This window comes from Pistacia vera, unplaced genomic scaffold, assembly GCF_008641045.1.
Source record: "Pistacia vera cultivar Batoury unplaced genomic scaffold, PisVer_v2 Contig586, whole genome shotgun sequence".
Lineage (NCBI taxonomy): Eukaryota > Viridiplantae > Streptophyta > Magnoliopsida > Sapindales > Anacardiaceae > Pistacia > Pistacia vera.
The window spans coordinates 102626-172472 of NW_022196430.1; the positions used below are offsets into that span (position 1 = coordinate 102626).

At 35.3% G+C, this 69847-nt stretch overlaps 6 protein-coding genes across 8 annotated transcripts; 2 read left to right on the forward strand and 4 right to left on the reverse strand.

Annotated features, from left to right (window-relative positions):
• Positions 1-24957: 24957 nt before the first annotated feature.
• LOC116109648 lies at positions 24958-28813 on the forward strand. Of its 2 annotated transcripts, XM_031395875.1 has the most exons (7): positions 24958-25096; positions 25333-25518; positions 25623-25819; positions 25970-26077; positions 26190-27550; positions 27797-27869; positions 28360-28813. In XM_031395875.1, exons 2-7 carry the CDS (start codon positions 25413-25415, stop codon positions 28513-28515), a joined length of 2001 nt encoding a protein of 666 aa, XP_031251735.1. In that variant the 5' UTR covers positions 24958-25096; positions 25333-25412; the 3' UTR covers positions 28516-28813. The 2 variants fall into 2 exon arrangements, with proteins under 2 accessions (XP_031251735.1, XP_031251736.1); XM_031395876.1 differs by lacking the exon at positions 24958-25096 and having other exon boundaries at positions 25136-25518.
• A 2600-nt stretch (positions 28814-31413) lies between these two features.
• LOC116109634 (dehydration-responsive element-binding protein 2F) lies at positions 31414-32651 on the forward strand. Its single transcript, XM_031395858.1, has one exon. The coding sequence runs from the start codon at positions 31503-31505 to the stop codon at positions 32355-32357; it is 855 nt and encodes a 284-aa protein (XP_031251718.1). The 5' UTR covers positions 31414-31502; the 3' UTR covers positions 32358-32651.
• Positions 32652-32763: 112 nt separating this feature from the next.
• On the reverse strand, positions 32764-40890 carry LOC116109635 (DNA-binding protein SMUBP-2). The gene is made up of 16 exons (XM_031395859.1): positions 40741-40890; positions 40530-40634; positions 40376-40444; positions 39956-40045; positions 39787-39870; positions 39333-39497; positions 38981-39168; positions 38105-38177; positions 37374-37427; positions 35626-35883; positions 35093-35299; positions 34867-34970; positions 34139-34283; positions 33841-33975; positions 33476-33716; positions 32764-33248 (listed from the first exon to the last, which is right to left on the reverse strand). The coding sequence occupies exons 1-15, from the start codon at positions 40828-40830 to the stop codon at positions 33540-33542; spliced, it is 1944 nt and encodes a 647-aa protein (XP_031251719.1). The 5' UTR covers positions 40831-40890; the 3' UTR covers positions 32764-33248; positions 33476-33539.
• Positions 40891-43566: 2676 nt separating this feature from the next.
• On the reverse strand, positions 43567-46748 carry LOC116109639 (adenylosuccinate synthetase 2, chloroplastic). The gene is made up of 4 exons (XM_031395862.1): positions 46404-46748; positions 45152-45844; positions 44356-44667; positions 43567-43935 (listed from the first exon to the last, which is right to left on the reverse strand). Exons 1-4 carry the CDS (start codon positions 46692-46694, stop codon positions 43765-43767), a joined length of 1467 nt encoding a protein of 488 aa, XP_031251722.1. The 5' UTR covers positions 46695-46748; the 3' UTR covers positions 43567-43764.
• A 4030-nt stretch (positions 46749-50778) lies between these two features.
• On the reverse strand, positions 50779-58325 carry LOC116109636. Of its 2 annotated transcripts, XM_031395861.1 has the most exons (15): positions 58135-58323; positions 57638-58003; positions 57246-57339; positions 56311-56497; positions 55961-56219; positions 55369-55584; positions 55179-55265; positions 54966-55100; positions 54254-54367; positions 53873-54120; positions 53677-53757; positions 53117-53348; positions 52190-52288; positions 51906-52091; positions 50781-51138 (listed from the first exon to the last, which is right to left on the reverse strand). In XM_031395861.1, the coding sequence occupies exons 2-15, from the start codon at positions 57974-57976 to the stop codon at positions 51037-51039; spliced, it is 2379 nt and encodes a 792-aa protein (XP_031251721.1). In that variant the 5' UTR covers positions 57977-58003; positions 58135-58323; the 3' UTR covers positions 50781-51036. The 2 variants fall into 2 exon arrangements, with proteins under 2 accessions (XP_031251720.1, XP_031251721.1); XM_031395860.1 differs by lacking the exon at positions 53677-53757 and having other exon boundaries at positions 50779-51138; positions 58135-58325.
• A 441-nt stretch (positions 58326-58766) lies between these two features.
• On the reverse strand, positions 58767-60441 carry LOC116109650. Its single transcript, XM_031395878.1, has 4 exons — positions 60089-60441; positions 59913-59968; positions 59683-59738; positions 58767-59559 (listed from the first exon to the last, which is right to left on the reverse strand). Exons 1-4 carry the CDS (start codon positions 60231-60233, stop codon positions 59118-59120), a joined length of 699 nt encoding a protein of 232 aa, XP_031251738.1. The 5' UTR covers positions 60234-60441; the 3' UTR covers positions 58767-59117.
• Between the last annotated feature and the right edge of the window lie 9406 nt (positions 60442-69847).

A 69847-nucleotide genomic window follows, 5' to 3' on the forward strand; every position in this document is an offset into this window, starting at 1 on the left:
TTTTTAAATACTTATTGTATAGGCAAAAAATCTTCTTGGGCTTGAAGAGGCTCAATAATGAAATAAACATGTCACAGCCCAAGATCTTCGCCTAATTCTGGTTGAGTTTACGCTTAAATTCAGCTTGACAATTGCCCACTCTATGAGTTGGATTATTTACAAGTTAAGTTAAACTGGGTTTCGGCCCATTAGCCCACAATAGTCTATGAATACGTAATTAGAATCCCACTCTATTTCCTCTTCTACCAAGATCCTGAATTTTACTCAACCTAGTAAACCTAATCTGATAAAAGGAAGAGATTGTCTTTCTTTCTTGATTGGGATTATCTCCCAAAGTAGGACTCAATGTCCTACTAGGATTTCAATCCCTTGGGTTCATTATATAAGCAGAGGTCTAACCTCTCATAAAAGGGTCATTATTCACCACCACTAGCTCTTGAAAGTTCTTGCTCCTAAGGACATTCACCTTCACCGTAGTTCTAGTCTTTGACAAAACTTCCGGTAATCCCTCTTTCTTTTAACCCTTACTAAAATATCCTCTTTCAGTCTTGCTGACTTGAGCGTTGAAGTGCCTATGACAAACACCACCCTGGTGTTTCTTGTGAGCTTCATGCTTGTTACTTTGTGTGTGCAGGTCCAGCAAATTGTCAATGGCCTCAACCTCACAAGAGCAGTACGTTCCATCACCGTAGATTTTTAACGTCTACAGTTTGGTGCCCACTGTGGGGCTCTGACAATCATCTGTCCACAAACAATTTGCAACATAAGAAGAGGCATGAAGCCCCATTTGATTGAAAGTGCAAAACTATTGGTTAATGAAGTTATCAGTGAGGTATGATATGTGGTTGTGTTAATTTGCAGATTAAGGCTCTTTTGCTCTCTTGCATGCATGGTTTCTGCACCTGGTTATTGAGGTCAAGATTCTGCTATGCTTCTTTTTCCGTAAAATATTTTTTTTATTGTATTAATTATTTCGTTGTTGTCCAATTGTTACTTCTGTCAATGTTAGCCTTGTCTTTTCCATAATAATTTACTATTATATTTGTTCAGCATGAAACATGACATTTTGAAGCATTTAGACGCATCTCCCATGTTTATTATTTGTTCATGCACCGCTTTAAACCTTTGAGCACCAGATACATATCTCTTCTCCCTCGTTAAATTTATTAGACTGTGTCTAACGTTAGAGAAGCTGTTGGAAGCTGAGATCAAACTAGTGACGCCTGCTCGGCAGAGTCTCCACTAGTAGACACCATGTCATTGGAGTATTTTATTGCTTGCCTCTGTGTGTGTGGCAATTGCGCTACCAAGTTCTAGTTGCCCAGGCCACTTTAACGCAATACCTAAAGCTGGGAAGGAGAATATGAATTTGTTCCTCGTTTTCACCAATATTCTCTATCACTCTGTTATTCTCTTTACTGAGCAGTACTCTACTGAGTATAACTTCAAAACTGATGCCACATTAATTGATTCTCTTTGAAGAATTGGAGAGATGAGAAGCGCTTCCAATATTGATTTTCACTTCTTAATTACTTTGGTTTATTTACGATTACTATTCTCAGTTTGCTCTACTTACAGTGATTTTGGTGTCCTGTTGAAACTCAAATCCCATATGATTGGACCAAGTGGTTCAGGGCTCAAAGATTGGGAGTCATCATCTTCTCACCTAGCATCCCTACAAACGGTGTCATACTCCTTTTCAGCTCTATTATTCCTACACACCCTGCACAAACGCCAAAGCTATTCAGAACTCCTTCGCCTTCTCCAAAAAATACACAAAACACACGTACTCTTTCCCACTCGGCGTCAGAAATATAGACATAACTCTGCATTTGCTCAATCAATTCGAACAAAGCCTAATATAACCAATCTCCACTCGGCTCTACCTCCTAAATTGGAAGCACTATCCCCTCTCGGTTTAGCCTTAACCACCTATTACCTGCCCAGCTTCACACTCCAAACTGGGGGGCTCACCATTAATCCTCATTTGACTTGGCACCAGTTTTAGACGAAAACACCATTGTGATAAACCTCAGCTTAATCGACTCGGCACTATAAACACCAGAAAACATGAAACCCACTCTCCTTCATAACCCATTCGATTCGACTGTCATGACAGAGTTAAGTCGAGTGCTAGTACCGAATAAACCGTCCATCTCCTTGAAAACACGAAACCCACTCTCTTTCTCTCAAAATTCCCCTTCGAAAGTCATAAAAAGTCATAAGAAGCTTTGACCTTTTTTTTTCTAAAAACCCATGAAACACATTCAACCTCTTTAAAAAAACAAGGCCACCAAGCATTTATAAAACTACTCCACATTAGAACTTTGTCTTTTTTCTAGAAGTTCACCCAATTCTCCGAACTCCACAAGGCTCCCTTTGGCCATCCGAGTGGCTGCATGCACGCGAGGAACGCATCAACAATCATCCATAATCGCATCTCAACCCAATTGTTCCCAAGCGGATCCTTAATACCTCTTCATTTGGCCGTGAGTTCATTTGGCTCATTCACGCTCAATGGTTTTTCTTTTTATTTCTTTCTCTATTTGATTTATTATTCATTTGTTATATTACACATGCATGACATGCTTCCACGTATATTATTTCTCCCTATGACTTATTCTCCATTTGACTTACTTGGTTTATTGTTGATAAATGCACTCCATGCATGTCATTTCTCCATTTAAGTTTTATTTTTCATTTGGTTTTGCACATGCACACCATGAATCATTTCTCTATTTGGCTTAGTCATCTTCAAATGACCATCGACAACCTCATGTGCACAACCTTCAGCTTCAAAGACCAACTCTATACAAGCTCATTTGGTCATGCACCATCATTCAACTCCATACAAGCTCCTCTCGGCATACACCATCTACTCATCAACATGAGTCGAGCTGAGCCAAGTGGGAGATACATACCGTCTCATATTTATCACCAACCAATTCCTCGCTCGGCTAGCACCATCTACTTATCAGCATGAGCCAAGCCGAGTGGGAGGTACACATCACCATCTTGAAGTGGCTCCATAAAACTTCACCCAAATCCATGAACCAAGTCGAACCGATGCGATAGAGAGCGATGATTCACACATTCTTACATCTACGGAAGGAACAACACACACTCCAAGATACTCATACTCCCAACTTAGGTTGGTCAAGTAAACTCTTCCCAACTCAGGTTAGTCAAGTGAACTTCTTTTCATCTCCCAACTCCGGTTGGTCGAGCAAACTCTTTCCAACTCAGGTTGGTCGAGCGAACTATCACACTCCTCCCAACTCAGATTGGTCAAGTGAACCTTCATATTTCTCCCAACTTCGATTAGTTGAGCATTCAACTCCCAACTCAAGTTGGTCGAGCAAAGTCCTCCCAACTCAAGTTGGTTGAGTGAACTTTCACATTCCAAACAACGGTCCATTCGACCTGACAAGCTGCTAGCATTGATCCGCTCATTCCTCACTCATTCAATTAAATATACTCTCTAAGCTAAATGCCCTTTAACTTAGAGAGTTGGGGGCTAACTGTATAGGCAAAAAATCGTCTTAGGCCTAACGAGACCCAATAACAAAATAAACATGTTGCGGTCCAAGGCCTTAACCCAATTCTGGTTGGGCCTACGCTTAAATTCACCTTAAGAACTGTCCATTCTATGAGATCGACTGTCCTACAAGTTAAGCTAAATTGGGTTTCGACCCATTAGCCCACAGTAGTTCATAAATAAGAAATCATAATCCTATTCTATTTCCTCTTTTGCTAAGATCATGAATCTTACTCAAACCAGTAAACCTAATCTGATAAAAGGAAGAGATCATCTTTTTTTCTTGATTGGAATTATCTCCCAATGTAGCACTCAATGTCCCACTAGGATTCCAACCCCTTGTGTTCACTATATAAGCAAAGGCTTGACCTCTCATAAAGGGGTCATCATTCACCACCATTAGCTCTTGAAAGTTCTTGCTCCTAAGGACATACACCTTCGCCTTAGTTTTAGTTTTAGTCTCCGACAAAACTCCCAGTAATCCTTCTTTCCTTTAACCCTCACTAAATAGCCTCTTTTAGCCCTGCTGACTTGAGTGTCGAAGTGCCTATGACAAACACCACCCCAGTGTTTCCCATGAGCTTCACGCTTGTTACTTTGTGTGTGCAGGTCCAACAGATTGTTAGTGGCTTCAACCATATAAGAGCAGTCTGTTCCGTGACCGTAGATTTTTAGTGTCTACACTTATCATATTAATGAACGTAATTAATTATTACGAATATTAGTTTTAAATATTAATTACAAAATTTTGAAAATCTAACTTAAGTTGGATTATAAAAAATAGGGGTCTCATATATTAATATTATGAGGAAATTTATATTAGGCATTGATGTTAAGATAATAGTACAGTTGCAAAATTAATCCTATACTTATATAAAATAAATTATAATAATTTAATATTGAAAACTAGATTTATAAAAATATAATTTATATAAATGATAGTACATAATAATATGAAAATTTTAAATAAAATTACAAATGTATAGTTTTAACATGGTAAAAATTTTAAAATATTCCATATTAAAAAATTTGGAATTTACTTTATGATAAGAACATAGAAACTCTAATAAATTGAATTGTGACTAAGGGATTTGTTGATTTACTATAGTAACCTTATAAAAGAGAAATATTTATTATGAAATAAGAGTATATTAGATAATTTAATTTATGCTTTAAGGCACATGGTTGTCCCTGGAATATAATTCAGCATAAGAATTGATAGGTTAAAAATATAGCATGAACAGTGGCTTATGTGTGAGATGTCTTTCTTCCAACTGTATTAAAAAACCGACATAAAGAATGCGTGAGATGTTAGGTGGAATTTATCAACATAAATAATCTTATGATTTTTTTTTTTTTTTTTCATTTTCATGGTGGACCTGTACCCCTACTGTATTTATGTGATTACATTTATGGGTAATTGAACATTATCATCTATATAAGATGCAACAGGCTTTTCAAATTTTTAATTTGGTTAGAATGATGAAAGAAAAAAAAAAATCTAATTTTTCAAAAATGAAACGACAATATCTTTAATATCTTAAGAATTGTTAAAATAGGAGAATTATGTATCCAATCCATAACATTATGATATATTGCTACTATTTTTTTTTTCACAGTAGAAAGACAAACAAATAGTATGAACAACATAAATGTTATTTATCTACTTCAATTTATATATAATTAAAAATTTATCACATTTTATGATTATCACCAATGTTAATTTTAAATATTACTTATAAAATTTTGAAACTTCATTTTAAATATGTTTTAGTAAATTTAAACGTAGACTTATAAAAAATTTAGTAAACCTCCATGCGTTTCACCTATAGACGTAACCACTCCTAGTTTTGTAAATAAGATCTATAGCCCCCGCTCTGTCAATCTCTATTGATGAAAAATTCAATAGCAAAATGACATTTTTGCCCTTGGTTAACCTAACCGCAAAGATTTCAAACAGCCTTTTGTCGTTGACATTGATGTCTCCAACAACATTTGCTAAAGGCCTTGGTGGCCTCGTGGTAGCCGTGAAAAGGCTTGGAAGTCTCACGTAGATTGGCAGTGATAAGCCAGAGGAAGGTGAGGATGACGTCAAGTCATCATGCCCCTTATGCCCTGAGCGACACACGTGTTACAATGGCCAGGACAAAGGGTCGCGATCCCGCAAAGGGTAACTAACTCCAAAAACTCGTTCTCAGTTTAGATACCAATCAAAAAGATAAAAAAGATATGATGTTGGATCATGTAATATTATGATGTCATTGAGGGCAAAATAAGGCCTTTTGACAAATGCCCAAGGTTGGATGTGGCCCTTTGCGGCAACATAAAGGTTGGATGTGGCCCTTTGCGGCAACGTAAAGGTTGGATTTGGCCTTGACTAGTGTCGAGAAATGAGATCCAACCTCGCGATCTAGGTGAGGCTAAATTCGGCCTTTCAATGTCAACCCTCATGCTACCATTACCAATAGAAGTTAGATATGATCTCTACGCAACTGTTAGAGGCCTAATCTATCCTCAAGGGTGCCTCTTGAGGTGTTTATCGATTATAAGAAAGGAGGACGAAAAGGGGGGAGAAAGTAAAAAGAAAGAAGGAAGAGAAAGAAAAGGAAGTGAAAGTAGAAAGAGAATGAGAGAAGAAGGGGGAAAAGGGGAAAAAAGAAACTCTAGGGTGGAAACTTGGAAATGGCCTTCCTTAAAAATAATAATAACAACTTTACTTGCTTTTCAAGTTTCACAAGAAATCTATTGAAATGATATTCACTACTAATACGCGAAACACATGGTGGTTGCTCAAATTTCCCTTACATAGCGTTTGATTTAGAGAATTTTTTTATTACTGAAAAGATAAGATTACCACTGAGATATATTACCTTGAAGATTAACAGGGGAATGTTATATTAATATGTTTGGTTAGATTGGTAAGTATAAATAATTAATATGTTTGGTTGGGAGGAATAAAATATCATCGGAGGGATTTTTGCTGAATTGCCCTTCCTTTTTAATATTATTATTATTTAGAGCATTCTTTTAACCCCCTACATTTGAGAATTTACTAAAACACCCCAACAACAAAAGTTTAAAATTTAACAAAATACACCCAACCACCCAAGAAGATTGTCGGCCGCCAACAATCACTAGAATGGCGCACGACCGACCGGATCTGGTCGGTCGTGCGTCGATCTAGCTGGAAACGGTCAGATCCATTCTGGCCACTAACGGCCAAATTTGTGGCCATGGATTTGACCAAATTTATTTTGGCCGTTAACAGCCAGATTTGTTGCCATTTACAGCCATGGATTTAATTGTAACACCCACAGTGAGGTATGAAATTTTATTCATGTCTTAAAGTCTTTATGCCTTTATTTCAAGCTAAATGCATGAAAATTTGTTGAAGAAAAATTTTGCAGACTTTGCCACGGCATTGTACATTCTACCCAAACTCGTGGCAGAAACAGGCAGCTTCGCTGGGGCGAAGAACTCCCTGGAAATTTTAGTTATTTTGGGGAAAATCTTGCTTAAGGGCAAAATTGTCGTTCCATCCATAATTAGTTGAAAGTGTGGGGAGTGAAAAGAGATAGAATGTCATGGAGAATGCAATGGAATGAGGACTTTTTGGTAATTGACTAAGGGGCATAGATGGAATTTCATGAAAAGTGTAAGGGTAAAATGGGAAGTTATGAGTAATTTTTTGTTATATTAAGAGATTAAGATGAAACCCTAGCCATTCTTCTTTGCCTTTCACGCCACTCTCTACCCAAATTCTCTCAAGTTCCTTCAATCAATTTTCAAAGGAAATTCATACATTTTGATCTAAGTTGGGTAGATTTTCAATCCTAAGCCTCACGGTAAGACTCTTGCACCCATATATGAGTTTTAATTTTTGTTAAGTGGTGAATTCTTATAGTTGTTGTTAATAGGGTGTAAGAGAAAGAAAGTTGTGTCAAGAGAAGACTAGAGTGTTGAGTTGCTCACTTTCAAGGTAAGTAAATCCAACCCAAGTTATGATTTGAACTCAATTGAGTAGAAAATTTTTTCATGTATGTATGTGCTTATGATTTTGAGAATTGTTGATGAGATTGATGTTTATTGATGAATAGACTTCAGCCATGAGAAGAGGAATTTGTTGTATGGTGATTGATGGAAGTTTGGTTGAATTTAGAAAGAGTTTGAGTAGAATTTATGGAGAGTATTTTCCTTGCCAGGTTTAGTATTGTTTAAGGGAGTTTTACTCTAAATATTGGTGGCTTGAGAAAGAAGTAGAAGTGTAGCCAAATTAGAGTGTGAGTGTGCATGCAATATGTTTGATGAAATGTCGAAGAGAAGTGTATGCATGAGTTTATTCACTTGTGATCTTGATATGAGCTTGTAGATGGTAGAGAATGACTTATTTTTATGCTACATGGCATTCTTGCATTTAAACATTTGCATATAGAAAGAATAACAAGCATGAGCCATCTACAAGCATATATATACATATGTATGAGAACTTAAAGAATAAAGAGAAAGAAAGAAAAGCCATTAAAGAATGCTTTAAAAGAAGAAAATAACAGGTTGTTGCGATGAGGAACTCGTGAGTGACAACAGAGAATAGCCCCACATGCACGCCGCCTTCAGTGGGTGGCCTCAGAATCAGAAAGAAAAAGGTGTATAGTTCGTTAGAAATGCATGTGGATGAGAACTATACCAACAGAATATACCTACATACACGCTGCTTCCAGCAAGCGGCTACAGAATAGAAAGAAGAATTTTACAGTCCGTTAGAAGTGCATGCAGATGAGGACTGTACCCACTCACATGGCCAAGGTTCCGAATCCATGCCTCAGCCGAGTCCGATCGGCAAAGAAAGAATAGAAAGAAAGAACAGAAAGAATGGAAAGAAAGAACAGAAAGAAAGAAGAATAAAATATAGAAAGAAAGCATAGAACACAGAAAAGAAAGAAAGAAGAGCGACAGAAAACAGAAAAGAAAATTCATTCTTGTATGCATTTATGCACATGTATCATGTCATTTATATTATTCAGAATTAGTTTCTCTAGTGGTGCTTACATGTCAGTAAGTGAGAAACTAGAACACAGAAAGAATAGAGAAGGAACAGAGAGAAAGAATAGAAAAGAACAGAGAAGCATAGAGAAATGTTTGTAAGGAAAGAAATTAAGAATTTGAACAACGGAGAGAGAGGAGTAGCTTAGCAGGTTTACTTACTGAGCAATTAGCACTCACCCCGTTGTTTTCAATGTTTTTGCAGGTAGGAGATAAGATGCGGTCGGAGGGAATGTCATGAGCGGAAGGGTCTGGCAACCATTATCAAGTTTATTTTAAGCACTTTTGTTTCTTAATGTATAGTTTTGTGTATAACGGAAGAAATGGGTCCAACTTTTTTATACTCATTTACATGTATAGATTTTCCTATTTATATGAGTTTTACTGTTTATTTTACGAGTATACTAGCTAGAGAGAGAAAGCATTACATTTGTCGGAAACGGCCAGATTTTTCGACTAGATCCACGGCCATCTTGCCATTTTCGACCTTCGATCTAGCCCGAAACGACCATATTTGGCTAATCATGCGCTATTCCCACAACAACCGGTGGTGGTGGCCGACGGGCGACAATCGTCTTGGGTGACTGGGGGTATTTTGGGTATTATTAATGTAAATATTGAGGGTATTTCTTCTAAAAAAAATTAATATATGAGGTTATAAAAGTCATTTAACACATTTGGACTAATTGTTATTTAATACACATATGAGGGCATTTCTGTCAAAAATGTTTACTAATTAAGGGTAAAATTGGTATGAACAGTGGATCACATTGATAATAAAAAATAATACCCTTTCAAACGGTAATCGAATTACTCTCTATATTATCTACAGTAATCATTATTAGTATTAGTTGATTACCAGAATCTTTCATTATTTGATACCCAAACATAGTAATTGTCGGATCAAAAGATAAATTATTAGTGTTATCTTTTACTCCGAACTAAACGCTCACTTAAAGTATTGGTAATATAACCAAACTTAATCAAAAAAAATTAAAGGGAAAATTACTTAACATATGTTGAGGTGTGGAATTGAAAATAATTTTTTTTTAAGGTTTTTTCACCAAATTCAAAAACGATGAAATTAGACGACACAACCAAACACATAACTTTTGCCAAGGCGCAGAAAACATGAAACCCACTCTCCTTCATAACCCATTCGATTCGTGTCATGACAGAGTTAAGTCGAGTGTAGTACCGATAAAACGTCCATCTCCTTGAAAACACGAAACCCCTTCTCTTTCTCTCAAAATTCCCCTTAAAGCTATAAAAAGTCTAAGAAGCTTTGACCTTTTTTTTCTAAAAACCCATGAAACACATTCACCTCTTTAAAAAAACAAGGCCACCAAGCATTTATAAAAACTACCCACAATAGAACTTTGTTTTTTTCTAGAAGTTCACCAAATCTCCGAACTCCACAAGGCTCCCTTGCCATCGAGTGGCTGCATGCACAGCGAGGAACGCATCAACAATCATCATAATCACATCTCAACCCAATGTTCCCAAGCGGATCCTTAATTATGAGTTCTTGGCTCATTCACGCTCAATGGTTTTTCTTTTTATTTCTTTCTCTATTGATTTATTATTCATTTGTTATATTACACATGCAGACATGCTCACGTATATATTTCTCCCTATGACTATTCTCCATTTGCTTACTTGGTTTATTGTTGATAAATGCATCCATGCATGCATTTCTCCATTTAAGTTTTATTTTCATTTGGTTTTGCACATGCACACCATGAATCACTTCTCTATTCGGCTTAGTATTTCAAAGACCATCGACAACCTCATGTGCAACCTTCAGCTTCAAAGACCAACTCATACAAGCTCATTTGGTCATGCACCATCATTCAACTCCATACAAGTCCTTGGCATACACCATCTACCATCAACATGAGTCAGCGAGCCAAGTGGGAGATACATACCGTCTCATATTTATCACCAACCAATCCTCGCTCGGCTAGCACCATCTACTTCACATGAGCAAGCGAGTGGGAGGTACACATCACCATCTTGAAGGGGCTCCATAAAACTTCACCCAAATCCAGAACCAAGTCGAACCGATGCGATAGAGAGCGATGATTCACACATTCTTACACTACGGAAGGAACAACAACACTCCAAGATACTCATCCAAACTTAGGTTGGTCAAGTAAACTCTCCCAAATCAGGTTAGTCAAGTGACTCTTTTCATCCCAACTCGGTTGGTCGAGCAAACTCTTTCCAACTCAGTTGTCGAGCGAAAAATCACAATCCTCCCAACTCAGATTGGTCAGGAACTTCATATTTCCCCAACTTCGATTAGTTGAGCATTCACTCCCAACTCAGGTGGTCGAGCAAATCCTCCCAACTCAGTTGGTGAGTGAACTTTCACATTCCAACAACGGTCCATTCGACTGAAAGCTGTAGCATTGATCCGCTCATTCCTCAATCATTCAATTAATATACATCTCTAAGCTAAATGCCCTTTAACTTAGAAGTTGGGGGCTAACTGTATAGGCAAAAAATCGTCTTAGGCCTAAGAGACCCAATAAAAAAAAAACATGTGCGTCCAAGGCCTAACCCAATTCTGTTGGGCTACGCTTAAATTCACCTTAAGAATGTCCATTCTATGAGATGAAGTCCTACAAGTTAAGCTAAATGGGTTTCACCATTAGCCCACAGTAGTTCATAAATAAGAAATCAAATCCTATTTATTTCCTCTTTTGCTAAGATCATAATCTTACTCAAACCAGTAAACCTAATCTGATAAAAGAAGAGATCATCTTTTTTTTCTTGATTGGATTATCTCCCAATGTAGACTTGTCCCACTAGGATTCCAACCCCTTGTGGTCACTATATAAGCAAAGGCTTGACCTCTCATAAAGGGGTCATATTCACCACACATTAGTCTTGAAAGTTCTTGCTCTAAGGACATACATCGCCTTAGTTTTAGTTTTAGTCTCCGACAAAACTCCAGTAATCCTTCTTTCTTAACCCCCACTAAATAGCCTCTTTTAGCCTGCGACTTGAGTGTCGAAGTGCCTATGAAAAACCACCCCAGTGTTTCCCATGAGCTTCACGCTTGTTACTTTGTGTGTGCAGTCCACAGATTGTCAGTGGCTTCAACCATATAAGAGCAGTCTGTTCCGTGACCGTAGATTTTTAGTGTTACACTTATATATAATGAACTAATTAATTATTACGAATTTAGTTTTAAATATTAATTACAAAATTTTGAAAATCTAACTTAAGTGGATTATAAAAAATAGGGGTCCATATATTAATATTATGAGGAAATTATATTAGGCATTGATGTTAAGATAATAGTACAGTTGCAAAATTAATCCTACTTATATAAAATAAATTATAAATTTAATATTGAAAACTAGATTTATAAAAATATAATTATATAAATGATAGTACATAATATATAAAATTTAAATAAAATTACAAATGTATAGTTTTAACATGGTAAAAATTTTAAAATTCCATATTAAAAAATTTGAATTAATTTGATAGAACATGACTCATAAATGAATTGTGACTAAGGGATTTGTTGATTTACTATAGTAACTTATAAAAGAGAAATATTTATTATGAAATAAGAGTATATTAGATAATTTAATTTATGCTTTAAGGCACATGGTTGTCCTGGAATATAATTCAGCATAAGAATTGAAGGTTAAAAATATAGCATGAACATGGCTATGTGTGAGTGTCTTTCTTCCAACTTATTAAAAACCGACATAAAGAATGGTGAGATGTTAGGTGGAATTTATCACATAAATAATCTTATGATTTTTTTTTTTTTTTTCATTTTCATGGTGGACCTGTACCCCTACTGTATTTATGTGATTACATTTATGGGTAATTGAACATTATCATCTATATAAGATGCAACAGGCTTTTCAAATTTAATTTGGTTAGAATGATGAAAGAAAAAAAAAAAATTAATTTTTCAAAAATGAAACACAATATCTTAATATCTTAAGAATTGTTAAAATAGGAATTATGTATCCAATCCATAACATTATGATATATTGCTACTATTTTTTTTTCACACAGAGAAAGACAAACAAATGTAGAACAACATAAATGTTATTTATCTACTTCAATTATATATAATTAAAAATTTACACATTTATGATATCACCAATGTTAATTTAAATATTACTTATAAAATTTTGAAACTTCATTTTTAATAGTTTAGTAAATTTAAACTAGACTTATAAAAAATTTAGTAACCTCCATGCGTTTCACTATAGACGTACCAACCTAGTTTTGTAAATAAGATCTATACCCCCCTCTGTCAATTCTATTGATGAAAAATTCAATAGCAAAATGACTTTTGCCTTGGTTAACCTAACCAAAAGATTTCAAACAGCCTTTTGTCGTTGACATTGATGTCTCCAACACATTTGCAAGGCCTTGGTGGCCTCGTGGTTGCCGTGAAAAGGCTTGGAAGTTCACCGTAGATTGGGAGTGATAAGCGAGGAAGGTGAGGATGACGTCAAGTCATCATGCCCCTTGTATGAGCGACACACGTGGTACAATGGCCAGGACAAAGGGTGCGATCCGCAAAGGGAACTAACTCAAAAACTCGTTCTCAGTTTGATACCAATCAAAAAGATAAAAAAGATATGATGTTGGATCATGTAATATTATGATGTCATTGAGGCAAAATAAGGCCTTTTGACAAATGCCCAAGGTTGGATGTGCCCTTTGCGCAACATAAAGGTTGGATGTGGCCTTTGCGAACGAAGGTGGATTTGGCCTGACTAGTGTCGAGAAATGAGATCCACTCGCGATCTAGGTGAGGCTAAATTCGGCCTTTCAATGTCACCCTCATGTACCATACCAATAGAAGTAGATATGATCTCTACGCAATGTTAGAGGCCTAATCTATCCTCAAGGGTGCCTCTTGAGGTGTTTATCGATTTAAGAAGGAGGAAGAAAGGGGGGAGAAAGTAAAAAGAAATAAGGAAGAGAAAGAAAGGAAGTGAAAGTAGAAAGAAAGAGAGAAGAAGGGGAGGAAAGGGGAAAAAAGAAACTCTAGGGTGAAAACTTGAAATGCCTTCCTTAAAAATAATAATAAAAACTTTACTTGCTTTTCAAGTTTCACAAGAAATCTATTGAAATGATATTCAATACTAATACGCGAAACACATGGTGTGGCTCAAATTTCCCTTACATAGGTTTGATTTAGAGAATTTTTATTATAATAAAAATAGATTACCACTGGATATATACCTTGAAGATTAACAGGGGAATTTTATTTAATATGTTTGGTTAGTGGTAAGTATAAATATTAATATGTTTGGGGGGAGGAATAAAAATATCATCGGAGGGATTTTTGCTGAATTGCCTTCCTTTTTAATATTATTTATTTAGAGCATTTTTTAACCCCCTACATTTGAGAATTTACTAAACACCCACACAACAAAAGTTTAAAATTAACAAAATACACCCAACCACCAAGAAGATTGTCGGCCCAACAATCACAGAATGGCGCACGACCGAACGGATCTGGCGGTCGTGCGCGATCTAGCGGAAAGGTCAATCCATTGGCCACTAACGGCCAAATTTGTGGCCATATTTGGACCAAATTATTTTGGCGTTAACAGCCAGATTTGTTGCCATTTAAGCCATGGATTTAATTGTAACACCCACAGTGAGGTATGAATTTTATTCATGTCTTAAAGTCTTTATGCCTTTATTTCAAGCTAATGATGAAAATTTGTTGAAGAAAAATTTTGCAGACTTTGCCCCGGCATTGTACATTCTACCCAAACTCGTGGCAAAAAGGAGGCCGGGACAGAGCTCTGGGCGGAATCCTGGAAATTAGTTATTTTGGGGAAAATCTTGTAAGGGCAAATTGTCGTTCCATCCATAATTAGTTGAAAGTGTGGGGAGTGAAAGAGATAGAATGTCATGGAGAATGCAATGGAATGAGGACTTTTGGTAATTGCTAAGGGCATAGATGGAATTTCATGAAAAGGTAAGGGTAAAATGGGAAGTTATGAGTATTGCACGTTGAATGCTTGTATTGATTGTTTTAAACATTGAAATAGTTGAAATTTAAAATTCTGCATTAATTTTTGTCATTGTATTCGATTCCCTCTAGGAGTAATTGCCATATAGGTTTTATAGAGGTGAATTTTAATCAAAATTAAGGATTAGTATAACAAAGTAAATATTTTTAAAATGGGGGAATTTCAATACTAATTCAGTAACGTTATTGAATATGTATAGTTTACATGTTATAGAAAAAAAAAAAAAAAAAGGGGGAATTTCAATACTAATTCAGTAACGTTATTGAATATGTATAGTTTACATGTTATAGTAAAAAAAAAAAAAAAAAAAAAAAAACAAACAAACAAACCATTATAGCATATCCTTGTTCAAAATTGTCAAGTTTTTAAATACTTATTGTATATGCAAAAAATCTTCTTGGGCCTGAAGAGGCCCAATAATGAAATAAACATGTCACAGCCAAAGGTCTTAGCCTAATTCTGGTTGGGTTTATGCTTAAATTCACCTAGACAATTGCCCACTCTATGAGTTGGATTATCTACAAGTTAAGTTAAACTGGGTTTCGGCCCATTAGCCCACAACAGTCTATAAATACGTAATTAGAATCCCACTCTATTTCCTCTTCTGCCAAGATACCGAATCTTACTCAAACTAGTAAACCTAATCTAATAAAAGGAAGAGATCATCTTTCTTTCTTGATTGGGATTATCTCTCAAAGTAGGACTCAGTGTCCCACTAGGATTTCAATCCCTTGGGTTCATTATATAAACAGAGGTCTAACCTCTCATAAAAGGGTCATTATTCACCACCACTAGCTCTTGAAAGTTCTTGCTCCTAAGGACATACACCTTCATCGTAGTTCTAGTCTTTGACAAACCTTCTGGTAATTCCTCTTTCTTTTAACTCTTACTAAATAGCTTCTTTCAGTCTTGCTGACTTAAGCGTTGAAGTGCCTACGACAAACACCACCCTGGTATTTCTCGTGAGCTTCATGCTTGTTACTTTGTGTGTGCAGGTCCAGCAAATTGTCAATGGCCTCAACCTCACAAGAGCAATACGTTCCATGACCGTAGATTTTTAACGTCTACAGTTTGCTGCCCACTATAGGGCCCTAACAATCATATGCCACAAACGATTTGCAACATAAGAAGAGGCATGAAGCCCCATTTGATTGAAAGTGCAAAACTATTGGTTAATGAAGTCATCAGTGAGGTGTGCTATGTGGTTGTGTTAATTTGCAGATTAAGGCTCTTTTGCTCTCTTGCATGCATGGTTTCTGCACCTGGTTATTGGGGTCAAGATTCTGCTATGCTTCTTTTTTCATAAAATATTTTTTTTATTGTATTAATTATTTCGTTGTTGTCTAATTGTTACTTCTGTCAATGTTAGCCTTGTCTTTTCCATAATAATTTACTATTATATTTGTTCAGCATGAAGCATGACATTTTGAAGCATTCAGACGCATCTCTCATGTTTATTATTTGTTCATGCACCGCTTTAAACCTTTGAGCACCAGATACACATCTCTTCTCCCTCGTTAAATTTATTAGACTATGTCTAACGTTAGAGAAGCTACTGGAAGTTGAGATCAAACTAGTGACGCCCACTCGGCAGAGTCTCCACCAGTAGACACCACGTCATTGGAGTAGAATTTTTACTGCTTGCCTCTATGTGTGTGGCAATTGAGCTGCCAAGTTCTAGTTGCCCAGCCCACTTTAACGCAATACCTAAAGCTGGGAAGGAGAATATGAATTTGTTCCTTGTTTTCACCGGAATTCTCTATCACTATGTTGTTCTCTTTACTGAGCAGTACTCTAATGAGTATAACTTCAAAACTGATGTTGCATTAACTGATTCTCTTTGAAGAATTAGAGAGATGAGAAGTGCTTCCAATATTGATTTTCACTTCCTAATTACTTTGGTTTATTTACAATTACTATTCTCAGTTTGCTCTGTTTACAGTGATCTTGATGTCCTGTTGAAACTCAAATCCCATATGATTGGACCAAGTGGTTCAGGGCTCAAAGATTGGGAGTCATCATCTTCTCACCCAACATCCCTACAAACGGTGCCATACTCCTTTTCAACTATATTATTCCTACAGACACTGCACAAACGCCAAAACTATTCGGAAGTCCTTCGCCTTCTCCAAAAAATACACAAAACACACCTACTCTTTCCCGCTCGGCGTCAGAAACATAGACATAACTTTGCATTTGCTCAGTCAATTCGAACAAAGCCTAATATAACCTGTCTCCACTCGGCTCTGCCTTCTAAATTGGAAGCACTATCCCCTCTCGGTTTAGCCTTAACCACCTATTACCTGCCAAGCTTCACACTCCAAACTGGGGGGCTCACCATTAATCCTCATTTGACTTGGCACCAGTTTTAGACATACACACCATTGTGATAAACTTCAGCTTAATCGACTCGGCACTACAAACACCAATGAATCAGCTAATCGTCAATAATCTCCTTCACAACCCATTCGATTCGGCTGTCATGACCGAGTTAAGTCGAGTGGTAGTACCGAATAAGTCGTCCCTCTCCTTGAAAACGCGAAACCCGTTCTCTTTCTCTCAAAATTCCCCTTTTAAAGTCATAAAAAGTCGTAAGAAGCTTTGACCTTTTTTTCTAAAAACCCATGAAACACATTCAGCCTCCTTAAAAAAACAAGGCCACCAAGCATTTATAAAACTACTCCACAATAGAACTTTGTCTTTTTTCTAGAAGTTCACCCAATTCTCTGAACTCCACAAGGCTCCCTTCAGCCATCTGAGTGGCTGCATGCACGCGAGGAACGCATCAACGATCATCAATAATCGCATCTCAACCCAATTGTTCCCAAGCGGATCCTTAATACCTCTTCATTTGGCCGTGAGTTCATTTGGCTCATTCACGCTCAATGGTTTTTCTTTTTATTTCTTTCTCTATTTGATTTATTATTCATTTGGTATATTACACATGAACGACATGCTTCTATGCGTATTATTTCTCCCTATGACTTATTCTCCATTTGCTTACTTGGTTTATTGTTGATAAATGCAATCCATGCATGTCATTTCTCCATTTAAGTTTTATTTTTCATTTGGTCTTGCACATGCACACCATGAATCACTTCTCTATTCGGCTCAGTCATCTTCAAACGACCATCGACAGCCTCATGTGCACAACCTCCAGCTTCAAAGACCAACTCCATACAAGCTCATTTGGTCATGCACCATCATTCAGCTCCATACAAGCTCCTTTTGGCATACACCATCTACTCATTAGCATGAGCCGAGCCAAGTGGGAGATACATACCGTCTCATATTTATCACCAACCAATTCCCTGCTTGGCTAGCACCATCTACTCATCAATATGAGCTGAGTCGAGTGGGAGGTACATATCACCATCTTGAAGTGGCTCCATAAAACTTCACCCAAATCCACGAACCAAGTCGAACCGATGCGATAGAGAGCGATGATTCACACATTCTTACACCTACGGAAGGAACAACATACACTCCAAGATACTCATACTCCCAACTTAGGTTGGTCAAGTAAACTCCTCCCAACTCAGGTGGTCAAGTGACATCTTTTCATCTCCCAACTCCGGTTGGTCGAGCAAACTCTTTCAAACTCAAGTTGGTCGAGCGAACTATCACACTCCTCCCAACTCAGATTGGTCGAGCGAATCTTCATATTTCTCCCAACTCCGATCAGTTGAGCATTCACCTCCCAACTCAGGTTGGTCGAGCAAACTCCTCCCAACTCAAGTTGGTTGAGTGAACTTTCACATTTCAAACAACGGTCCATTCGACCTGACAAGCTGCTAGCATTGATCCGCTTAGTCCTCACTCATTCAATTAAATATACTCTCTAAGCTAAATGCCCTTTAACTTAGAAAGTTGGGGGCTAACTGTATAGGCAAAAAATCGTCTTAGGCCTAATGAGACCCAATAACAAAAAAAACATGTTGCGATCCAAGGCCTTAACCCAATTCTAGTTGGGTCTATGCTTAAATTCACCTTAAGAGTTGTCCATTCTATGAGATAGACTGTCCTACAAGTTAAGCTAAACTGGGTTTCAACCCATTAGCCCACAGTAGTTCATAAATAAGAAATCAGAATCCTACTCTATTTCCTCTTTTGCTAAGATCCTAAATCTTACTCAAACTAGTAAACCTAATCTGATAAAAAGAAGAGATCATCTTTTTTTTTTCTTGATTGGGATTATCTCCCAATGTAGGACTTGGTGTCCCACTAGGATTCCAACCCCTTGGATTCACTATATAAGCAAAGGCTTGACCTCTCATAAAGGGGTCATTATTCACCACCACTAGTTCTTGAAAGTTCTTGCTTCTAAGGACATACACCTTCGCCTTAGTTTTAGTCTCCGACAAAACTCTCAGTAATCCTTCTTTCCCTTAACCCTTACTAAATAGCCTCTTTTAGCTCTACTGACTTGAGTGTCGAAGTGCCTATGATAAACACTACCCCAGTGTTTCCCATGAGCTTTACGCTTGTTACTTTGTGTGTGCAAGTCCAACAGATTGTCAGTGGCTTCAACCATACAAGAGCAGTCCGTTCCGTGACCGTAGATTTTTAGTGTTTACACTTATCATATTAATGAACTTAATTAATTATTACGAATGTTAGTTTTAAATATTAATTACAAAATTTTGAAAATCTAACTTAAGTTGGATTATAAAAAATAGGGGTCTCATATATTAATATTATGAGGAAATTTATATTGGGCATTGATGTTAAGATAATAGTACAGTTGCAAAATTAATCTTATACTTATATAATATAAATTATAATAATTTAATATTGAAAACTAGATTTATAACAATATAATTTATATAAATGATAGTACATAATAATATAAAAATTTTAAATAAAATTACAAATGTATAGTTTTAACATGGTAAAAATTTTAAAATATTCCATATTAAAAAATTTGGAATTTACTTTATGATAAGAACATAGAAACTCTAATAAATTGAATTGTGACTAAGGGATTTGTTGATTTACTATAGTAACCTTATAAAAGAGAAATATTTATTATGAAATAAGAGTATATTAGATAATTTAATTTATGCTTTAAGGCACATGGTTGTCCTTGGAATATAATTCAGCATAAGAAGTAATAGGTTAAAAATATAGCATGAACAATGGCTTATGTGTGAGTTGTCTTTCTTCCAACTCTATTCAAAAACCGACATAAAGAATGTGTGAGATGTTAGGTGGAATTTATCGACATAAATAATCTTATGATTTTTTTTTTTTCATTTTCATGGTGGACCTGTACACCTACTGTATTTATGTGATTACATTTATGGGTAGTTGAACATTATCATCTATATAAGATGCAATAGGCTTTTCAAATTTTTAATTTGGTTTAGAATGATGAAAGAAAGAAAAAAAATCTAATTTTTCAAAAATGAAACAACAATATCTTTAATATCTTAAGAATTGTTAAAATAGGAAAATTATGTATCCAATCCATAACATTATGATATATTGCTACTATTTTTTTTTTCACAGCAAAAAGACAAACAAATAGTATGAACAACATAAATGTTATATATCTACTTCAATTTATCATATAATTAAAAATTTAGCACATTTTATGATTATCACCAATGTTAATTTTAAATATTACTTATAAAATTTCGAAACTTCATTTTAAATATGTTTTAGTAAATTTAAACATAGACTTAGAAAAAATTTAGTAAACCTCCATGCGTTTCACCTATAGACGTAGCCACCCCTAGTTTTGTAAATAAGATCTATAGCCCCCACTCTGTCAATCCCTATTGATGAAAAATTCAATAGCAAAATGACATTTTTGCCCTTGGTTATCCTAACCACAAAGATTTCAAACAGCCTTTTGTCGTTGACATTGATGTCTCCAACGACATTTGCCAAAGGCCTTGGTGGCCTCGTGGTAGCCGTGAAAAGGCTTGGAAGTATCACGTAGATTGGTAGTGATAAGCCGGAGGAAGGTGAGGATGACGTCAAGTCATCATGCCCTTGATGCCCTAAGCGACACACGTGTTACAATGGCCAGGACAAAGGGTTGCGATCCCGCAAAGGGTAACTAACTCCAAAAACTCGTTCTCAGTTTGGATACCAATCAAAAAGATAAAAAAGATATGATGTTGGATCATGTAATATTATGATGCCATTAAGGGCAAAATAAGGCCTTTTGACAAATGCCCAAGGTTGGATGTGGCCCTTTGCGGCAACATAAAGGTTGGATGTGGCCCTTTGCGGCAACGTAAAGGTTGGATTTGGCCTTGACTAGTGTCGAGAAATGAGATCCAACCTCGCGATCTAGGTGAGGCTAAATTCGGCCTTTCAATGTCAACCCTCATGCTACCATTACCAATAGAAGCTAGATATGATCTCTACGCAATTGTTAGAGGCCTAATCTATCCTCAAGGGAGCCTCTTGAGGTGTTTATCGATTATAAGAAAGGAGGACGAAGAGGGGGGAGAAAGTGAAAAGAAATAAGGAAGAGAAAGAAAAGGAAGTGAAAGTAGAAAAAGAATGAGAGAAGAAGGGGGAAAAGGGAAAAAAGAAACTCTAGGGTGAAAACTTAGAAATGCCCTTCCTTAAAAATAATAATAACAACTTTACTCGCTTTTCAAGTTTCACAAGAAATCTATTGAAATGATATTCACTACTAATACGCGAAACACATGGTGGTTTCTCAAATTTCCCTTACATAGCGTTTGATTTAGGGAATTTTTTTATTACTAAAAAGATAAGATTTCCACTGAGATAGATTACCTTGAAGATTAATAGGAGAATGTTATCTTAATATGTTTGGTTAGGTTGGTAAGTATAAATAATTAATATGTTTGGTTGGGAGGAATAAAATATCATCGGAGGGATTTTTGCTGAATTGCCCTTCCTTTTTAATATTATTATTATTATTTAGAGCATTAATTTTAACCTCTTACATTTGAGAATTTACTAAAACACCCCAACAACAAAAGTTTAAAATTTAACAAAATACATCCAACTATCCAAGAAGATTGTCGGCCACCAACAATCACCAGAATGGCGCACGACCGACCGAATCTGGCCGGTCGTGCGCCGATCTAGCCGGAAATGGTCAAATCCATTCTGGCCACTAACGGCCAAATTTGTGGCCATCAATTTGGCCAAATCTATTTTAGCTGTTAATGGCCAGATTTGTGGCCATTTATAGCCATGGATTTAATTGTAACACCCACAGTGAGGTATGGAATTTTATTCATGTCTTAAAGTCTTTATGCCTTTATTTCAAGCTGAATGTATGAAAATTTGTTGAAGAAAAATTTTGCAGACTTTGCCGCGGCAAAGGAAGTTTGTCGCCGCGACATTGTACATTCTGCCCAAACTCGTGGCAAAAACAGGCAGCTTCGCCCGGGTGAAGAACTCCCTGGAAATTTTAGTGATTTTGGGGAAACTCTTGTTTAAGGGCAAAATGGTCATTCCACCCATAATTAGTTGAAAGTGTGGGGAGTGAAAAGAGATAGAATATCATGGAGAATGCAATGAAATGAAGACTTTTTGGTAATTGACTAAAAGGCATAGATGGAATTTCACGAAAAGTGTAAGGATAAAATGGGAAGCTATGAGTAATTTTTTGTTATATTAAGAGATTAAGATGAAACCCTAGCTATTCTTCTTTGCCTTTCACGCCACTCTCAACCCAAATTCTCTCAAGTTCCTTCAATCAATTTTCAAAGGAAATTCATAGATTTTGGTCTAAGTTGGGTAGATTTTCAATCCTAAGCCTCGCGGTAAGACTCTTGCACTCAGATATGAGTTTTAATTTTTGTTAAGTGGTGAATTCTTATGGTTGTTGTTAATAGGGTGTAAGAGAAAGAAAGTTGTGTTAAGAGAAGACTAGAGTGTTGAGTTGCTCACTTCAAGGTAAGTAAATTCAACCCAAGTTATGATTTGAACTCAATTTAGTAGAAAATTTTTCCATGTATGTATGTGCTTATGATTTTGAGAATTGTTGATGAGATTGATGTTTATTGATGAATAGACATCAGCCATGAGAAGAGGAATTTGTTGTATGGTGATTGATGGAAGTTTGGTTGAATTTAGAAAGAGTTTGAGTAGACTTTATGGAGTGTATTTTCCTGGCCAAGTTTAGTATTGATTTAAGGGAGTTTTACTCCGAATATTGGTGGCTTGAGAAAGAAGTAGAAGTGTAGCCAAATTAGAGTGTGAGTGTGCATGCAATATGTTTGATGAAATGTCGAAGAGAAGTGTATGCATGAGTTTATTCACTTGTGATCTTGATATGAGCTTGTAGATGGTAGAGAATGACTTATTTTTATGCTACATGACATTCTTGCATTTAAACAGTTGCATATGTAAAGAATAACAAGCATGAGCCATCTACATGCATACATATACATATGTATGAGAACTTAAAGAATAAAGAGAAAGAAAGAAAAGTCATTAAAGAATGCTTTAAAAGAAGAAAAGAACAGGTTGTTGCGATGGGGAACCCATAAGTGACAGAAGAGAATAGCCCTACATGCACGCTGCCTTCAGTGAGTGGCCTCAGAATCAGAAAGAAGAAGGTGTATAGTTCGTTAGAAATGCATATGGATGAGAACTATACCAACAGAATATACCTACATGCATGTCGCTTCCAACAAGCGGCTATAGAATAGAAAGAATACTTGTAGAGGACTGTACCCACTCACATGGCCAGGGTTCCGAATCCATGCCTCAACCGAGTCCGATCGACAAAAAAAGAATAGAAAGAAAGAATAGAAAGAAAGAAAGAACAGAAAGAATAGAAAGAATAGAAAGAATAGAAAGAAAGAAAGAACAGAAAGAATGGAAAGAAAGAAAGAAAGAAGAATAGAATATAGAAAGAAAGCATAGAACACATAAAAGAAACAAAGAAGAGCAACAAAAAACAGAAAAGAAAATGCATTCTTGAATGCATTTATGCACATGCATCATGTCATTTATATTATTCAAAATTAGTTTCTCTAGTGGTGCTTACATGTCAGTAAGTGAGAAACTAGAATACAGAAAGAATAGAGAAAGAATAGAAAAGAACAGAGAAGCAGAGAGAAATGTTTGTAAGGAAAGAAATTCAGAATTTGAACAACGGAGAGAGAGGAGTAGCTTAGAGGGTTTACTTACTAAGCAATTAGCACTCACCCCGTTGTTTTCAATGTTTTTGCAGGTAGGAGATAAGATGCGGTCGGAAGGAACGTCATGAGCGGAAGGGTCTGACAACCATTGTCAAGTTTATTTTGAGCACTTTTATTTCTTAATGTATAGTTTTGTGTATAACGGAAGAAATGGGCCTAACTCTTGTATACTCATTTACATGTATAGATTTTCCTATTTATATGAGTTTTATTGTTTATTTTACGAGTATACTAGCTAGAGAGAGAAAGCATTACATTTGTCGGAAACGACCAGATTTTTCGACCAGATCCACGACCATCTTGCCATTTTCGACCTTCGATCTAGCCCGAAATGGCCATATCTGGCTAATCATGCGTTGTTCCCACAACGAGTGGTGGCCACCACCATCGGGCGACAATCGTCTTGGGTGACTGGGGGTATTTTGGGTATTATAAATGTAAATATTGAAGGTATTTCTGTCTAAAAAAATTAATATATGAGGTTATATTTAGTACACATATGAGGGCATTTCTGTCCAAAATGTTTACTAATTAAGTGTAAAATTGGTATGAACAGTGGATCACACTGATAATAAAAAATAACACCCTTTCAAACGGTAATCGAATTACTCCCTATATTATCTACAGTAATCATTATTAGTATTGGTCGATTATCAGAATCTTTCATTATTTGACACCCAAACATGATAATTGTCGGATTAAAAGATAAATTACTAGTGTTATCTTTTACCCCGAACTAAACGCTCAGTTAAAGTATTGGTAATATAACCAAACTTAATCAAAAAAATTTAAAGGGAAAATTACTTAACATATGTTAAGGTGTGGAATTGAAAAATAATATTTTTTTAAGGTTTTTTCACCAAATTCCGATAATTCAAAAACGATGAAATCAGACGACACAACCAAACACACAACTTTTGCCAAGGCGCAGGACCACCGTGGTCGTGGGTCACAACTCCTCCATGGTTGCGACTCTACATATTAGCTGGTTGGGATTTAGGGATTTAGTTTTTCAAGTTAGAGGTTTGAGATCTAATGAGCAAGGGGTTCACTAATATATCAAGAAAAAAATTATTTGATCATATTTATTGATGAAATGTCTTAAATGTCCTTGAATAGATTCTCTATTACACTCTTTAGGATCTTGCGTGTATTTGCTAAGAAAAATTAAATAACTATGGGTTAGCCTAAATGGGCCGAAAAGTAAGGGGAAAACTTTTTTTCAAAAAAAAAAAAAACCTTTTTCGAACAAGAAATTTGGACGTAAACGACATCGTAAAAGTACACGCCCCTAACAGTGCCCGCGATTCTTCCGTTTTTCAAGTTTCAAGGTACAAACTTTATCATCAAATCTCTTGTTTTCGCTTCGCTTAAGATTTCAGAAGATGAAATAAATTTCGAATTTACCTTTGGACGTGGAAAAAGTTTTTAAATTTTCTATATAAATGTTACAATTTGCTTTCGGATATAAACCCTAATCACATTTGATTTGGGACTGATTGTTATTATTTAATTTGTGAATTTGCAAGTGGCAAACCCTTACTATTGTTCTGTGTTGTGAAATTAGGTTAAACTGAGCCCTAGATAATCAGCTGGAGCTATTAAATGGGATAGAAAAATTTGGGAGTTTTGAGATCTTTAATAAAAATGGGTACTCTGGCTGAGTTTTCTTCGGCTGATTCGAGGCTCCCATGGCTTTGGATAATTGAGTATTTAGCCGGCTTCAAGCAAGTAGAGACGTCCATTATACATGGTACAGATGTGTAGACTGAATATTTGCTTAAAGATGGATACGAGGGTTTGTTCTTGTTGTTTATATTGAACTTTAGGAAGTGATTTGGTTTGTTATTATTTCAGATTTGGTTGAAATGGTGCCGGACTTGCCTGAGGAGTTAGCAAAAAATATGAGGGAAATGGTTGCTTTGAGATGTTTGGAGGATTTGTTTGGTGCTAGTAATGGACATGCCAATGATGGTCTTTCTGAAATGGTGGAAAAAGTTGGATTTTCTTTATCGGAAAGCTGTGAAGATGTTCTTCAACACATACTTCAGAAGGTGATATACTTCAATTTCATCCGTGATTTTTAAATAATCAGGTTGTGTGCGTTAAAGAAATTAAATAATAAAAATATCTATCATTTCGTTGGCAAAATTTTATGGTATATTTTTTTTCCTAATATATAGTGTAAAATTCTTGTTTGTTAGTCATCGGCATTGGATCGGCAAAGGGCTGGACCAGAGCTATTGAAATGGGATGTTCATCCCTTTATTATGCATAAGAGAACTTCGATCCCTAAATGTGCTTTAGGACAGGTAAAGAGAATTATTTGTCTGTTGCTTTTCTTTTTTCTGGGGAAGGGATAATAAGTTTATTAATCCTGTTTAGCTGTTTTTGATTGTGCTTTCTATTGTTGTTTACAAACAGTTGAAAGATGCAATTCTTGGTGGTATTAGTCCATTGGCTGCCTCCTTGATGGAAAGTAGTGGACTGATGCATGTAAATGAGAATGGTGGAACTTGCATTGATAATGTTGATCATAATGAAAGGACATGGAGGGTTGATGGGACTGGCACTGATGCCCAAACAATGGCAAAAAATGCAAATTTGATTCCTCCAACCTGTGAAAATGGGAATGAACCAGCAGGAAATAATTCTCGTAACACAAGTTTATTACCTTCTAAGAGCATCAGAGATGAGTCAAATGACTTGGCTGCTGAAAATGTGGCGGGGCACAAGTTTATTATCAAGACCAGAACATCAACTGATGCATCTTCATTGAGAGCACAGCGGATGGATTCTGCAGATGAATCCAAAGGTCAGATTGGTGAAGATGAAATGTCAAGTGATAATGTTGAATATCACAATGAGATGATTGATGTTGCCAAGAAGAACAATCATTTCTTGATTGCTCAATGCTCATTAGATAATGACTCCCTGGAAGCAACCGACAGGATGGAACATAACCTTTGTGTGAAGTGTAATAAAGATGGTCAGTTGTTAGTTTGTAGCACCACTAGTTGTCCATTGGTGGTTCATGAGAATTGCTTGGGTTCTCCTGCAAATTTTGATAAAAAGGGAAAGTTCTACTGCCCTTTTTGTGCATATTCGACAGCAATTTCTGAGTATCTGGAAGCTAAGAAAAAAACCTCCTTGGCAAGGAAAGAGCTGGCTGTGTTTATGTGTATGGAATTGGTGCAGCATCCGGAGAAACTTGCTAAGAGATTACCCAGGAAAGTGCACAGTCATTCAACACATAATGGAGATGTGGAAATTTGTGAAAATGGTCATTTGGGAGGGCAAGAACATAATCAAGTGAAACAAGATGTTCAAGATGTACATGATGTCAGTGATCGTCTATGTCAGGAAAGTATCGGTAATAGGCAACAATCAGAGCCTTCTGCATCATTATCTATTGGCAATTTACCTTGTAGAGAAGAAGCAGCAAATGCAATTAGTGAAACAGTTTGTGTTCCTAATGGAGAGAAGGCAGGGAAAGAAAATTTAGTTAAAGAGTGCCCATTTTTAAGAGTGCTTGAAGGACAACAGATTCAAGCACCGGCTAACCATAGTTCCAACAGTGATGATCTAACCTCTATAAGTGCTGATGATACCTCTGTGGATGAGAGAGAAGCTGAAGGAGGAATTCCGAAGGAAGATTTCCAGCAAGCGAATAATATTTTACAGGAGAAACCTGTTTTTGCTCTTAATATTGATGGAGATCATACCTCTGAATCGGAAAACGAATTTTCTAATTACTGCATACGATTCCGTAGGCGAGAAAGGCAGTTAAGTTTCTCATCATCCATGGTGCCGGTGTACCTTTTCATGCCATTTCCAGTTGTAGACTTTGTCTGACTTTAAATTTGATTCTCTTAAAAAACATTGTGTAAATGGTACAAAATGGCTTGTATGAGTGATGGCTTCTCTTACTGATGCACATACGTGCTTGTTATCTGGAAAGTAGTGTAGTGATTTGCATCTTCATAGCACAATTATTAATAACTGGTATTAAATGTTTTTTCTAATTCCAGTACATCCCCAGCCAATGTTCAGTTGAGACGAAAGAAAGTACCATGGACAGCTAAAGAAGAAGAGATGCTTAAGGTATGGTATCTATTACTTATATCAATATGTAGCCTAAAAAACAATGTATCTTTAGATTTTCTTTCTTTTGCATCTCATATAATCATATTTTACAAAAGATCTTTCTTTTGAAAGTGAAGAATTCAAAATCCAATGTTTTTTGCATTCAAATTTCAGAATATATATGTTATTGCTATGTGCTTGATGACCACATAAAAAAGGAATTGTTTTTTTAATGGTAGTCTACAAACTAGTGGTAATTCGAAAGAAGAAACAAAGGCCTACCAGGGAAAAATAAATACATTATGCTGGTGTGATGAATATGAAATGTAGGCATGACGATCAGTCAGAGTCTGTTAGACTTAAGATTATAAATTTGGTTTTTCACTTTATGGTTTCCAACCTGGAAATCTGCAGTTTCATTGAGATGCAGCATTGCTCTTCTCCTTTATCATCACTTATGTTTTGTTGGGTATTATTACATGTTTAACCATTGCTAATATTGTTGCAGATGGGGGTGCAGAAATTTACTAGTGTCAATGACAGAAATATCCCATGGAAGAAGATTTTGGAATTTGGTAGTTCCGTGTTTCTGATGGGTCGTACAACAATTGACCTGAAAGATAAATGGAGAAATATGTGCAAAGGAAGCCCAAGGGCCAAATAAGGTGTTGTCATTCTGGTTGGTTTTCTCATGTAAATACATAAAATTATTTTTGTCCACATCTCAAATCTCATTTCATAGGGGACCAGGTATTTATCTTGCTTCTAAAAGTAAAGGATTATGTTAATATAAAACTGATGTGATATTGTAGTTGTAGGCTTGTAGCAAAGTTTTACTTCTTGATAACCATTTTTTGTAGATGACATGACGCGTCCTAAGAGGATGGAAGCTTGTAAAGACATGTCTTGACTGTCTCTTTGTTTCTGATTATATTTATTGGTTATGAAAACCTTAGTGAAGTTGATAAATAATTGGCTTACATTTATTTTCCAGTCTTAAGCTATTGCAAGCCACAAGCATTATATTTCTTGTGCTTCTTATGCAAGTGCAAAAGTAAAGATTAGCCATCTATATTGACTTGGCTCATCATGACTGTACATTGTTTCTTAGGTTGTAGAATAATAGTGTTTATAACTGTAATCAACATCAGTGCTACATAGCACGCAGGCATTTTTCTTAAAAACTGGTGTGCTATTGCTGCTTGATTAATGAGTTCAGGCATGGTTTCTTTGAATATAGAATGTTGTAACTATGGGTTGTCCTTGTTTGAATCACTAAGTGTGGTGGTGATTGTGATTGTGAAATATAGTTTGGAGTTAGTGTTAAATTGCAAGGATTAGAAGGTTGCTAATGCTGTGGAGAAACTCATTGTTCTTCAATAGGATACTATTTAACATTATGAGATATTTTGCAAAAATCCTTCTAAGATATCTTTGTTTCCAATGCACCAAATATTATGAGAAAAATGTATGATTCAAAATTTTGGATATTAAACTCTATTTATTTGGTAAATACTTCATACCACAAACTTTTTTAATCTAACAAGTTCTTCTACATAATTAATAATACCAGCAACTTTTTAACAAATTAATAATATTGTTGTTATTTATAGCTAAAAATAAACTTGTATTAAATAATAAAATTAAAATCACAAAATAAATAGTAAATTTTGAAAAAGAAAACAATAAAATATATAGAAACCAAAGACATGGGCCAACGTCGCTAGCATATGTGACCAAGCTACGTGGCCAGATCAACACAAGACTGGGTCAGATGGTCAAGCGTGGCCTAATAGCTGGCCTATTGGTGCTATTTTTAGGGGTTTTTCTTTTATTTTTAATTTTATGAATTTATTGGGTTTTTAATTTTTAATTTTATGTAATTTTATTTTTAATAATTTTCCGTAAGCTTAATTATAATTAACAAAATATCGTCCCTTTTGTATATATGTTAGAACATGTCAGCTAATTGATATTAACCTTTTTCTAAAGCATAACATAAGAGCCAACTATTTGGTAGGAAATAAAATAAAGAAATGATATTTTTTTATGGTTAAAAATGAAAGTAAGGAAACAGAAGCAGCTTAATTAGTTGAAATTTCCTCCCTTAATTAAAGTTGTGGGTTAAGTTGAAGTAGTATGGAACAAACCATAACTACATATGAATATAAACATTGCTCTTTCTTAATAAGATGGGCAGGATTCTTGTATATTAAAATTGAATGTTATTATCATTTTGAAGTCCAATAGTTGAAATAAATACATCATCTAGAATCAGTGTATTCATGGTAAAATCATTCTACAATGCATTTCAGTCAAGGAATTAAATGCCATAGTTTTTATTTAAATTTTTAGGGTAGGTTGAAGGATTAATTAGTATAACGGACTCAGTTGGAACCTCTAGAAAATATATATGAAGAAGTAGGAGGTACAAAAGCATTTGCAGAAATTCTACAAGCAGTAGGTAGATTTGATTTGGAACATGCTTGAGGTGAGAGAGAGAGAGAGGGTGGCATTGCATGAGATAAAGATGAAGGTAAATCCCGGGAATCAGGTTGAAAATGGCAGTACATCATGTGAAATTCAGCTCGTGAATATCTAAAATGTTGAGGTGCTCTGTTCAATTCAATATTCATCTCATTTTACAGAATCCAATGAAGACACTTCAATTCAATCACTTCAACTCCAAATATTCCATTACTTCTCACACATGTCTTGTCCAATGGGCCAATTCAACCTATAATTTTATTTTTGTTATGGGGTTAAATAGATTAGAAGAAAAAGTAGACAAAATTGTGTTGGGTTCCTGTTGAAGAGCATATTTGAGAAGAAGTACAAAGGCATGAAACTGAAGAGGTGACATATTCATGAAGCTACTACATTGACCATTATTTTGGTTTTTTGTGATTGTGGTACTCACATTCTTCACTCTTTAACTCGCATTGTTTTTGGGTCCCGTGAGCTGCTTTTGCACTATTGACTCTGCAGAAGACTGTCTCAACATAAGATAAAACTAAACCCTTCTGTTATTGGAATTTTCAGAAATGAATCTAATCTTATGAGGCCACAGTTAACACTGTTCAATGTCACTAAGGAGTAGGACTATGACTACATTTGTTATTTGCTACCCTTTTTTATGATAAAGTCGGATTTGTTTGTAAACTTAATCCATCAAACCCTTTTCCTTCCTTTATAATTCTAACGTTAAACCATGTTTCAAAAGTTGCACTATAATAAGAGTAAATTTCGGTCATCTTTTCTTTTTTCTTTTTATAGTTTAGAGAATGTTGCTATCTGTTAATGAATTGCTAGAAATTTTGGAAAAAAATTGTGATGAATTTATAACTATTTTTATTTATAAAGATGTTTATGCACCAAACCATTCATGCATGTATCATGGATGATGGCATGCAGGATTGCCACATGGCTTATGCCATATAAACTTAAATTAATTAAAAAAAGAACTTATATATTTGAAAATTATCTGACTAACGGTCTCATGGGGATTCAAAAGCTATTCCTAAACGTGACAACATTTAAATCAAACTGCACTCTCGCTCCCTACATATTCCGCGCCTTTCTTACTCAATACTCCATTCTCACTCACTCACTCACTCTTTCTTTTGCTTCACTTTCACTCCCAAAACTCCCATGGATAATTCCAGGAAATCCCCACTCAAGCCATGGAAGAAAGGCCCCACTAGAGGCAAAGGTGGCCCTCTTAATGCCTCTTGCCAGTACAGAGGTGTTAGGCAAAGAACTTGGGGCAAATGGGTTGCAGAGATCAGAGAGCCGAAGAAAAGAACTCGACTCTGGTTGGGTTCTTTTGCTACTGCTGAAGAAGCTGCTATGGCTTATGATGAGGCTGCTAGGAGATTATATGGACCTGATGCTTATCTCAACCTTCCCCATCTTCATCCTAACTCTATTAGTTCTCCAAACAAATCACACAAGTTCAAATGGATACCTTCCAAGAACTTCATTTCCATGTTTCCTTCTTGTGGCTTGCTTAACATAAATGCTCAGCCTAGTGTTCATGTTATTCACCAAAGGCTGCAAGAACTTAAGAAAATTGGGGTTCTAAGTCAAAACTCTTCTGCTAGTTCGATCTCTTCCTGCGTGTCAAATGCTGAGGTTCCGATTATAGGTGATGAATCCCACGTTGAAGATCCTTCTTTTAAGGAAAAAGAGGTGGAAATTTCATCTGAGAAGATGCTGGGACATCATGAAGAGAAGCAGCAGATTGATCTAAATGAGTTTCTTCAGCAGCTAGGCATACTGAAAGATGATAGTCCAGCAGAAACAACCGATGGCCCAGGAAGTTCTGCACCACCAGAAACAAAAGACTATGGTGAACTTGCGGCCTTTGCTGACAAGAGTTTCAATTGGGATGCACTGATCGAAATGCACGGTATCACGGAACATCAAGGAGCAGAAGCCAGTTGCTTCCAAGTTTATGATATTCAAGAGGAGGTTACTCTGCCTACTTCCATTTGGAACTTCTGAAAGATAGCTAAATTTTGAAGTTGGAGCTAGCTGCACTAATATCCTAATAGAAATACATTCCCGCATCACTAAAACCAGGCTATAGCTTAGTTTGTTCCAGATCTACTGCAGGTTTGATATGACTGTTATATTTCTATCTTATTAGTACAAGAGAAACATAGGAAAAACTTATTTACTTGACCATTAGGGAGAGAGGGAGAGTTGCTGTAGTAGCTAGTAGTATAACGTATGGTGACAAAGATGAGAAAAAGGGAAGTTCGTTGTTGCAGTTATAGTAATGAACTTATTTTCTGTCAGTGGGTGATGTTCTGATCAAGCGTATTTTGTTTTTCACTACATAACCCTTGTGCATGTTTCTGGAAATTTGCTCCCCTTGGGGGCAGTGAGGACATCTGATAGTAAGTATTTTACAAGACTTAACATATCTTTTATGCAGACTTCCCACATTTACCATTCAATATAGTCAGAAGAAAAGTAAATTCAGGAAAATTCTGCATGTCGGATTCACTTGAATAATGTGAAGACAGCAAACAAACAGTAAAGTGAATAAATAGAAAGGATTGTACCTTTTAAGTCAAGATCACACTCTAAAGTTGAAGTCTGATGTCTACTCAAATACAATAACAATGATTCTATGGAGGAAAAAGAATGGAGAAATTAGTCGCTTGCAAATATAAGCATACCCACAAAATATCTACCACATGCATTAGTGATAAAAATGCAAAACTTTTCTACTAAAGAATTTCCCATGATGCTTTATACAATTCTCAGAACAATGATGGTTGTTATGGTTGGTCATCCTTTTTTCCACCACTTGCAGACTTCTTACTTCTTGTGAGCACAATAGGCAGGGTGTATGCAGTAAATATACAGTAGGAAAAGTGAAGGGACCTGTTACATATCAACATTCCAGATAAAAAATGATCAACTAAAATCGGCAAACATATTGTTTATTAAATGAGTAATAACTCGACGCATGATAGAGATGAACAGGACATGTCAAACCAACCTATTTTACAGAACTCTGCAGATAAATAACAGCAAATAAATTCAGTTCCAGAATAAATGAATTTTTCTCTGATCAAAATTTTAGTAGTTTAAAGTCCTATGAATCATACCCTACAGTCAACAGATTCAGAAAGCTCTCAGAGAAACAACAAGCCTTCTTCCATGCTATGCAAATTATACATTGAGATACTCTGAGCCACTAAGATATTCCCCATGCTCCTCAAAATACTCAACTAATCGCTTTAAGAATCCATTACTATTCACTGTATCAGTGTCACAGACAAGACAACACTGTCTTCTTGCTCGCGTGACAGCCACATTCATCCTCCTGCGATCACTCAAAAACCCTACCTGAAAAGTTTTAGAAGAGCTGTGAGCTCAACTATTTTTAGTTCCATAAAAAAGATGTTGGTTGAGATTTAATATTATCTAAAATCTAAGGAGACAACGATAGTACCGCAGTGGCTTAAATTACCTCTTTCTTTGAATTTGATCGAACCATTGAAATAATAATAGCCTCCTTCTCCCTACCTTGGAAACCATCAACAGTGGAGATTTCCAGACCCTTTAGTTTATCATCATTGCTTTTCAACATCTTCAGTAAGACAACCTGCAGCAATAGTTAAAAATATGTAAGGGAAAATAGAATGAGAGTTTGTGCATCTAAATGAAGGGCACGTTATTATTTCTGTGGTGAATATTGTGAATCGCTCACTGTATTCAATGTCAATTTGGGATGAATGCATAAAAATATTAAAAAAGAAAAAAATTACCTGTGCAGCATAAGGCGTAATAATTCCAATATCAGAAGCCTGGACTCCACTTTGTACAAGTCTCTTTGCATGGGCCATAGCAACCTCAGCTTCGCCTTCATTCAGTGTGCTATCTTCTTCATCCTTTTTTTCTTCCATGTCACAACTGAAGCAGTTCAGTACAAACCACTTACATATTTCATCTTACAATAAAGAAGTCTTTCAGATAATGAAATCTTTTAGGAAAAAAATCAATGATAGACTAAAATTCTTAAAATACTCAAACCACAAAGTCCAAAATGTTGATCAATTTTTTTTTTTTTTTTTTTTTAGCTTTCATTATCATTAGGTTCAAACAAAATGTTTTCATATCTGATAACTAGTTACTCTTTTTATTTACTATTTTCAAATTTCATGAATTAACTTACCAATAGGATTTTTTTGTCTTTGCTATGCTTGCTTCTGTTTCTTTTTTAACACGTGTCTTTGCTTTGATAAAAATTTAACTTGACCCTTGTTTCATTTACTAAATTATCAGGAACTTATCAAAATAAACAAAGCGAGTTTTGTTAACATTTTAACAAAGAGGAGTCATTTCAGAGATACAAAAGCACCTGGCTGATACATATATCTTGTGACTACAAAATATGAAAAAATTAAGTGATTTTATCCATGTGGGTTCAAACATCCCAGAAACAACTCTGACAACCACAGATTATTAAAGAAAATTCCAATAATAAACAGCATACCCAGCTATGTCTATGAGAAGAAGGGTTGGCTCTGTTGATGATGACCTCTCCACATCTTCAAGATCATAAAGCATATGTGCAGCAACACAAGGATGGGCTTTGATCTGTCATATGATAAATATTAAATAACTGTACATCATCATGTGCAAAATCAAAAGCATCTGATTTCCATTTGCTTGCATATGATTTAACCACATGGCCCAACATCCAGACAAGATTGACATACCTTACTGTTGTAAAGCTCTTTAGATGACCAGTTCATAATAAGTTCATGCATGCGATACTGGACAGTGAGCATAGACATAATTTCATCGCCATATAAGTCTGCAAGGCGTTCAAAGAGAGTTCTCCCTAAACCTTTGTTCTCAGCTTCTACACTTTGGATGGTTGGGGGAAGCTGAAGATGGTCTCCTGCAAGTATACATCTTGAACCCTGAAACAAGTATCATGTGCCAGATTGAATTAAATTAAATGAGCCATTAACTTTTGGCATTGAGGTTTCATTAATCTTGAATTCACCAATATATGTAAGATATACATTCTAGAAGAACAAACAATTATTAACCATCTTTGAAGTCCAAACTTTATTACAATAGCCACTTGAGATAATTTATCTTTACAACAATCTACAAGTTAAATTTACTAAATTCAGATTTAAAATCATGTATTTCTGAGATTTTTGAGTCTTTAGTGGAATTACATATGTATATTTTTTGGGCTAAATGCATATGTGTGCATGCTTGAAATAAGAAACATTACCTTCAGTAGAGCCATCCAGCATGCTATCTCAAGCGCCTGAGCAGCTTCATCAATAATCACCAAGTCAAATGAAGTGTTATCCAGCTTGCGAGAAAATGCACCAGTCAAAGTTGTCAACACCACATCTGCATTTTTAATCACATCTGTCACAGCTAACTGCTGTCTTTTGCGCTCTTCTTTGGAAAGAGCCCGAAGCTCCTTCTGGATTTCTCGCCTTGTGTTTTTGTCTTTGGCTTTCAACAACTTCCCACTTAATGTCTAGACAAATGCAAGAGACATTCAGAGATCGTAATATAAAAAATAAATAAAATAAATAAAAAATCATTTTGTCAAGTAAGCATGCTTTTTTACACTTGCTCTCAAAGCAACTTTTAAAATGCCTACTGATGATTTTTCATGAACAGCCAAAATGGATTAGCTTGTAAGGATGATGGATTCATTGTATAAAGTTTCCTCATAAAAGCTCACAGTGAATCATAAAAGTTCAACAAAAAGTACAAAGAACATTTTANGGCTTTGATCTGTCATATGATAAATATTAAATAACTGTACATTATCATACGCGAAATCAAAAGCATCTGATTCCATTTGCTTGCATATGATTTAACCACATGGCCCAACATCCAGACAAGATTGGCATACCTTACTGTTGTAAAGCTCTTTAGATGACCAGTGCATAATAAGTTCATGCATGCGATATTGGACAGTGAGCATAGACATAATTTCATCGCCATATAAGTCTGCAAGGCGTTCAAAGAGAGTTCTCCCTAAACCTTTGTTCTCAGCTTCTACACTTTGAATGGTTGGGGGAAGCTGAAGATGGTCTCCTGCAAGTATACATCTTGAACCCTGAAACAAGTATCATGTGCCAGATTGAATTAAATTAAATGAGCCATTAACTTTTGGCATTGAGGTTTCATTAATCTTGAATTCACCAATATATGTTAAAGAAAGATATACATTCTAGAAGAACAAACAATTATTAACCATCTTTGAAGTCCAAACTTTATTACAATAGCCACTTGAGATAATTTATCTTTACAACAATATAAAAGTTGAATTTACTAAATTCAGATTTAAAATCATGTATTTCTGAGATTTTTGAGTTTTTAGTGGAATTACATATGTATATTTTTTGTGCTAAATGCATATGTGTGCATGCTTGAAATAAGAACCATTACCTTCAGTAGAGCCATCCAGCATGCTATCTCAAGCGCCTGAGCAGCTTCATCAATAATCACCAAGTCAAATGAAGTGTTATCCAGCTTGTGAGAAAATGCACCGGTCAAAGTTGTCAACACCACATCTGCATTTTTAATCACATCTGTCACAGCTAACTGCTGTCTTTTGCGCTCTTCTTTGGAAAGAGCCCGAAGCTCCTTCTGGATTTCTCGCCTTGTGTTTTTGTCCTTGGCTTTCAACAACTTCCCACTTAATGTCTAGACAAATGCAAGAGACATTCAGAGATCGTAATATAAAAAATAAATAAAATAAATAAAAAATCATTTTGTCAAGTAAGCATGCTTTTTTACACTTGCTCTCAAAGCAACTTTTAAAATACCTACTGATGATTTTTCATGAACAGCCAAAATGGATTAGCTTGTAAGGATAATGGATTCATTGTATAAAGTTTCCTCATAAAAGCTCACAGTGAATCATAAAAGTTCAACAAAAAGTACAAAGAACATTTTATTTGAATTTTACAAACATAGATAACCGTGGCTCCAACATCAAGTCTAGTTTTATACCTTCATTTCCTTCCGAATGTCATTTGCCAAAGCACTATTATCCCCTCGCAGAACCTACAGAAAAACAGAGTTTATGAGGGGCATTAACACCACAGATTAAAAAAAAAAGAAATGTCACATCCATTGACGTTGGACAGTAAGCAGGAAAGAAAGAAAGAAGGAGAGAAAGAGGAGAGAGATAGAAAGCAACTAGAACAGGGAGAAAAACAAACAGAACTCCGATTTATAAAAGGAAATGTCCAAATTTTTCATCATGTATAAAAGCAATCAATGTTTGTGACTCAAAAACAAAACATAAGATCTATTCATAATGGCCAAGTCAAACATCAAATAATAATAGTAATAAAAAACCTAGCCACTTAAATAAGTAAAGAAAACCCTACTCAAATTAGAAACTCATATTTGGAAAACTAAGTAACTTCCCTAAATCCCTAAATATATAATACTTCACTAAATCCATCTTAAATGAGTAACTTCCCTAAATCCCTAAATATATAATACTTCATAAAATAAGTAATAAAGTTTGATTTTGATTCTTGACCCACAGTACCATATTTTGCAATTAGAAGACAAAGGGTAAAGTTCTATGAATTTGTAACATGGAAAAGCGTGTTATACATACACATGCAAATCATGTGAAAGGTATGGTAATTAAAAACTTCCCTAAAACAATCATGAATATAGAATTTGACAATCAATTTCGTCTTCAAAAACTGAAGGTTTATATGTACCTGTGCATCCAATGCACTCTCCAACACTTGAGGTAGTAAACGTGCAGGATGCCCCAGTCTCACCAACTTTACTCTAAATGAAGAAGTGGTAATGTTACAGTTAACACTGAAAACTTGTTTGGGGGGTAAGAACTGATGAAATTAAGTTAGAGAAGAAATCGAATCTCCAATATATCAAATGGAAATATAGCGGCAACAAGTCATTGTGTCTGAGTACAATTGGTCAAGACAGTAGATAATGATTAACAATTGAATGGGTTATCTCCAACTCTAATAGCAAAGAAACTTCTTACATGTCCAATTGAGAAAAAGATTAAGCAAGTTTGGTGTAGATAGCTATCTAAGAATGCTTAGAAAAAATGGTTTCCCCTGGGGGCTTTATTGTGCTGCAAATCATTGTTACCAAAGAATGTTTCTCAAAGCCTACTAATCTACTATTCCACTGAAATACGAAACAAAGTTTTATTCCAACCATTTGGGATCTAGCATTGAAAATCCCCTCTTGATAAGCAGCAAAGAAAATCTAAGCAACTACATGTATGAATAATGCAGGCTTCAAAACCAATAAAGTATAGCACACTAGAAATACTCTGTAAAAAGATCTTCTAGAACATTTTTGGTTCTCAATCATTTTTTAAAAAAGCTTTTATTCATCATGAGACATATAACATTCCATACTTGTCACAGATGATATGCCATGCTGAAGGAAAAAAATAGAGCGGTACTGGTATTATAGTAAATATTAAACCACCAATTAATTAACCAATAACCCTTTTTTTACCATATTTAAGGCCAAGTCTTAACATAAAATTACCATAGTTAAAGCCAAGTCTTCACAGAGAACATTATTTCTTGATATATAAAGGTATAAAAAACCTGTGAGGAACAAGCCGCTCAACAATGTTGTCAACAGCAATATTTGAAGCAGCACACGCAAGAATCTTCGATCCACATTTCACTTCTTGTAAGATAATTTCCACTACAGTTGTGGTCTTTCCAGTTCCAGGAGGTCCATGCAGCAAGAAAACGTTCTTCGATGATAGTGCCTTTGAAATGGCATCTTTCTTGAACAAATAAAAAAAAAAAAAAATTAAAAGCTGCTTCCATTTTATTTTATTTTTATTGTTGAAAGAGGCAAGCAAGAAGCCTCACAAATGACTAACTAAAATATGTACTAGTAATAAATCTTCTAGAAAGCATAAAAACTTTAAATGCATCACTTGCACACCTGAGAGTGATCAAGGTTGGAGTTAAATGGTTTGAAGGTAATTTCCTTCTTTGACAATGTTGGCAACCTATCTCCAAATAAAACAGGAACTAAGTCGGATGCAGGTCCCTTCTGCACACCCTTACTCAATTGAATTAAGGCATCCTTCATCCTACGATATGTCACCTGCACAGAGTAATCTTTCTAGTAAGTACATATTAAGAACTTAATGACTGAAATGATCCCCCATAGACAAAGAAATGCAATTCAATATCACCCCTTTTTACAGAGTTTGTAGCTCATGGAAGACAATTTATATGGTAAATAAAAATATAAATGTAAAAATGATAAAATAACTTATTATTCATACATCTAAATATACAAATTTCTTTTTAAAAAAATGACTCCTGGAGAAAAGGAAGAAACTGAAAACATTTAAGCAAGAGATGAAAGATAAGAAATTTAAATGGTGTACCTCATTTGCCACCTTCTCCAAACGTAGAGGACTATTTAAACCCTCTTCTGGGACATCATCAAAAGCAACAGTGATTGAGGAGTCCTGTCCAATATTGAACATCAAATCACCATCACAACCATGAGAAAGAACATAAGCACCCATCATTTCGTTTCAAAATCAGAATTACCTTTAACCGGTAAACTACACCTTGTCCAAGGGCAGGAGATCCTAAATCAGCCTTATTTGGTCTTAACACAACTACATCATGGGTGCCAAACTGAACCAGGTAAACAAAAAATCACAAATCCCCACAAGAAGGATAAGCACGAATTGAAAGAAAAAGAAAAAAAAGATAATTTTCATTATAATGTAGTGAAACATTAGTGAGAATTATTTCCCGGTATTTAATAGATAAAGAAAGCATATCTCTTGTGACAGAACAAGTAAAATAAATAGTTCCCAGGGAGTGAGCATTATAAATAAGTGGTCGAATCAATCTACCGTTTGAACAAAGGCAGAAATGAAAAGTTAATACAATTAATTATAAATTTCTAAACAAAATAAATTTGCATAGATATTATTATAAGTTACAGGAAGAAAAGAAGACCTTATGAGGAGGCAAAACATCAGCTTTAGTGGATTGAAACTCGAGAAGAGTTTTTCCCATGAGTCCTGTCTATTGTCAGAATCAAATTATTAGAAACAAGGATTGATATGGTATGGTAATGAAAATAAGAAATAAAGAAAAGGGCGATTAGAACCTGAGCATCAACACATTTCAAATTAAGAATAGTGGAGCCTTTCTTTTGGGCAGTATCAAGATTTCTGGAGGCACCAGAAGTGATAGAGGCTGATATCTCAGCTTCCTGTGATACATATATATGAGAAAAAAAAAAAAAAAACAATGAAGTGAATTTGATTATATTAATTTGATTTGATGAGTTGAAGATGAAAAGAAAGAGAAAGAAAGACCTTTTCCAAATCAATTAAAGGGGACATAAGAGAGACGAATTGTTCAGGAGAGAGAGGCGATTGTCTGTTCTTCGTCTTCCTTCCCTCCATTGCTGCGTTCTGTTGTATGTGTATAGACGATGAACGCTAGTCAGAGTTTGGGGTTTTGGAGGGTTGTGTTCGTAAATAGGGAAATTATAACTTATAAGTTATAACCATTTTACTTAAGAATTTTATATTTAAAAAAAAAAAAAGATTTTTACTTTATATATAATTTTCTTTACTGCCATCTTTATCACGACGTGGGATAGGAAACTTAACTAATGTAGCTTAAAACTTGTTGGACAGAGTACAGTACATTGAAAACTTACTAAACAAAAAAAAATAAAAAAAAGATTGAATCCGTTTATATATATATAAACTATTTTGATTTTAATGCAACGGTTAGTATCAGAGAAAAATGAATTTGATTAGATGACGTAGTAAAACATTTGTTTATTTTCACTTCTTATTTCATCAAATATGTTGTTATATGATTTACTGAAAAAAAATCAGCTTTTTTGTTGTCATCCAGAAGATAAGCCAATTGGTTTTTTGAAAAATTAAGGGAGAACGACATTTTTCCATCCAAGGTTTGGCAAAATGACACTGTCCCACCCGTCAAGTTTTAAAATAACATTTGTTCACCCTTCATCAGGTTCTGTTAATATTTTACTGAAAAAATAAAAACACCCTTAAATAATTTATTTATTAATTAGTTTATTATAAATTAAAATTTAGTTAAGTCAAATTCTTTATGTAATTATTTATTAGTTTAAGTATAAAGATATCTATTTTTTTTTTTTTTTTGTTTATTTAATTAATTAAGAATATTGATATTCTATGTTAATTAGTAAAAATGAAAAACATTATAAATTTAGTACATTATTAAATAATAGTGATGGAATATTGTTTAATATTATAAATAAATAAATGTTAAAGTCGTTTAACTTTAAACAATTTAATATTATTTAGAGTAATACTACACTTACAAAGAAATTTTACAAAGATTTTTGTATATTGATGTGACAAAAAATGAATGAAAGAGTGAATTTAATGAGTTTGACTTTTTGTTTCACTCTTCCATTCATTTTTTGCCACCTCACTTTTATATGGAAATATTTATAAGATTTTTTTGTAAGTATAGTATTATTGTTTTAGGTATTGCTAACTATTTTTTTTTTTTTTAATATTTGACTTTTTAACTAATTAAAAAATAATAAAAAATTTATAAAATCAAATATTTAAAGGTATTTTTGTCTTTTTTGTAAAATGTTAACGAAAAACATAACAAAACCTACCGAATGGTGGAAAAATGTTATTTTGAAACTTGAAGGATGGGAAAGGTCGTTTCGCCAAACCTTGGGTGGGAAAATGTCATTCTCCCAAAAATTGAATTTAGGTAATATTTACTGAAGAAAACATATGATATTTTATATAGCACTAAATATGGATATTTGTTTTTGTTTGGTGCTCATCATCTATAATTCAAATAATTAAAAATATATGTGAAAAAGTTAGAAAATGACAATAAAATTTAGGTTAAGAATTAGAGGTAGAAAGGAAGAAAAATAGTAATGCTACCGTTACCAAAAATTGTGCACCAAATTTATGCATTGAATGGCATGGTAAAATCCTAACCGTTGATTTATTATAAGTTAATATTAATCAACGATCAGGATTTTGCCACATCATTCGGTGCACAAATTCGATGTGTAACTTTCGGTAACTCTATCATTTTTTGGAAGAAAAATACCCATTTAATCTAGAGATGGTAATGGGCCCGATATTTTCGGGTACCCGGCCCGGTCTGGCCCGAAAGGGACTGGCTTTACCTGAGGTTGGCAGGCTTGGGCTTGGGCCTGGACTTGATTTTAAGGCCCGACCTCGGGTACGGGTCGAGTATTGGTATATCTTTAGGCCTAGCCCGACCCGGCCCGTCCCCAAAAATTTTAATATTAATTTTACTAATTTACCCTTATACTATATATTTAATTACAATATTATCCTATATATATATATATATATATATCCATTTTTCCCAAACCCTAACCTCAATTTTCATCCCATATTGAAGGTTTAACATGTTAAAATTACCTTTAAATGAGTTAGATGAGTTTGGTTCAACTTATAAAAGTGGATTTCACCATAACATATTATGCACAGTTGAAAAGTTAGTATAATCAAATATTATAGAGTTTTAATTGCTCAATTATTGCTTAAATTATTTGCGAAAATAACTTCAATTAATATTTAAAAACTATTTCTAAAATTTAAAATATTAAAAAAATTTAAAATTTATTAATATTTTAAAATAAACATTATTAAAAAAGGTGGGCTTGGGCCAAGCCTGCGATTATAAAAAACCCTGTCAGGCCGGACTTGGGCTTTGCCTATCATACCCGTAACGGACTCAGACCGAGCTTAGACCTGTGTCATGAGGTCGGGCTTGGGCCTAGGCCGAGGGGTACCCGGTCCCGACCCGACCCATTGCCATCACTAATTTAATCAGTTTACTTAATAACGAAATACACAATCAGATTAAAAGAAAAAAACCCTTTCCTTACCAGAAATTCATTCTCATGAATCAAACATCATCTAAGAAAAAATTCAACTGCTCAAAAAATGATTGTAAACTTTCACCGACCTTCAACTGTACATCGATGACTCCTTGTGCTCTAATACTACATCTGACCATCCATAACTACTGAACTAGAATAGTTAAGCTTAAAATGAGAAAAAAAAAAAAAATTTCCCCCAAGCAATCACATTAAACAAAATTTCTTCCTATGGCTCAACAAAATTTCCTCATGTAATAATCATAATTATAAATTATTATCCATTGTAACCTCGAGCATACAATTGTTACATCAAATTCATCTAAATTTAACTACTAACCCATAAATAATCTCTCGTAATGGAGAACAATTTCTTCCAAAACTGAAAGCTTCAAGTAAACTCATCGCAAATGGAAATCTACTGGAACAATGTGAGTAAATTATCATGTTACTTGTATATAAGAGCATCACGTCCGGGCCCAACACCAATGTAGTGAACAGGCACACCAACAATTTCCTCTATCCTCTCCACGTACTGACGTGCAGCCTTTGGAAGGTCCAAGTAATTTCTGATACTTGAAATATCAGACTTCCATCCAGGTAAAGCTTCATATTCGACCTGCACATTTTGAATGAAAAAGAAAATAAATTACTATGACTTTTTCCAAGGTCTTGGCTCTTAAAAGTCAACAGGAACAGAACAACTACAACATGGTTTCTAAAAACAAGTCCAATAACTTCAAGAGTCATCGAATCTGCATTTGCAACACACTGTCAAAAATCATAGGAAATATCTTTATCCTGAGCAAATACTTAAGCTATCAACTGTCTTTTTGTTGTTTAGGCAGTTCATAAGAAGAAAGGAAAATCAGCAGATGACCTTTTGTTCTTACGTTGCATCTATTATTTGAAGGCTTCGAATCCGTTTCAACCACAATTGCCCATGAAATACTCATAAAGCCATCTTAATTTTGCTTATCGAAATTCAGACATGTAATGCAAGGGGGTGTAATTTGAAGTTGGGAAGAATCAAACTTGCCTTCAATTGCTCAAGCGAGAGAAGATCAGCAGGGAATGATTTAACTGGTGTACCATCAGCTTGTTTATAGGCAACTCCCAGCTGAATTTCAGGAAGTTCCGACAAAACATCCAGCTTGGTAAGATTCAGAGAAGAAAAGCCATTAATTTGACAACTATACTTCAATGCAACTACATCAAGCCAACCACAACGTCGAGGACGACCGGTAGTTGTGCCAAACTCCTGTCCAGCAAACCTAAGGAGGTCACCTCCTTGACCCAAGATTTCTGTAGGGAAAGGACCAGATCCAACCCTTGTAGTGTACGCTTTAACCTGCATGGAAAAAATACCCGCGAAGATTGAGGAACTTGAAAAGGCCACACATCGAACATGCTTTTCATTTTCCCAGGCTACATGAATATTTAATTTAAAAACTATTAGTTAGTTTTATGTCTCCTTAGAAAAATATAACACCAAATATTCCCAGAGCAACAGAGCTTGCATATTTGAGAGAAAGTAGCATGCAATCAAACAAACAACAGTTAATACAAACAGCTTTTATATTAAAGACATTCACAACAATAATCTAATGAAGTGCAAACGCTCTCCAAGTTTCACAGAATTGACAATTTAGGAAGGATGATGGTATTGAGCAAAGGCAAAAATATGGTTTAAGCAACAATTCCAACCCGAGCGTTGATCTATAGATTGTGGGGCTGAGTTTATTCCCATTTAAAAAAAAAAAAAAAACAGAAACATTGCCTATTTAAAATGAAATAGAAACCAAAATTAATAGATCAATGAAGCATCAACTTACAACTCCAATTAGATCACCAACAGCTCTTGGAGCAATGCCAAGACCCGTGCAAATCCCACCAGCTGATGGGCTAGAGGAAGTTACGAAGGGATAAGTTCCAAAGTCAATATCCAACATAGTTGCTTGACCACCTTCAACAAGAATGTTTCGCTTCTTTGCAATCGATTCATTCATGAAATGCACGGTATCAGTAATGAAAGGCTCCAACCTCTCTGCGAATCTCTTGTATCTTTCAACTTCATCCCTGAGCATGTCCGGTCTATAATTAAAACCAGGGAATCTTGAAGCTGCATCTGATAATAAAAGATCAAGCTTCTGAGGGAAAGTATCCATATGCCTCAGGTCACTTACTCTAATACCATTGCGAATCACCTTGCTCGAGTAAGCTGGTCCTATTCCTCTCCTGGTAGTGCCAATAAACGATTTAGCAAGCTCACCTTCTCTAAGTCCATCTACTTCTTGGTGAAAATCAAAGAGAAGATGAGCACGATCGGATACCAATATCCTTCCCTTGCAAGAGACCCCATTAGCCTCCAGGCCATCAATTTCCTCGAACAGACCCGGAAGATGCACCACAACTCCATTTCCAATAACACATATAGTTTCCTCATTGAGAATACCGGAAGGAACAAGGTGAAGAGCAAACTTCTTTCCCTCTGAATTGTAGATGGTGTGGCCAGCGTTAGCTCCACCCTGTGATAAGAAATATCAGCAGCCCAGAAAGCTTAAAATTACAGCAACCAGAAACAACAAAATCTTTATAGGAAGAGTGGAAACATAACTTCTCACCCAGTGAAATGCTAAAAAACATGCAATTGACAACGGAAGTATATTATCAATTAATCGCCAAGGTTTTCAAAGTTTCCCTAACAGCCCAACAGCTAAAAAACCCACACCAAAACTAGCTTCACTCACCTCACAGTAGGTTGCATGTATTCAAGTGCATGTTCAAAAAGCTTCCCAATCTTATTAAGAGGGCAGGTAATAAAAGGAACAATTTTTTGTTCGAAATTAACAAAAACACACTCTTGCCAGTATACATGAGAACGCAAAGCAATATAAAGTTCACATGTTTTTTATCCATAAAAAATATGCAGTAAAGCTTTCTGTAGAGGCTCTTAAAAAAAATTTCTCAAAAAGCACTACTTGAAGCGTGCAAAGTAACGCTTTTAGAAAAGCACTTTTCAAGTGCTTCTCTACAACAAACACTTGGACAACTTGTGGCAATTTCAGAGAGAAGGAGAATAATTACTTGGCAGCGAGCGACGATGTCGAAGTGTTGGGCTAAAATATCGACAAGTTTGCCTTTGCCTTCGTCACCCCACTGGCACCCCAACACGCCGGAAACTTGACTCAGTGACTCGATTCGACTCGCTGACTCGTTGGCCGTCAGGGTCAACGACGACGCGGCCGCCCGTAGCTCAAATGCGACGACGTTGGGACAGCGGTGGGGGTGAAGAACGGGCCTGGGCTGGGAGGCCCACTTGGGGCCGGTAACGGGAGCGGAGGAGCAGTTGAGCTTAAGCGAGGAGAGGCTCATCATGTATTTGTCAAAGCGTCCGAGTGAAAGCGAGGTGTTTCAAAAAGACAAGAGGGAGAAAGGGGTTTATGAAAGTGGGGATTGAGGACTTGTGATGTGGGGATTGCGTTGAGTTGACGCCAGTTGTGGGGTTGGTGAGGTGAGATTGGTTTTGTCACAGCCAGTTAAAAGTACCCAGTTGGACTGCTACCCTGGGTATTAGTAGTATAGTACAGTCTTTTGATTTTAAAAAGCGGAACGATTTGCGTATACCCAAAGTTTATCGTAATAATAAATTGGTACCTAAAAGGTTTGAAAATAATAAACAGGCACCTTCCGCCATGTGCGGTTAGTGATTTATGCTTGTTAATAGTGAAAATACTAAAATGCCCTTAAAAGTTTGATATTTTAGTTTTTTTATAAATTTAAAAATTTCTAAAAAACTCCCTAAGTTTGCTAATTTAACTAAACAACCCCATATATAAAAAGTTTGTTAAATAACAAAAACACCCCCACCACCCGCAATGCCAGATTCCAGCCACCACCATCAGAAACTGGCCGAAAAATTGCGTTACGACACGGACCTGTCGGATCTATGTCGTAACGTGTCGATCTGGTCATCGAGACAACAGATGGAGTTTTGCGGCCTCGACGGCCAGATCAGGCCTTTTCCAGCCAGATCCATGGCTGATCTAGCCGAAAAATGTCAGATCTACGGTTAGATCTGGCCGTCGTGGCCTCAAAACTCCATCTACGACGTCGACGGCCAGATCTGGTCGTAGATCTAGCATTTTCCGGTCAGATCAGCCACGGATCTGACCAGAAAAGGCCAGATCGACACATTACGACACAGATCCAACAAGTCTATGTCGTAACGCAATTTTCGACCAAATTCCGGCGGTGGTGGCTGGAATCTGGCACTGCAGGTGGTGGGGGTATTTTTGTTATTTAATAAACTTTTTATATATGGGGTTGTTTAGTTAAATTAGCAAACCTATGGGGTTTTTTAGAAATTTTTAAATTTATAAAAAACTAAAATATCAAACTTTCAAAGGCATTTTAGTCTTTTAACTGTTAACAAACAGATATCACTAATCGCACATGACAGAAGGTATCTGTTTGTCGTTTTCAAACCTTTTAGGTACCATTTTGTCGTTACAACAAATCTTGGGTATGCACAAGTCGTTTGGCCATTTTAAAATTGAGCAATTTATAGATGTTATTCACTTTTTTGTTAAATTATTGAAGATTAATTATTTTTATTTTAAGGTATGCGATTTGAATAGATTCATTGAATTTAAATATAACTTTTGATAATGACAATCACTTTTAATGCTTTAGGAATTTTCAAAATTCGGACACAATATGCAGTCACCGTGTACTAATTTAGTACCATATATGCAATAGATTCATTGAATTTAAATATATTTTAACCGAGAAATGCGATCACTGTGTATTAATTTACCTATACCAAATACATTCATTGGATTTGAATGTAGAATAACTTGAGAATAGGTTTTGTCTTTAGTCCAATAACAAAATTTCCGGTAAGATTTCAGAAATAATATAAATCTTTTTATCATTAGTATATCATGATAGGTTAATAAATAGTTAATATATTGCCCTTCTAATAATTTATTTTAACACAAAAAACTTAAGGACTTTTTGTTATGTAATTATACCTTAGAGAAATTATTGTTATAAACGCATTGTGAATTTATTTTGTGCATCATGTTACAATACATCCTGTTGACGAGAGTTTATGATATTAATATGAGTGAAATACTCATGTTTTCATTTATCAAAAAATGCATAATAAATATTATATCAAATTATCAATAATATAAAGCCTGCTCCAATAAATGAAATATTTACCAAATTATGCTATAAATTTTCAGGAAAGAAATCAACAGGAGACAAACCAGCAAATCAGAAGCATTGATTACAAAGAAACCATAAGTGCCTGTAAAATTACAATTACAAGTACGTTGCTAAAACATCATTTTTTTTCCTATAACGATTATGGATTTTTTTTCTAATAAAAGCATTACCAAAATTGTACTCCTAAGTCCTAATAACATAATAATCCCATCATAACAAAAATCTGGTGGGGAGAGATTTGGAGTAAGAAACAGGAGCCTGATTTCTTTTGCTTTACGTTTCTGTCTCACCTAGAGTCAACGGTGGGTAGAGTCAACGGTGGGTTGTACCGTGCTGTACCTAAAATTTCAAGACTCTTCGTGCCGTAAGCCATGCTGTGCCAAGGCCTTCAAAAATCCGTGTCTTGTCGTGCCATGCTAGCCCACCAAACCTGAAAGCCCACAACACGATCGGTTATATATCATGTCATGCCCACTGTTTTAAAAACCGGACCAGATCGGGAATCGGTCACGTGTCCGGTTCGAGTCAACACCAAAATCGCCATAACGCAATGAGCCGCTTTAAGCCATTTCAAAATCGGATTAATTCAGTGAACCGCCGGTCCGCTGATAAATCGGTCAAAATCTTAAAAACCCTTAAATCCCTAATACGCAATCGCAACCCTTTCTCTGTTTCTCATCTTCTTCTCTTTCTTAATTTCTTACGAAAATTTCTCAGCTTCGTCTCTGTTCTCTGTGAAAATTTCTCACCTTCTTCTCTGTTCTCTACGAAAATTTCTTTTTGAAATCCCACCCAAATCGCAACTGAACTCTCTGAAATCGACGACGACATCTTCCTTCCTCGCCAGAAATCGACAACGACAGCTCCGTTCCTCACTGGAAATCAACGGCGACAACTTCATTCGTTGACGACAGCTCCATTCCTCGATCCAGGTAATAAACATGCCATTCCTCGATCCAGCTTCAATAATCAATAATGATTTCGTTGCAAACTTTATCCGGAGCAATGTGTATGTCAGTATGTGCATGTTCCAGATTATGTGTATCTGCATGTATTTCCCGATTATGTATTTGAATTCACCTTGCTCCTGCTCCTGATTTTGTTTTTCTTTTGCTGGCTAAAAGCAGAAAGACTTTTTAAAGTGACCTCTTTCTTTGTGCAGGTTGGTTCAGCAGACCATCACATCCATTACTACGATTTGAGAAACATTAGCCAACCACTCCATGTTTTCACTGGGCATAAGAAAGTTGTTTCGTATGTGAAATTCTTGTCAAATAATGAACTTGCTTCTGCATCTACAGACAGCACACTACGGTTATGGGATGTGAAAGAGAATCTGCCAGTGAATAATTATTGCTTTAACCAAAATTATCATGTAGATAATCCTTTCATTTGAAGTTTGCATGCCCATTTGAAGTTTGGTTTTGGAAGCAGTGAGACCGGGACGAAATTGATAGAAGTAAAATCATGAAGTGCATTTTGCAAATCACAAAAAGGAAATTCAAATTAAGCTCATAAACGAAGGAAAGATTTTTTCTTCTTTTATGAGCTTAATTTCGTTTATGTACTGTAGTTAGCTTAACTTTTATTAATATACTTTATGTTTTACTTGAATATTTCTTTTACTAGAGTTATTTTATGTGCAACTATCAACTGATTTTGTGGTATGTTTGTTGCTAAGTACTTATTGTACGTGCATGTATTTCCAGATTATGTATTTGAATTCCGTACTTGAATGTTTATGTTTTACTTCTATTGTATGTTTGTGGATGGAATAAGGACTTATGACGACAGTATGGAATCATGATGTGTGATGACGTCACTAGTCCAACCGGTTGAACCATGACTCGGCCATCAGAGCGGGTTGCCTTCTGGTCCGATTTTTAAAACAATGGTCATGCCAAGACTTGCAAAAATCTATGTCTTATCATGTCGTGCCGACCCACCAAATGCGAAGGCCTCCAACACGACCTGCTATATATTGCGCCGTGTTGTGGGCTGACCTACGTGCTTTGTAAAATTTTTAATATTTATAAATTATGGTAATTTTGATTTATTATTAATAATTATGATAAAAATATTTTATATGTTATATTTTAATTACATTTTGTATTTGTATTAATTAAAAATATATATATAATCACAACAAAATGTAATAAAATAGCGAGACATTGAAATATTAATAGAATTTAAACATTTTTTATTACTTATAAGTTATAATTATAAATTACAAATAAAACCTTAGAAATTAGGATTAAGAATTATTATATATCTTCATTTTCATTAATTTAAAAAATAATTATGATAAAAATATTTTATATGATAACTAACGGCATGCTGCTCCTTTTCCAGGCTGTCTAGTACTGTTTAAGTTTCATTCTCCAAAGGAAAAAAGAGATCAGTAATTCTCAGTTTATTCTCACCTCCCGAGTCTTTCAGCCGTTGGCAATCTCTTCAATTCAATTTCCAACAACCGTATAGTTCTTCAGTTTGCTTTTATCAAACATTCTTGTGGTACGCCGAAGTCTTTCTTCAAATGAAGAAGTTGTCGCCTCCAAGGGTCATTATGTAACTTATAGTGAAGAATCTGTTAAAGCAAGGATAATAGATCAGTCAGCTTGAGATACACACGTCAATCTCCATCAGTCAATTAAGTGTCATTACCAAGTTAGCACATTCCCAACCCAACACCTATGTGATACATGGAATCCAGAGAAGAGAGTGCCAGAGAAAGAGCAAGAAGAAAATCTTGAATTCACTAAACTGTTAAATGGAAGTTATAGAATCGTGTTTATGCTAAGAAAACACTGTACCCAAAAGCTTAACTTATAAGTTAAAAGCCTAACCTTAATAGTTAAGTCTTAACAATTTACAAAAAATTCAAGACTAATCCACAGCCTTGAACTGATCATCATGCCTTCAACTCATGCTCCATCAAGCAGCAGTTATGTTGACCTTATAAATCAACCACCTATGAAGTTAATTATTTCCCTCCCAGAATATGCAACTTGTATATGGGTCAAAGATAATTAAAGGTACACTGGCCAACAAGATATCTAGTGAATATTCATGAGTAATTGTATTTTTCTTTTACATAAATGGTTTAAGTGATCAAAATGAACCAATCCAAACTTCTTTGTACTCGATATCAATTCATAACCATGAGCAAGCTTTTGCTTCATCAAGAAATAAGCATCAGCCCTCAGGGACCTTGCATATCTATGAGTTATCAAGTTATTACTTCAAAATATGAAGAACAAATTTTCCATTTCAAGAATGTCACTAGTATATTGCCAATAACTATAATTTGAGTAAAATTAATATGCCCCGTATTCGTCATAGGAGGGAGAATACCTGTACAAATGTGGTGAAAGCATCATCTTCCCTTAATTTCAAGAATTCAACCGCCCAATCATCCACATGACGAGTAGCAGCTTTTTGTCTCTCAGCTTCAAGCAAAATTGAATCACGATACAAGAACCTCTGCCAAATTTTCTGTACATTTGCTAACTTAAATTGTATTTCTGTCTCATTGAACCCCTACAGGATGTAAAGCCACCAGCCAGTTAATGCTTCCAACATTCAGTTATATGACTTGCTGGATGCCTATTTACTAACAAATGCATAAAGATTTTTACCCGAAGAATATTCATCAAATTTGGGATTTCATCTTCACGTATTCGAACAGCAAAGCTTTCATAGTTGAACACGTTCTCATAAGGCAGGAAAATCCCATCCTAAACACGAGGAGATAACATGGAATAAACATGAACGTACGTAATTACCATTTAAGTATCATTCAATTCTAAAAGAGAAAGGAAAGGTAAAAAACCAAAGCCAAGGGTATCAAAAATGTAAACTTGCATTGTATCCTCTACTTATGTAATAACCCATCAAAACTTTAAAAAATATCTACAATTAAATACCAGATACAGAAACATATCTTAATGCTAGACATGTAAAGTTCATATACAAAGTAATGCTCACAAAATAAATGGAAGTGAATATTGTAAGTCAAATCAATAAATGAAAATGAATGACATCGCAATAAAAGAGTAATGCCACATCATTTTATATATAAGAGTTGAACACAAACTTTGTATCTACATCACTAATCTATTTTCTAAAGTAAGAAAAATATAATTACAGCTAGCCAGGCGGACAACCCCTTCGACAATCCTGAGATCTCGAAACTAATAATGGAAACCCAAGTTGTTTCAGTATCCTAGGCCGGATGCAGAAATATAAAGATAACTTATCATCTATCCTTATATTGTTGTACTGTACTATTAATGGTTTTAAACATAGTATCAAAGCCTAAAGGTCTCATGTTAATAGTTCTTCAAAAGATTCCACAGATCATCAAATAACAAAAGGCCTAATCTTGGAAATCCATAAAGTCCAAAGTCACTGTTAGAAAGATTTCTTGACTGGTTGGAAGCTGCTTCCTTAAAGCCATAGGTTGTCCAGCAGCTTACAGATTACCAAGATTTAACCAAATAATATGCTTGATGTTCACAGGATTACTGCACTGAAAAGAGAGATGAAATGCAGAGTCTCACTACCTGAATGACAACAGGAATGCACCCTTGCAAAACACTATCTTCCATACGACCACTCCACCCATCCCCAGGCAATACCCCACAAAAAACAGAAGTGGCTAAATCCCCATGATAATTATCAGAACGAAGCGGTGTGACAATTACATCTTCAGCATGCTGTCTTCCAAGCTTACCTTCCTTGTTAGGGCTTGAGCCAAACTCTTCTGCCAATTTCTGTCTAATACCCATGCTATACCTGCATATATAGCATGTAAATAAGATTATAGATCCTTGCAGCCATATAAAATGTGTATCATTAACTATCAAGGAAATTGGAAATTCCAGCAGATCACTCAAGACCATGTTATTAAACATGAAGGAGAAAGACCAAATAACAGATTTTTTCTATTTTTTTGGTAAGGCCCACAAAATTATTTCCGAGAACACCTTGTTTTAGGCATAGAAATTGAAAATGGAGAAATAAAAAAGTAGCTTATTCTGTTCATTTCCCTCAAATTATTTGAAATGACCCATTTCAAGATATTAAAAACAGCTTCTTTTTTTTTTTTTTTTTTTTAACTTACGTATCTTCTGGTCTTCCATTTGCATAAGCAGGTCCAAGATTTCCATTGAAGAAGAACAGTGTCTTCCGCTTCTCATGAGGACTGAAAATAAAGTTGTTTCCTATTTAGCTTTTATGTTAAATTTTCTATACTCTTCACAAAGCAAAAATATGGATATAAAATGGGCATAATTAGACTAAACCAATAAGACATTTACTTTGCCCAAAGTTTGGACTTCAAGGCAGTAACATCAGGACGTTTCCAAGCAGGAAGCACAAGATCCTTTTCAGGGTCAAAACATGTGTGGTTGCCTCTTCTACTGGAAGAAATTTTATCCCAGTTGTCAGCCCAATAGGCTGTTGTTGAGTGATTATGCTTTGAATTTGTATTACCCCAGTGAACCAACATCATACTGCTCCAAATCTCCTTTGGGGCATAGCAAGCACCTTCATCCCATGAAAAAAACTGCCTTCAAATGTAAAGGTGAAATCATTAGCATACTCACTAGTAGATGAACACAGATCAGTAAAAGACAATAAACATTCTCTCTCCTAAATTTTCATCACACTTGCGATAAGTGAACCCTTATACATCATACCCAAATATGGTCTCGTCCTGAAGAATGGTTCCAATAAGGATAATGCTCAACAATGTGATCATATGCCTTCTTATAAAATTCCAGAGTGAGAGAGCTCCTCAAGCCCCGGTGTTGCTGAAATCATTGAATAATGTATAAGAAAACAAAAATATAGCCTCTTGTATAGGCACCCAACATTCACATACCTATATAATATAAAAATAACATTCCCGCTATTAGGTTGCATATACCTACATAATTATGTTAGGCCTAGTAACAGGACCTAGGGTTTCCTAAGTTTATATTGCTTACATCAAACTTATTCCAAATGTCATTGTATTAATTGAATTCAAGAACTATTTAACACCTAACAATGGAGCCTTCTAAGGCAAGCTATATAAATAGTTTGTACACCAAGGTGCCAGTAGGGTGCGGGGTGCCAGGTTGGAGGAAAAGACATCTTGTAGAGAATAATCTCTAAATATGATAACACACTCTCAAAAAAACCTGGAAAGAGGAATTTGTCTATATTACAACTATTAAGATGAAATATGTGAGTTCCACAAGACCATCAAATACCATTTATATTTAATGCAAGATTTATGCACACATTATGATATACAACCAACCACACAAAAAGGTTTCACCATTCATCACCTTTCATAGGTCAAATATGTGTAATAAATAACTATATGTTTATAGAATACACTTATAACAGTTTTAAAAGTCCAACCTGCATACCCAAGTGGGGGGCATCATCAGCACGAGTAATGATACACGAATCAAGAACCGGGACAAAGAAATAGTCAGCTTCTTCACCATTTAGTGTTCGATGTGGACTAGCTAAAATATTTTCATAGAATGCCATCTGCAAATGAGCAGCATAACAACCAATGAGCAATTTTGTGTCATAAGTTGACAAAATGGCAATCTATTCAAGGAATACCTGGGCACCATACAGCTCTTCTGTCCATATTGTTGCATTATGTCCATCATAGATTCTGTTTACACACTCTAACTTAAAATGTCTCCCCTACAATACACAATAAATCAATAAGTTTGCCTTCGGCATGTAAAATATAGCTCATCATGTCTTGGAGGAAGATTACTAACAATATTATTGTGCACATTCTAACCTCAAGGAGTAGGCTGTTGAACTCTGGGGGCAAATCATAAACATAAATAAGGGGTCTTTTCTTCTTCACTGTAGCATTAAGATTGACAAGATTCCTCGTGAGATTTGCACTGCTGGGAATATCAATCTGAGCTGGCAGAAGCCACTGAGGCCATTCTCTTACAGATGATGTAACAGATGGAATACTGCAATCTGTTCCATACCAGCCGTTGTCACACTGAAGATATATACTAAAATTGAGTTAATTTTTTCTTGTTTCTGATCATTACTCCTTGAAAAGTTTAACACATAACCTTTAAAGTCCACTGTTTTAAGACTTTTCATGCAGTGGTAGGTTAAGATTAATCACCTCTTTTTCATCCTAGTATCAGCTATGCATTCTTACATGATAAGAACGGAATGGGAGGCATTAAGGAAATTTGTATCCATGATTGTTTGTATTATTCACAACATTGATAAACACTTTAAGTGCCTTTGTGCTAATTATCTACTTTTGCCAATAAATATAAGGTGGTGGACAATTTGTTTTCATTCTAACTGATGTGGGATGCCACCATTCATAAACATAAAAAGAAAAAGAATAAAAAAGTTACCTGACAAAATCCACCACGACAATGTCCATGCCCAGAGCATTGATTAACACAAGTGCATAGCACAGGCACTTCACAGAACCGCCCCCAGAGACCATCATATTTGCAGTCACATTCTTCTTTAAACAGCACATTCGTTGCATATGCTTCCTTTGGGTCCACATTACACCAACCTGGCTTGCTAACATTTGTCGTGTAAATGTTGTCCAGGTCAGCTTTTGTCCAATCAGTCAACTTGGGAGCACCAGGTTCAGAAGGTAAGCTGAAAGATACTTTTAACACATAATGTTTTGGGATAAAGAAGACAATGAAAATCTAGAAGTAACCTAAGTGAGGAATCTGCATGAACTTACTTCACTTGAAAGCCACATGCCTCAGCAACAGGACGATTCGGATATTTTGTTCCTTCTCCACAGAAGCACATTGCTCTAGTTGTGTCACAATAAGTGGGGCAAATTGAAACAACCCATCTCCCATATGGTTGTTCTGGTGTTTTAGGGTAATTGCAGTCCAACTGCAGTCTCTCAGAGCATCCTTCTCCTGCTCCATCAGCAGACATCATTTAACTGATAACTACAACTAGAAGAGCATATATTGTGAATAATCTATTTTCTTTGGCTAGCTCATATATTTTCATTCTCTATATTCATATGAAATAGTTTCAGTGAAATTGGCAGCCAAATTCTAAATGAAACTTCAACCATCTTCTCACATCTATATTGGCCAAAAATTTGTCACTAAGTTCTATCATTTTTCTAATTGGCATTCTCACTGCATTTTAACTCCCCATCACATAGAAAAACTACATAGATGATTCTATATCCTCAAGGTTTTTACTTGGTCACTAAAATGTAGAAATTGAGACAGAAGAATTATTTAAGTATGAAATAAGTGTACGAAATAAGAATGATGCACTTAAAAAAAATCATAAATGTTTTAAAGTCAACCTTCAAAATGCAATATATTTCGAGGTCACACAAAATCAGTTGGTGAACAAAATTTTAGTCCACCAATATCATTTATTATATTGTAAACTAGTTTCTTCATGATACAAAGGAATTCAATTGCCTTATTAAGTAACAAAGATGATGAGATGGACATGGAACCTTATTCCAATTGCTCCTCTCTACTCAAATCTATTTATCGAATAACTAATACCACTGATGTCTGATGATGAAGCTATCAGGAAAGTTCTCCATTCATCTATAAATAATCCCCACCCCCGCAAAAAATTATTAATAATAATAATAATAATAATTAAAAATTAAAAAACAAATAAGGTACTAACCACTAAATCCATGAAAACATCGACATTGTCCCAATTCACGATTACAAACACCTTGGCCACTACAATCATTTTTGCAGTTCTTGCCACCTATCATCTGCAAAATGACAGATTAATCAGGAACGGCAAAAAGTAAATCACCAGGATGTAACCGAAGCAATGCAGCCTCAACCTATCAATTTTACTAGCAGCCCAAAAGATATTACAAAAAGGAAATTACTTGTCCGAGAGCCAAGGGACAAATCTGTAATGAAAAGATTAACACCAAAATACACATGGTAGAAAACTTAACCCCAACTCAACAGCAACTAAACAAAGCCACACTGTTACTATAATAATACAAATAAAAGTATGAATAAAGGTACAAAGTACAAACAAGTTAATATTATCAGTACCTCAACGATCTTAGCTTCCTTCGTGATCGCGTCACATCCCGAAAGCCAGCGTCCAATATCAGCTTTCCAGGGCGCATTACGATAAACCACCGCATTGTGCAAGTCAGCCGGAAACTCGCGCTCCAAATCAATAGGCGGTGGAGCGGAAACACGGCTGGTCTCACCTTGAAAGGAGCCGTTAACCGGAACACAGGAGTTCTGAACTTGACGCGCACTCAAGTAATCCAACGAGGGCACCAGAGGAAACAAGAACAAATGAACCACTGAAACCAGTGCCAAAATTGAAGCAACTGCAGCTACTAAAGACCACGAACATTTCAATTTCTGAATTGAAAACATTACTCTTCTTCTCTGAACTCTCAATCTCTACAAAATAAAATAACAAACAAATTATAAATTAAGCTCTAAAAAAATACCACAGTTTCGTAAAATTAACGTCGAAAATGGAAGGAAAGTGAACGTGAGGGAGATTTGGTCAGCAGTAAAAGTTGACTAACCTCTCGCCAGATCTGTGAGTGAATAATCTGAAACTAAAGCGCTTCCAACATCGAAACATGACTTTAGAGGAGGAGAGAGACGGTTTACCAGGTAATCTCCAATTATATTTAAATTAATTGGTTAAATAATTGTTAATTATGATAATAATTGGAGAAGAAGAAGAAGTGATTTGTTAAGAGTTATGGCCTAACATGAGAGAGAGAGCCGCGAAGACTCTCGCTAGGAAGTTTGAACGTCAGCCATAAAACTGTACTGCAATTGCCCTGTCTACCAGACAATGTGTTGTCGTTATGTTGAGGGTAGTTTTGTAAATTTGATCAGTTGGTTTTAAGTGTTGGAATCTTGATGGTGTTGTGAAAGTTGACAGTTTTGTTTGGCAACCCATCGTGCACGGTGTATTTTTCTTAATGGAAATAATTATATTCCAACTGACACTTATTAGTAAATTTGAGATGGGATTCATTTTCCTTGATCTTAGGGTCAGTAAGTCAAACAAAATAATTAAAGTTGTGAAATTGTTTAGATCAAATTATGATACCATACCATACCATACCATAATTCTAAATGAGAAAGACTGTTTTGGTATAAAATATGATTGTGGATTGCAAATGGGTGCAGCTAGCTGGCAACTGCAAATGGAGTCGAAGTTGAGTTGATTTACATGAAGATCTCAATATTAAAATGTGAGAAAAGATTCCCATCTCATTTTAATCAATTGGAATGCCTTCGATGCCAATTGGCAGAGGCACAACCGTGTCAACATGTAACTACCTTCAAAACAACATGCTCCCAACGATCATATTTACATAAAACGACATTCCTATGTGCCAAATTTGATCTATGAATCTCAATATATTACATATATATTTATCCGCAATGGAGAATGGGTATGGATGGCCTATCCCCAAACCCTAATTATATTGTAAACCTGAGGGCAAAACACCCTCCAATGAGTTCCCTGCAATTCTGTTTCTTTTGTGTTTCAAGATTGCCTTTCTTCAACCACAAGCAAAGGCCTTCTCTCTTTTTTTTTAACTTTCTCCGTCTTCATCTCACCCAAAACACCACCAGAAACTTTCTCTGATGATCCTTTTTTCAACCCATTTCTTGCCAGTTTCTTCAACTCAGCACAGAATTCAGTTATCTGGCTCAAAACCTCTCGTCCTGCAACCAAATTACGCGCCGAAAAAGTACTCTTTAGCCCCGGTGGTTTCCTCTCTTGTTGCGATGGATTGCCATGTGAATCCTCTCTTTGTTTCTTCTCCTCCTTGTTTTCCTTGTAATTTAAAGGTGGGGTAGTCAAGTTCGGGTTCAGATTCTCATTGTCTTCATTAGATTTGTATGAAGACTTAGTAGCTTTCGTTTCCATACTGGGAGTTTCAGCTGATGAAACATTAATTTCTTTCTCTTTTTGCTTCATATTTCTAATACAAAATTAAGTAAAACAAAAGAGAAAAAAAAAAATCATTATATTACCATGATTGAAATGGCTACTTATTTATAATCATTGGATCGTTTACATTCATTATTTAGGGTTTATATATTACCTGCGTTCCCTGAAAGGAAGAATTTCAGAGATAGTCCTAGACCGGAGAAACTTCACCTGAAAAATAAAAAATCAATCAATAAAATGAAAATGAAAATAATTTATTTTTTCAAATATAAAGACAGAATTAGAACCATTTTTTAACAGATTAAGAACACAAAAATAATTGAAGTTTAAATTAATTGAGATCAAACATAAATAAATAGAAAAGGAGGTTTGCTTTATTGCAACCTTGAAATTACGAGTTGGTTTAAGAAAATCTTCAAATATCTTAGGGTGTTTGCAATCTGCAACCAAAAAAAGAAAACAAATCTCATAATAACTAAAATCGGAAGATTAAGAAATTAGAATTCTAGTTTGATTTTCTTAGCTACCAAATAAAGGGTCATTTAAAAACGGAAACGCACGAGTTTTGCAGAACCAGATATCGTCGTCGACAGGTTCGGGTGGAGCCGAGAGGTCGACCCATTTGGGTGCATTGATGTTCTCGTAGGCGGAGTCTTCTTCGAATACAGATTCGATGTTGCTCCAGTCAATGTTTTCTGGCTCCATTTTGGTTGAAAATCCTGAAAAAAGTAAATTAAAACAGAAGTTAAAGGTCGTAAAATTGTGAAGTGAAGGTGATGGACAAAGAAATTGAGACAACAATGAATTGGGTAAGAGTTTTTCAGTGATTTTGAGAGTGACGAGGAAGAGATTAAGCGAGTGAAGTTGCAGAAATGAAGGTGGATCATATGGAGATCGGAATTTAGAGCTCGATTCTGTAACGTCTAAGAGACTTATTTTCGACCGTTGTACTAATTTTTTCTTTATATAAGAAAAAAAAAAAGTGTTATTACTTTTTTTCTAATAAAAAAGTTGTGGATTAATTTGAATCCTTTTATGTTGTTTTGTCAAAATAAAAGCACCTTAGTTTTATTTGGGCAAAATTTATGGACCCATAAAAGATTAGCAAATTACATTCAAAATCAGTAAAATAATTATATTTTAAAACAACAATTTCAAAGTTGTACTTTATAATGTGGCCTTGACTTTCTTCTTTTCCTTTTTGAAAATTGATATAATACCATCACAATGTACCATGATATCGTAGTCGTGGAGGTAGGTACTGGAAACTCTCTTGTAATTGTCATTATAATGGAGTAATTTGAGCTTGGATTAATAGAAATTGGGCTTTGAAAAGTTTGCTATCCTCATAAAAGAACTTAGGCCTTTCATTAAAACATATCATTAATACATATGGGCCTTTAGAGACTGTAAGGTTACAGTTCTAGTTGATACCAATATGGGCTTTATGGCCCAAGGTTATTACTCTTTCAAAGTCGAGAAGTCATAAACGATCATAAGCCAGCAATACTCATAATAAAACTTATTTCATTCACTTTCGTCAAGGAGGAAGTAAGGGATTGATTTTTAACCCTCATTTTCAATTTTAAGTGAGGTTTTTGTCAAAATGGTATTTAGATAGAAGAAAAGAACATGGAAGAAGAAGTATTGTATTCGTTGTGTCTTTACATGTACAATATTGCTTCTTCATATACAAAAAAGAAAGTCTATAAGTATGGTAAAACAATATTACAATTGTTGTAAATCCGTCCTGATTGTTATAAGTCAGTGCTGTAATTGAGGTTAAACTTAGACCATTAACTAAGGCCTTTAATCAAGGAATCAATATCCCAACACTCCCCTCAAGCTTGTGGTTTATAAATGTCATAAACCCCAAGCTTGTGTAAAAGATGCAAAAGTTGTTTACTGCCCAACCGTTTTGTGAAAATATCAACTAGTTGATCCGTGGTTCGAATATGCTTATCTTGATGGTTCCTTCCGGAATTTTGTCTCTAAGAAAGTGATAGTCAATCTCATATGTTTTGTTCTCTCATGAAACACCGGATTTGCAGCAATATCATTTGCTTCTTTTAGAGGTGGAAAAAATGGGCCGGGTTAGGCGGGTCAACCCTAACCCGGCCCGTATGAAGAGGGTTGGCGGGCCGGGTTGAGCCCAACCCGCCAGCAACCCCCCAAGCGGTCGGTTTGCAAAATGGCAACCCCGCCTGCGGGTTGCTATTTTGTCCTCTCTACAGGAGGACCGCAACCCGGCGGGTTGCAGGCGGGTTGGGTGTGCCAACTCGCCGGTTGGCTGTTGCCAACACCAACTCGGGTTGGCAAAAAAAAAAATTAAAAAAAATGCAAAATTTATTTAGTTTTTTAAATTACACTTTTACCCTGAATATAGCCGTTGGAGGGGTCTTTTTCGTCATTTTCTTTCCCCATTTTTTTCTATATTGGCCCTACACTCTCATATTTTTCTCCACACTCCAATTCTCTCATTCTCTCATATTCCTAATCTCTATTCTCTAAATATTACATTTATTCTCTTAATCTTTTTGTTATCAATTTGCTCTTATTTTAATTTTTTAGTTTTGCAATTTTTAATTCATATTCCAATTTTCCAAATTCCAATTCTCTTCTTTAATTTTATTTCTTCTACATCAATTTTTTTTTCAACTACAATGGATATATATTTCTCTCCCCTCAATTTCAATGATGAAAAAACTACTATCCTAGTCCTAGTCCCGCTGATTTTACTATGAATGCAGGAGATTCAAATAGTCCGCGCTCCCTAATCCCAGTCTCAGAATCCGATACACCTCAAAATGCCGTCGATTCCAACAGCTCCGTGTGGTTCTAGAAGTCGTCCTTGTAATCGTCGTCCTCGTCCAACTTCATCTCAAGCTGAGGCGTTCATCAACTGCTGTTAAAGCGAAGACAGACACACATCAGATGTTTGGGCGCATTTCGACAAGTTTTACGAGACAGAAAATGGCGTTCAAGTCAAGAAAGCAAGATGCAAATATTGTGCAAATGTTTATAAAGATGATTCAGGTAATGGTACTAATACTTTAAAAGGCATGCTAATAAACATATTAATCAACATGGAAATAAGAAAACAATCAACTCAAATAACTAATATAGGTACTACTTGGCGTTATAATTCTGATGTATATAGGGAACGTTAGCTTTATATTGCTGCAGCTGATCACCTATTAATATGGTTGAAGATAATATTTTTGAAAGATTTGTTCAAAATTCATTTTTTCCAGGTTTAAAAGTTATTCTAAAACTGCAACTAGAAATGATTTAATAAATTGTTTAAAAAAAATGAAATTAGATAAAAAATAAATTTCATACTTGTCATATATGTGGCTCTAACTGCCGATATTTGGAGTGGTAGAGCTAAACAAATTATATTTGTGTTACTAGTTATTATTTTGATAATGAATTAAATTAAATAAATCTTATTAGGATTTAGATTAATGATGTGATCATAGTGGTTTGGAAATCTATAATAAAATTGTTGAAGTTTTAGAAGATTATGATATTATTGATAAAGTGATAAGTTTACTTTAGATAATGCAAGTTCTAATAGTAAACTATAGATTTTTTTCAAACTAATTATCCTTTATATAACAATTTGAAGTTTTTTCACCAACGTTTTGCATGTCATGTTATTAATTTAATTGTGAAAAGTGGTATGAAAAAAATTAAAAAAATATTGATAGAATAGGAATCTTTAGCTTGAATTACTGGTAGTAATAAAAGAAATGCTGAATTTCAAGAAGCTTGTATAAAATCAAATATGTCTCCTAGAACTTTTGCATTAGATATGCCTGTTAGATGGAATAGTACTTATTTAATGCTTGATTCATGTTACCTTATGCTAATATATTAGTTTTGTAGCAAATAATAGAGGTCCTCATTATTTAGTTGAAAATGATTGGAAGATAGCGAAAGTATTTCATTCTTTTCTCAAATGTTTTTACCAATCCACTTTACAACTTTCTGGTGTGTATTATCCTACTAGTCCATTAGTAATATATACAATTATAAAATTCCGAGTTATTTACAAAACCAGAGACAATGAAATTTTAAATGCACCAATAAAGGCAATGGAAAATTTTTTTTGAAATATTGGGAACCCATTCATTTTCTTTATTGTTTATTGCTATATTTGATCCTAGAATTAAATTAGCACGTTTAGAAAATAGTTTTGACAATTTAAGTGAAAATTTACAAACCGAATCATTGTCAATCAAATAGAGAGGTAAAAAATAGTCTTTTCGAGTATATTTCCAATATGAAAACAGGTATGGAACCCGCAGTCGCAAAGAAGTGAAATATCCAGAGAAGTTGTACAGAAGAAACACCAAATGAAGACTTATACTCTTGGAATGACTGAATAGCCGAAGAGGACCCGAATCCGAAGCACAGCTGCAGCCTCCTCTTCAGAAGCACCACCACCAACAACAACAACTAATATACTGTCCTCCATGGAGTCGCAGAGTAATGAACTTCAACAATATTGGCAACCCCCGAATGTTTTCAACATGTCACTTTGATACTTGAGTATTGAGAGCCAAAAAATGTATTTTTCCGGTATATCAAGACTTGCCTCAGATGTTTTCGCTGTTCCTGTCTCAACCGTCTCATCCGAACAAACATTTAGTGCAAGTGGAAGGATTTTAAATGAAAGGAGGACTAAACTTGCTCCAAAATATTGAAGTCCTCACATGTCTTCGAGATTGGGAACGATCCGCCATCAAGATCAATACGGTTATCGACAATACTTAGTAAATCGTTTCAATTTTGTAATATAGATGATACAGATGAGGGGTCCTAGTGAACCACCCCCAAATTAGTTGTTTTGTAAAATGTAATTTGTAAATTAATTGTCAATTATTGCACTCTTTTTCTTTATCAAGTTTTTCTCCCATTGGGTTTTCTTGGTGAGGTTTTTAATGAGGCATAATTGTTGTAATTCTTATTTTATTTTTGATAAATGAATATTTTTTCTTATATTTATATTTTATATATCAAAATTGAATTAATATTTGAAATATTAACAAACAAAAAAATTGAATTGAATTATTGATATTTGAAAAGTTAATTAAACAATTATATTTATAATTATTTATTTGAAAAGTTAAATAAAAAAAAAACAAAAAAAAAAAGGAAAATCGGGCTAACCCGGCCTAGCCTACCACCTACCCCTGCGGTTCGGGCTGGCGGGCCAGGCTGGGCCAGCCATTTTGGAGAAAATGGCGGGCCTAACCTGGCCTGCCTTTGCTGGCGGGCGGGTTAGGCCCGACCCGCCAAACAAAGTAACCCGCCGCGGGCCAGGCCGGGCGGGTTACTTTTCCACCTTTAGCTTCTTTATTATCACAATAGAGTTTAACAGGACCTTTAACTTGTACTACAAGATCTTTTAGAAGTCCAAGAATCGAGATGATTTCGCATGTTGTTTTAGCCATGGCCACTCAGCTTATGCTGAAGATAGAGATAATGTTGGCTGCTTTTTAGTTTTCCATGAAATGAGACTACTTCCAAGTTTGATGCATAATCCAGTCAACGATCTTCTTGTCATTAGACAAGTTCCCCAATCTGAGTCACAATATGTAGATATGTCTAAGTTTCCTCCCAAGCAGAGGAGCAATCCAAGAGCAAGGTAGCTTTTCATTTTATTACCCCAATAGCAGCATCCATGTGAGATTGTTTGGGAGCATGCAAGAATTGACTAAGTATCTGTACTGCATAAGTTAGGTCTGGTCGAGTCATAATGAGATAAATGAGTGGCCCAACAAATCCTTGATAACTTGTAGAATCTTGTAGTGGTGGATCTTTTGATGACTGTTTTTCAATGTCATGTTCTATGCTTGTCAATTTTGTGTTTTGTTCAATTGGAATAGGGTTCGGCTTATTGGCTGATAGACTAGAGTCAAATATTAGCTCTAGAACATATTTTTGTTGATTTAAGGAAATGCCTCTTGGCGACCTTGCAATCTCGTTGCCAAGAAAATATATAAGCGCTCCTAAGTCTTTGATGCAAAAGCTTCTATTAAGATGCATTTTTAATCCTGCAATGGTTTTTTCATTATTACCAGTAATGAGAATGTTGTCCACATATATAATTAGGCCGATGAAGGAGTTTTCATGTTTCCATGTAAACATGGCGTAATCATTTTTGGACTGTTTAAAGCCGAATTTCATCAATGCCTCTGTGAACTTAGTATTCCACTGTCGAGATGCTTGCTTCAGCCCGTAGAGATACTTTTGCAGACGACATACCACATTCTCCCCTTGCTTGCGAAGTCTTGGTGGGAGCTCCATGTATAATTTTCATCTAAGTCACCATGAAGAAATGCATTGTGAATATCCATTTGATGCAGGGACCAATCTTAGAATATGACCACTGATAGAAAAGTATGTACTGTAACATGTTTGGCGATAGACGAAAAGGTCTCTTGATAGTCAAGTCCTTCTTGTTGTGTGAAGCCTTTTGCCACTAGTCAAGCCTTGTAACGCTCGATGGAACCATTTGCCTGATACTTGTTCTTGTAAACCCATTTGCATCTGAGGGCATTTCTGTGGGAAGGATGCATAACTATGTCCTAGGTATGATTAAGAGTAAGAACATTTAGTTCTTCCTCAATAGCCTTCTGCCACTATGAATGTAGAACTTCCTTAGAGTAAGATGTTGGTTCACAAACTGTAAAGATTTGGCTGATGAATGTCTTTTGTACAAGGGAAAAATGATCATACCTAGACCTGACAAAACAAGTCTATACTCGTAGGTACCCGTTTTGAAAACAGGTATGGATAGGTATCTTAGGACCCGTTTTCATTCGACCTGTACTCGACCCTACTCGTTTTCAAAATGGTTGGGCCGAGTATACCTATGGGTACCCATATTTTGAAAAAATAAAAATAAATAATAGTTAATTGTATTTCATATTTGATATTTGTAATGTAATTCTAGGGTTTTTTGTTCAAGTTTCAAAAAAACAAACTATCAATCTATCACAAACAAAAAACCCACTCAAAGTGAAAGAGCCACGCACCAGACACACCCATAGTCGTCAACACTAATCACACCACACCCCAATATCGCCTGCCGCACCACACGCCAGACGCACACCGAAGATATAGTCGCCGCATCCCATTCCCATTTCCCACCCATCGCATGCAAACAAAGAGAGACAGCCGTCAGCTTCCACTAACAATAATAGCCAACATGTGTGTTTTTGGTTTAAAATGAATGAATATTGAGAAATGTTGAAATGTTGTGATTTTTGTTTGTGGATTATTGTGTTGGTTTAGTTGGGAGAAATGTTGAAATGTTGAGAAGTGTTGAAATGTTGTGATTTGGAAGTGTTGAATGGCTTACTTGAGAAATGTTTTTGGTTTTGTTCGCCATTTTCACCTTGCCCTACCCACCATCTACTTGATTAATTGCCCTATCCACTATTGACAAAATCTATCCAGGCACAATGATATATACCCTTCAAATATTAGTATTTTGTGAGTATTTTATTTAAAAATTTGATTGAACGATGTATTTTGTTTGGGCAAATATCGGAGGATTTTGGGTATATTAATGTTGCAATGTTTTGGCTTGAAGTTTTTTGTTCCTATATTTGGGTTTGAGCTTGGCAAGTTGTGATGTTAGGATCATATTAGTGAGCTTCATACCTAAATAAAAATAGTATAAAGTTTTGTATATTTATAGTTTGTTACTTGTGATGGAGTAGGACTGTAACCAAAAAAAATAAAAGAAGAAGAAGAAACAAAAAGAACAAAAGAAGATGAATTAGAAAAATAGTTACGATATCCTCGCGTCTTATTCTACTTGACAGTGAAATACAAAGTCTGAAGATGTAATGATGGACTTTCAAAGAGTATATAGAAATTATGGAATATTTTGAGTGACCTAATGTTTATAACTTAATATGGTCTCATTGGTATTTCCGGCCATTTATGCTCTATCCCTTCGGATTTAACATCAATTTTAGTTTCTTTTGTTTTGTGGTCTATAATATAAAATTCAATTTAAGTGGTAGATCTGGATGTAACTGCTCAATGAGCCCATGTTAAACTCACAAATCTTGTTAGCTTACAATTCCAAGCTTGGGAATCCTCGTATAGCATTTTGGATTGTTGCACTGTGATCTTTTTCTAGTTATGAAATATTTGTGATGATATTCAGTAATTTCTAACTCATCTTTGTTCAGGTAGTCTCAACTCTCAAGCATTGACATGGAAAAGTCTCAGTCTATAGATATGGTTAATGTGAGAGAAAGTGATGATGTTTCTAAGGTAATGAAACCTCCTACCCATACTAGTAGTACTATTCCTATTTCTAGAAGTAAACGTAAAACTTCAAATGTTTAGAATTACTTTGATACATACTTTGATGAGAATGAGAATGAGAGGGTAAGGTGTTTGAGTTGCCAAAAATCCTATGCATATGGTAGTGCCTCTCATGAGACTAAAAATTTGAAGTGTCATATGGGAGATTGTGTTAAACGTGTCAACAAGGATGTAGGGCAATTAATGATTGATGTTGAGCATAGATTGCAAAGTACCAAGATTTTTCAAGAGAATTATCGTGAGAAGATGACATTATCAATTATTAAACATAATTTGCCACATTCATTTGTGGAGAATGATAGAATTAGGGATGTTCATTTCTATTTGAATAAGGAAGTTAAGCGTTATACTAGGAACACCGTTAAGACGGATTGCTTAAAAATATATAAAATGGAGATGGAAAAAATTAAGCTTGAATTAGGGAGGGTGACTAGTAGAATATGCTTAACTTATGATTTATGGAGTTCTTATACGATTGATGGGTATGTTTCTTTAAATGAGAATTGGGTGTTACAAAGTAGAATTCTCAACTTTTGTCATATGCCTCCTCCACACTTAGGGGTGCTTTTGGCTGAAACAATGTTTGGTTTCTTAAAAGAATGGGGAATTGAAAGGAAGATTTTATCTCTTACTTTGGACAATGCAAGTAATAATGATAAGATGAAAGATACTTTAAAGAGGCAACTTTGGGTGCAAAATGCTTTGTTATGTAGTGGTGATTTCTTCCATGTGCGATGTTCTACACATATCTTGAATCTTATTATTCAAGTGTTAAAAATTGCTAATGTGGCTTTGCATAAGATTCGAAAGAGTGTGAAATATATTAAAGGAAGTGAGAGTAAAAGAATCAAGTTTGGAGAACTTCCTGTTTAAATTGGTGTGAAAAGCTCAATAAGATTGCGAATGAATGTTCCCACTAGATGGAATTCTACTTTTTTAATGTTTGAAACTACGTTAATATATCGATCTATGTTTGTATATTTGTCTTTGATAGATCCCAATCATGAAAATTGTCCATCAAATGAAGAATGGGATATCAAATGAAGAATGGGATAGGGGGTAGAGGATATGCAAATTCTTGCAACCATTTTATGAGATTACAACTCTTTTTTTGGGTTCCAAATACCCCATATCAAACTTGTACTTTAAAAATGTGTGGGAAATCCAATTGCTATTGAACGAAGGGATGGTGAGTGAGGATGAAGTTCTTAGTAGCATAGAAAAACAAATTATCCCAAAATTTGCACGATATTGGCATTCTTATAGTGTTGTGTTAACTATTGCAACCATTCTTGACCCACATTTAAATATTCAATTTGTGGAGTATGCTTACAAAAACGTTTATGACTTACCTACTACCTAAAGAAAGATGGAGGTTGTTAAGCAGAACTTGTATAAATTTTTTAAAGCTTACAAGGTACAATGTCCCAAAGAATTTCCCTGCGCCGCCTCTTCAAATGCTCATCCTGCGAGTGGTTCTCCTCTTATTAGACGTCAAGTTTATATTTGTGTAAGTCACTATACTTTTTTTTTTTTTTTATATTCTTGTGATTAATAAAATATTGTTTATTGTGTAATTTTAACTTTTGGTACTTAACTATTTAAATGGTGCAGGATTTTGACAATTTTAAGAGTGAATTTAGTGTTACTGAGACCAAATATGGGGACTTTTTTGAGATTTTATTGATGCAACAAAAAATGGGCCATCAGGTGGCATTGGTTGATCTGAGCCGTCCATTTGATTATGTTAATTATTGTTAGGTTTTAGAAAACCCTAGGCCATTCTCATTCTTTGCTACTGAAAGAATAATCACCCCTTTTACATCTTGCATAACTGATCTCTGATGTTCATCTTGCACAACCAACTGATAAAGACAACGAATTGACGGAGTTAGGGAACACACCAAGATTTGTGTATGGAAGGGACAAAAACCCTTCATTCAACCCAAGTAAGAACTTGT

Coding starts and splice junctions, on each gene's coding strand:
- LOC116109635 (XM_031395859.1), bottom strand. CDS start 40,830: ATGGAGGGAAGGAAGACGAAGAACAGACAATCGCCTCTCTCTCCTGAA. Junction 40,635..40,740: donor CTTTAATTGATTTGGAAAAG/GTCTTTCTTTCT, acceptor TATGTATCACAG/GAAGCTGAGATATCAGCCTC. Junction 39,871..39,955: donor GTGTAGTTTACCGGTTAAAG/GTAATTCTGATT, acceptor AATATTGGACAG/GACTCCTCAATCACTGTTGC.
- LOC116109650 (XM_031395878.1), bottom strand. CDS start 60,233: ATGGAGCCAGAAAACATTGACTGGAGCAACATCGAATCTGTATTCGAA. Junction 59,969..60,088: donor TATCTGGTTCTGCAAAACTC/GTGCGTTTCCGT, acceptor TTTTGGTTGCAG/ATTGCAAACACCCTAAGATA. Junction 59,560..59,682: donor CTTCCTTTCAGGGAACGCAG/GTAATATATAAA, acceptor ATTTTGTATTAG/AAATATGAAGCAAAAAGAGA.
- LOC116109636 (XM_031395861.1), bottom strand. CDS start 57,976: ATGTTTTCAATTCAGAAATTGAAATGTTCGTGGTCTTTAGTAGCTGCA. Junction 56,220..56,310: donor GCATGTGGCTTTCAAGTGAA/GTAAGTTCATGC, acceptor AGTATCTTTCAG/CTTACCTTCTGAACCTGGTG. Junction 52,289..53,116: donor GCATTCCTGTTGTCATTCAG/GTAGTGAGACTC, acceptor CCTCGTGTTTAG/GATGGGATTTTCCTGCCTTA.
- LOC116109639 (XM_031395862.1), bottom strand. CDS start 46,694: ATGATGAGCCTCTCCTCGCTTAAGCTCAACTGCTCCTCCGCTCCCGTT. Junction 45,845..46,403: donor ACATCGTCGCTCGCTGCCAA/GTAATTATTCTC, acceptor TTCTTATCACAG/GGTGGAGCTAACGCTGGCCA. Junction 44,668..45,151: donor TTGGTGATCTAATTGGAGTT/GTAAGTTGATGC, acceptor TTTTCCATGCAG/GTTAAAGCGTACACTACAAG.
- LOC116109648 (XM_031395875.1), top strand. CDS start 25,413: ATGGGTACTCTGGCTGAGTTTTCTTCGGCTGATTCGAGGCTCCCATGG. Junction 25,820..25,969: donor TTCAACACATACTTCAGAAG/GTGATATACTTC, acceptor CTTGTTTGTTAG/TCATCGGCATTGGATCGGCA. Junction 27,870..28,359: donor AAGAAGAAGAGATGCTTAAG/GTATGGTATCTA, acceptor ATATTGTTGCAG/ATGGGGGTGCAGAAATTTAC.
- LOC116109634 (XM_031395858.1), top strand. CDS start 31,503: ATGGATAATTCCAGGAAATCCCCACTCAAGCCATGGAAGAAAGGCCCC.